We start from the raw sequence: 57,467 nt of genomic DNA, 5'->3' as shown, positions 1-57,467 counted from the left end.
TAAATACATTTTCTTGCCATTCTCCTTTCAATAAAAGCAAGACTTTGCATGATACATAGTCTGCTCTAAATAGAAAAAGGGGCCAAAATCAGTGATGGTGTGTTAGAGGGTCATATTACTAGTTGCACCTAAAACTGTAAATGACAAACAGATGTATGTTAGTCTAAGCGCCATATTAGGTAAAAGATTTTGTGCCCACCCCATGTAGAAAGATGTTGCTAGGGGTTCTCCAGAGACTCTTGGGAAGTCACGCTGCTGAACTCAGACAGGGGCCCCTTCCTGTGAATAACAGATTGACGGAGTGAGCATTTCCTTTTATAGCTTCACAACAAACCATGATATTGCCACGGAGTCAATACCCTTTCATTCGGCTGTTGCATTTGGAAAAGTGACCCCAGCGCTTGTTAATGGAACAGTGTTTACAGCAAATTTCAAAGTGCAGCGCTAGTTGGTGTAATCCCCATGGTTTTCAAACACACCTCATGAAATGAATCTACATGGAGTCCACAGAATCACCTTTGACCTAATTTGGCAGGAACATACATCTGTCTCACATTTACAATTAACATAAATGAGTAACATCCTGCTGAGTTTAACGTCCCAACCCAACATTCTCTGGTAAAATTTCAAAAAGCCATGTGGGACATTGTGAAATATAACTTAATCAAACGTCCCACAATTTTGGTAGCCATCTTTGGGGGAGAATTTTTAACTTCATGCCCGTCTGTTATTGGTCTCTATTTGCCCACTTAAAGGCAAGTTTCATAGCCTTGGTTATGTTAGTAGCAGGTTCCTGAATGTGTTCATGGGTTCAGCCCAGTTTCTTCTCATGCTGTCCAGAGGTATATATATTAGCTCAAAGAGCCAGCTGCCCAACGTTTCGATATGTTGTACATATCTTTCATATATATTTGGCAATGGCGTTTTTGAATGAAATATTTTCTAAGTGGGCTAAACAACTCAAAGTGATGAATCAATGTGTCAAGCAATCCACAGTATCTTGTGCCCAATTCATCGTTGTTTATTTCTTAAAATATCATTTAATTTAAGCTATAGACAGCTCTGCTTCTGAAACTGAAGATGGTACACTTTCTCCAATCAGAAATCTAATCGTGTTTTTAGATTATTGCAATTCACTGCATTTTAATGTTAGTGTGTTGTAAAATGCTCAAATAAAGAATGCCATACAATTACATCACAGTTGAGGCACACCAGAAGCATTATAGTTAACTTCTGAGACAAAAACCCATGCAAGAGTTTAAAAACACTTGTCCTTTCTTTAGCTTGTATCTGATTGCATAAAAATACTTTGAGATTATGAGCCCAATTCAATTCACTTTTAGCTGGGAAAAGGGGTTTTAGGAAAATACTAAACCATGCCATAAACAAAGCTCTGAGCTCTGATGCTGCCACTTGGATTTTGATTTCCAGACTATGATATGTAAAACGAATCCAAAAATAAATTCAGTCTTTTGATGAATGGATTTACTGTATACAACGCAGGACTCAGGTCATCTCTCAAGGTGCTTTAGTCTAGACCCGCCCCTTACAATTCAATCTGAACAAATCCACATTGTTAGCACAATGAAGCAAATAGCTTCCATATGACTTAATCACACAGCACAGCAGAAAGGCATCTGTTTCTAGCAATGCCAGTCCTTCTTCTCACTGCATTTCAGTATGAGACAGATGGCCTCACAGGGTTACAAACTTGCTTTCTCAATGGAATACAGTATGTGGCACAGAAACGATCTCAAAGTCTGAAGTTATTTCAAAAGTTTTAATTTTGCACCATGATAAGAGCAGCCCATATGCAAAAGGACTATAGAAGGCAAACATACTGCAGAATTCAATTTTGGGGTGCTGGTTAATTGACCCTTGTAAATGCGTTTTAGAATGAGGACACAAGGAATACCGATTAGCCCGAAATCCCTCTTTCCTGATTCAATAAAAACTGCTTATACAGCAATGCAATTAATTTACAGACAGGGAACGAAACCAGAGCGATTTTTCCATCTAGACCAATCAACTGAAATGTTTTTGTGTGACGTTATCTGCGCTATATATATATATGTACATGTGATAATACATGTACATATAACGCGAGGTTTCCCCCAGCCAGTGTAATATGAAAAAACGCGGGGTTTACCGCTTACGGCTTTCCACTTTCCGCTACATACAGCTCCCAGTGTAACCAGACCTCATTAATTTACTGGAAACAGTGCTGCACCTGAGGGAGTAAAACTTAGAAACAAAATAGCTGTTTATGTTGTTATTATTGCACTACAACTGAATGACTTTGATTGACACGGAGTACAGCAGAATGCTGGCGTTATCTGTTTGTCAGCAGGTACTTATCTGCTTTATTGTGCATTCCTATGCTTCACTATGGAGCAGACCAAACTGTAACCATGAACACGTGTCCCACTTTAATTCACTGTGCGGGGCAGAAAACTACAAGTAGACTTGGCGTAGAACATTCGCTTGGGTTTTTGGTGACGTCATTTCTCAACAAGTTCTGCTCTTCTGTGAATGCAATTTATAAACATCAGGCCATAGTTGGTTGTTTTGGGTTTTTTTTTTTTTGTTTGTTTTTTTTTTTAGTTGTTTTGTTATCCATCGAGTTTGTTTTTTATTGAGATGAGCAGTTTTATGATAACGATGAGTTGTAAAACACAGAACTTTGATATGAAAGTATCGTTTTATAGGTCGTAAAATAGGGTAGCAGTAAAATAAATATACAAAACTATGTTACAACCTCGCCCAAGAAAGAAAGAAAAAAAGTCACGTCTCCTCCTTCTCAGCCTCCCAGAAAAATCCACGCCCCTAAGTGTACAATAAATTCAGAAGTTAGCCAAAATCTTTGTTCGCTTTTTGTTTTGCCCCTCTGAGCATCTCAGTTTGCTTTGCAGAGAAAGCTGTGTGAAGATGGACGGAACCCAAGCTCGAGCTAGCGTGCCGTCATACCTGGTCTGGTCCATTTTCAACCTTTTGTGTTGCTGCTTTCCACTCGGTGTGGCTGCTGTGGTTTGCTCATGCAGGGTAAGTTGCAAAGCAAATAAACAAGCAAACAAAACGCGTGTTTCTTCAATTGAAATATAATACCATGAAGTTGTATTTGGTAGGGGTTATTGATGGAAATAATTGCCTTATGTAGATGGACTATATAAGACAAGTACAAAGAGAATGTGTGGGTGTGTATCTATCTATCTATCTATCTCTATCTATCTATCTATCTATCTATCTATCTATCTATCTATCTATCTATCTATCTATCTATCTATCTATCTATCTATCTATCTCTATCTATCTATCTATCTATCTATCTATCTATCTATCTATCTATCTATCTATCTATCTACCTATCTATCTATCTATCTCTATCTATCTATCTATCTATCTATCTATCTATCTATCTATCTATCTATCTATCTATCTATCTATCTATCTATCTATCTAGTGCAGCTGTTTTGCGGTATTTAAGTGTGCAGTGTAAAAGTTGGACTGGAATGGAACATTTCGTTGTTGTATAATAATAATAATAATAATAATAATAATAATAATAATAATAATAATAATAATAACTGGTTTGCACTTTTAAAAGTTGAGTTCATAACTATGCTTCTATTAGTTTCTATTTTTTATTATTAAAATGTTCAAATGTAAAGTAACATATTATGAATATATATATATATATATATATATATATATATATATATATATATATATATATATATATATATATATATATATATATATATATATATATATATACTAGCTGAAGTACCCAGTGTTTATTTCATGCATGACCAATTGGGGAACGGTAGCCTTATGGTTTCCTATCAGGTACCGATCTTGGGTGTCGCACAATGCGCTCGGACCCCTTTCCCTTATTTATTTATTTATTTATTTATTTATTTATTGGTTTTGTGGGTTTCCTTAATTTGAGATACATGGCTACTGTAGTGATCTAGCAATGGGGGTTACTAAATAAGGTACCCCGGGGGTCAGAATTCTGGATCCAAACATAGCCCTTGAACTTCCCCTGGATGAAAGAGTCTCCTGCGGGGTCCGAATGCAGAAAGGCACACAGACAGACAGATCAACTTTCTTTATAGTTTACACATTAATTTACATGTATAGATATGTACCTATCCATTTTAATACCCCTATGCTTCATTTAGAGCGAGAATGCCAGCGGAGTTGGAGACATGGCGAGAGCGCAAGAAGCATCTCGAACCGCCAAGATTCTCAACATTGTTGGACTTGTGTGTGGGATCATTTTAATCATCATCATTATTGTAGTGCAGTTCGTCGGGGCCAAACATTAAACCCGCCGCTGATCCACGTTCAACAAGACGGACTGGCTTTGGCAAACCCCTTTCCATGACGAACTCCCCCGCTTTTACCTCTTATGTACACCGCGTAATCACGAATCCTGTATCTAATGTGGGATGGGAATAAAAGGGGACCATTTGTTTTGTATAGCTTATTGTGTTTTGTCTGCGTGATTTCTAAACGATTGCCTATTTTTTTAAACCACATGTCTTTAATAACACATGTCGTTTTAAATAAACGAGTTATGTGCTGTAAAAACATTAAAGCTTGTCTTTCTTTTTAAATAAATATTATTTGGTACGTGTTTTATTATTATTATTATTATTATTATTATTATTATTATTATTATTATTATTATTATTATTATTATTATTATTTGGAAAGTCTCAATATTGAAAAGACAGCGAGCATTTAACCGATCTGAACACAGTTCCGATTGCTGCGGCACAACCTCGCCCTCTTCCAATGCGTCATTATGACGTGCCATTCTAGAATGTGAGCGAGAGTCAGTACATTTCGTTCTTATAACTTTCAGAATTACCTTCTCACGACAGTAATAATTAATTATTAACTACAACATTCTTTCACCATAAAACAAAAAGGTTGCTTCATAGGCCCACCTTTGGAGACCACATGTAAGTTTATAATAGTATCTAACAGTCTTGTGTTTGTACAAGCAATTACTATTATTATATTACAGTCAGTACCAATCCAGTATCTTGGGACTCGTTTCTATATACCAATACTTGTAGTGTCGCTAGTAAGACATCAGATTATTATTATTATTATTTATTTCTTAGCAGACGCCCTTATCCAGGGCGACTTACAATTGTTACAACATATCACATTATACATTATTTCACATTATACAGATATCACATTATTTTTACATACAATTACCCATTTATACAGTTGGGTTTTTACTGGAGCAATCTAGGTAAAGTACCTTGCTCAAGGGTACAACAGCAGTGTCCCCCACTGGGGATTGAACCCACAACCCTCCGGTCAAGAGTCCAGAGCCTTAACCACTACTCCACACTGCTGCCCAGTTTCAGAATGTAAACAGCGTTTTTATATAACGTTGCGCACACTACTTGATTGTATTCCACCGACACCTACTTACCTGGCTATAAATACGACAGATGGATCACAGCCATTTCACTCAGTAACCCTGAGAAACATGGCTGCGCTACTTTATGCTGTGTATTTAAGACAGAGGGCATCGGAAGATCGTGCGGAGCATGTTTGACGTGGTTTCTGATCAAGACATCACAGCGAAGCGCCGCTTGCAGAGATGTGTGGGGTATGTGACGGTGCCCTCCGATCGCTATTCCACGACCCTCTCTTCTGCTGATGAGAGCTTGTACAGTGGAGAGGAGGGGGGGGGGGCAAGCTATGTTATGTCTCATGTTATGTCCCGCTAGAAGCACTTCTTTCAATTATAGTTTCAGTTCCAATCAAAAAAGAGGTCAATTTAAATGACACGGAATGCACCGTTCCTCAATTTGAAAATTGGAACTTCTCATTTGTATTAAACCCCCAGGGCAAACATGACCACAACACATTATCGCTTGATCTTCCCTTTTCTCACTGCGGTTATTAAAGGCTATATTTTGGAAACCACGTGTGCGGTTGTGACACACATATTTTACATATTGTGGGACACCTGTAGTGTGTGACTGGACACACTAGAGATGACTCGGTATAGTACGTTTCATTGACACACACAAATACACGTTCTGTTGTGAAACGTGAAATGTATCGTAATAGGTAACAGTTAAATACAATAACGCGTATTAAAAAAAAAAAAAAAACATGTCATTCATTAGAGTTTACAATACATAAAACACATATATAAAACGCACAACACTGCCAAGCAGTGCTGTATGCTGGATTGAGGTACAGCATACCAGAACATTTGTATTCTGTATTTTTTTAACTAACGTACATGCGAACTTCCCAATGTTATGCTTTTATGTCTCCAGTGATGTTATAAAATAGTGCAAATCCGTGGTATGACTGACTGGTGACGTGACTTATTTAACAACAGTGTGATAATGACAAGAGTGAATGACACACCAGGGCAGAGGGTGGCACTATCAGGCGTGACAAACACGTTTCAAGGGTTTGTGTGCGTGCCTGCGTGCGTGTGCGTTTTTATTAACTTGCTACAATAAATAAATAAATAAATAAATAAATAAATAAATAAATAAATAAATATGGAAAGTTTTACTGATTGGATTCTGTCTAACTCTCCATCACATACTCAGACAGCCCACTTAAAAAAAAAGGTTGTTCCATTACCCTGAAAGCAAAGGCATAATATTATTTTGGCTCAGATCTCATAAAAGTGGCAGAATAGTACAGATCGCATTTGATGATGGAGGAAGTGAAAGACAGAACCCCACCTGCAGAAACCTACCTGCTCTGGTCAATAATAAATCTCCTGTGTTGCTGTTTCCCTCTTGGAGTCGTCGCTGTCATATATTCCATTAGGGTAAGTTGAACTTTAAACATATGTTATAATGTACTTCTGTATGTTCATTTAACATGTGTGTAAAAACATAAACGCAATCTACTGTTTCTGCATTATTATTATTATTATTATTATTATTATTATTATTATTATTATTATTATTATTATTATTCAATTGGGGCAAGGTAGATCGAGAATGTTTTAAATATTTAAATGAACAAATCATGTTTTTATTAAGTAACAGATTGTTATTTTTATTATTATTATTACTATTGCTGTAATTGTTTTGGGGAGCACAGTAAATTAATGGAGTAAATGAAAATATTTCCATGGTTTTGTATATTTGTAACTTTTTGCATCACATTTACAATTTCTCATCTATTATGCTTAACATACTCTTAATGTTTAGAATATCACAGATATATATATATATATATATATATATATATATATATATATATATATATATATATATATATATATATATATATATTTGCAATGACATGTCACTGTGCTTTGTTTAGGTGGAGAACGCTGTCTCAGTTGGAGATATGTCACGAGCGGTGGAAGCATCTCAAACAGCCAAGATCTTAAACATTGTTGGAGTGGTTACCGGAGCGCTAGCATTGATGCTGATCTTTGTTATGTACGCCGTTGTGATTACCCGCCTCAATCAGTGATTCATACAAACCAGGAATTGGATCTCTACTTGTGCGTACCTGTCTTGGTGTTAACTTTCTGCATGCAGTAAATACCGCGCCGTTTCCTTGCGACGCTTCTTCCCTTTCGGCTTTGCTGAAGAGCACACACCTTTCCACACTTTTTTTTATTGTCAACATTATCAGTGTTAAACATCGCTTTGGGAGAGCTGCTTTCGAAGTGTTTCCAAGCTTGAGTGCTGTGCAAGTCCCGTCATGAAGTGGACTGGGGGAAGGGAACTTTTGGAATTTGTGGACGATTGCGCTCAATAGAGTAACACTGTGAGCAAAAGCCAGTGGTTTGAAAGCACCCTCTCAGTCGCTCATGGGCCTCTTTCAAGCAGGAATGCACCACATTGTGTGTGCGTGTGTGCTTGTGCGTGTGTGGGGGGCTGTTTGGACGGATTCCATGTTGCCATTTGATATTGAGCCTGAGTTCAGTCATCTGCTAGTTTCCATGTAGCAGATTGAAAACAGCCCAGTTTAAAGTTAGAATGGAGGGCTGGCAGAACTTACAGCATGATTTTCAAAAGGGGCAAAATAAGAACTAGGTTGCACAGTGATTTCTAAAAGCTGATTTGGGTCACTAAGTATGTGGCTTTCAAAGGGTTTCGATGAAACAAGTCTTGTATTCACCTGTTGACGCTTTAAAAATACAACTCAAGCGACGTGGTTACATTAAATCACGCTTTTAAAAACATTTCGCGACCTAGTTCTTAATTTGCCCCTTTTAAAAATCATGTTGTTAGTCCCTCCATTTTGCACTAATGTTTGAAGTCACCTGATCTAATGCAGAGGATGCAAGAGATTGTTCTAACTGGGGCCTCCAGAGTTTAAAAGGCTACTGAATTAGCTACACCCCCTCCACCAACACAGAGAAAACTATAAATCAGCTACAGCTATAGAGACAATCTTCTTACAATAAGCTTATCTCATATTGGTATTGTTTTTTATATTTAGTTTGGTAATTTCTCAAATCAGCTGCTCAAGAAAACAGGTTACATTTTAATATCCACTGCATATAGTGTTATTTTAAAACAAAAATTGCTAAGTAGCACAGTTGAGTTTTGCGATAGGAAAATGGACTACCGTACACTACAGCAAGTTGTTCCAATCTTTGTTGGAAGTTTGAATGTTTAATTTGACATTTCCTGCTCGAACTCAACATTTTGGTGGTACATTTTGCCGCATTCAATTTGCTTAATAACTTATGGGCTCTATAAGGAACTGTTAATTGTGTTGTATTTATTTATGTAAGTGTGTAATTGTTTGATGTTTGTAATGTATAACAGATTTTATTGGATGAATGTTTTGTAATTTATTAAACTGTGTCATGCTTTTGTCAGACTATAATGATTCAAAGCAACTTTGCACACCTTCAATATGAATATATAAAATACATTGTGTTTTGTTCTGCATGGGTGATAATAACAAAAACGTGTTACATTTTCTTTAAATTATAATCGCGTTGTGTTGGCTGCCCAGCGTGACGTTAAAAGACTCAATAGTATTCAGAAATATGAGGTGTACCGGTAATGTGTAGCAGTGTTAGTAAACTTGCTACAAACTGTTTTTGAACTTGTAGTTTACAAATCCCTACAGATAAGAAAGATTTAACTGTGAGTTTGTAAACACAGCGTAAACCTCAAGTGTAGAACAATCACTAAACTCTACCAAGCAGTGGCAAAGTACACTGGAAACAAGAGCAGAGTCTGTGTGTTACAGAAAAAATCAGCCCAATAAAGGGTTACAAACCACCTGATTGAAACGGCTAGCTGTATGTTTAGATAAACTTTACTTTATAACATCTCTTAGATACAACGGGGAAGAAAGCTTAATGACTGAAGAATTCAGAAAAGCCCACAGAATTTGCTGACAAACTGCAGCTTTGGTGGGAGTTCACATTGAAATGCCTGAAGTTTATTTTAACTTGAAACAAAGCAGAGGAAATTGCATTCCGTTAGACAATTTTGTTATCGCTACTTGCAGGAAGTTGTGTTGATAAGGTGCCATTCATATCCACTGCTCTGAATCCTCGCACAAAAGTGGGGCTACTCCAACATTCTTTCCATTTTCGAAGAATGCAGAACTGGAGGCAGGCTGTTTGTCATTTTAGCCCACCAATCACATGCAAAAGATGAGGAATCCACCCCAAACATCTTTTCTCCGTTTAGACCCTAATTAATGGAATTCTGAAATGGCAAGACTGGTATGGCATTTAGACCCACTGCACGCCCTGGGTATAGCTGTCTGTATCTGCAGATTTAGTTTGATGCTGTTTGCCTACATTTCTAATAGAAGTCCCAGCTGTAGGCACACATAATTGATCTTTCTTTGCAACCTTATTATTCTGTCACTCTGTAAACAAGCATGGCTGTGGCACGGGTTACCGATTCATCCCCTGTAAAAGTCCTATGCAGAATTCCTATTGAAACCGCATGTATTTGAAATAAAGGGGTAAACGCAGTGCTTAATATGATAACATGCTGTTTCACAGCAAAGTGAAACCTGTTGTATCTTTGTTTTTCCCAACTGGACTGATTACATAAACTTGAAATACGCAAAGGAACACAAGCTGAGGAAATTGCATTTCCTGGCAGGCGAGTTCATAGGTTTAAGCCCCCTTACAGTAAATTGTGTTGAAATATGGGGCCCTTTATATTCATATTTTACTGCAGCATTCTGTAGGAGTGCAGAACAACAGGGTGTGGGGGAGGGGGGGGGGGGTATATTTTAGCCCACGATTACATGCAAAAGACCAGGAAGCCTCTTTTTTTTCTGTTTAGACCCTAACCCCCCTTCCTTGAGACTTTGGCATGTCACTAAAGCATGGCCAGGGCACAAGTTATCACCTCATTCACTGTAAAAGTATTCTGAAATATCAGTGACTCCAGAATTCTCTACAGCACACTTCACGTAGTCAGACACGGCTCTCAGCTTTAGCTTAGTCTTTTAAAGAATGCTTGGAATGACTACCTTCACAGGGGTTATCGCCATGCATTCCTGTGAAGAAAGCCTAAACACATTGAGCCTGTTTTTCTTACACACTATAAAAATCTTTGTTGAAGTGAGGTTGATAGGAAAGGATAGTAGACAGGCAGATGTAAACCAGACACATCATACACATCAACCAGATTATTCAATAACGGGCTGTCTAAAATTATCAGCAAAGCATACACAGCTTTTTCCACTCCTCCTCCCCCACCTCTTCCCCTCTACCTAGCGTTCATACAAATGATAACAACATCCCAGCCTAAGGAAAACAAGCACATGCATCATACGAAGTGAAAAGCTGAAGAGGGAAGTTTTTGAGTAAAATAAAAATAAAAAAGGGAGATGGTACTTTATACTGTTTGTCATTCAAATTATCGCTCATGATATAAGCTGTTATGTTTTATTGATAAACACATTTCAGCAGAAAGGAGACTTGATAGGCCCAGTTTTAAATTTATAGAATACAGAGAAAACGTTTTGTGACTCTTTAGTGATATTAAAAAAACAAAGTGCACACTGGCCACACCCCTGTAGTTCTTATGACTATTAAAGACATTACCATTATCCTTTAACTGAGGGTAACAATTTCAATAAGTGTCTGTAATTCAAATGTATTTAATTATGAATGAACACCTTTCAGGGGGATGCTTATAGATTATGGGGTATGTAATTACATGGTAATTACATGGTAGTAGCAGCTTGCATTCCCTTACATGTTTGATGTCTGCTAAGAAATAAATAATAATAAATAATAATAATGATGGAGGTCTTCTCCTTACCCTTTGGATCTTTCTGTATATATTAAAATATGTTGGCTGGCTTACCACAAGTAAACACAAATAATCTGCTAATGATTAAAACTAGAAACACACCAGTTTGTTTAAGGCTCAATCTAAGGGGTTTTTGTGTTTTGCAACATTATTAGAATCGGTCTTCTGAACTGCTGTCACATTGTGAGTTACATTAACCCTTTGACTACTGGAATGGACTAATACAATTAGGGCTGGTACAAGAAAAAAAAAACAACAAACAACTCCACTGTGTGTCAAGTTACACACAACCAGTCACAAGTTAAAGCAATTGTGTGGCTATTGTTTTAAACATTTCATCAGGATGATCTCATGTGCTGGCCCCCTTCAGAGTAAAAAAATAAACTGGTGTGTGTTGGAAGAGAGGGGTGTGTACCGTGATTATACCGTTCAATTGAAAGTAACGCGCTCCCATTGCATGACTGACTCACTGTTTTGGATCGGATATGTGGCTATTGGTTTCATCACATGCCAGCTGGCTGCACCAAGCTCTTTTAGCAATCAGTGCCTCCCACCTGCTGAAACGTTAAGCCTGCAGCGACCATTCTAAAGCCCAGAAATACAATGCAAATTTTAAAAACATTCTGCTGTTAATTCTATCTACGTTGGCTTTTACAGTTTTGTGCGCCTGTGCTATACATGTAGTTATGTTTTTTTTCAAAGCTGTTGTATGTTTTGTTATTTGGTACATTTTAAAAACAGCTCTAAGGGTTAGCAGCAAGGGCTGTTAAATAATTGTATTAAGCAAATGGTTTTATATTGTTGAAATTGAAGTATTCCTTCCAGATAGTGTTTGACACTGAACCATAAGATCTTGAACCTTTACAGAAAGATGCAGAAAATATATAGCGTGGTGATGTATTTACAGTAAATAAGATTGTCCTCCATAATGCATATAGGTGTCAATAATAATATATAGGCTTTCTGTGGTTCTAGGGGCGGGGCTCAGCTTGCTACGCTAATTCTATTGGTTCCCTAACCTATATAGTCCAGGCTCACCTTCCTCCACTTGCTCTGCAAGTCTTTCTCCTCCACCTCCTTTGTAACTGTATGTCCCTTCTGGGGGGTCGGTGGTCCTCCATCACCCGGCCTTGGTGACCTCTGACCGTCGTCGGAGATCGCACCTCAAACGAGGGTGGCTCCTATCGGTCCAGAAGGCGAGATCCAGGGCCAAACAGTGAATCACCTCACACCACACTTTACATCTTACAATGCTGGGCTTCAATCTTTGAGTTAAACAATCAAGACACTAAACAATTAAGGTCGAAACAAATACTTGGGAGTAAAAATATCCTTGAAGGAGTGAAGACCCTGCATTTTACAAACATGTATATATGTGTATATATATAGTGTGTGTGTGTGTGTGCGGGGGTTTGTCTCCTCTTTCTCTCTTTTGTAGCTATGTGAGAATGTGGAAGGATTAGAGGAAATGGGGCCCTGACTGGGGGGCAGCAGCTTCCTTTTACTGTTTACTGTTTATTCCTGCTCTGTTCCCAGCTGTTCTCCTTCATGCTTGTCTCTACAGAAAGAGCAAGTTGGAAATGAATACAAGTACCGCTGTGGATTACCTGTGTGAAATAGATGTTCTGAAAACGGATTTCTGTGTGCATGTAACTGCATTTTAGGTAGAAAAAAAGGCTGGGGATGGGTGGGAGGGGGATGCAAGTTAACATTTGTTGCTCTGCATGCATTTGATGAAAATTAAACAGTCGTTAGTTTTTATTACTGTTCTGCAGCACTTTCAAGGGAGATTTTCAACTATTCAAATATAAATTAGTTAATAATGCAACATCTGCCCAGATGTCTTAAAAACATGTTTACATGTTGAATGGAAAAAGATCTTAACAGAGGATGTGTTTATAAAATGAAATGATGCACTTGGCATGGAGTCTAAGTACTCCAGTAAAACCCTGTTTATATTATATTATCTTAACTCAGTACCAAAGATATATGCTTATGGAGGGGAAATTCGGGTTGTTATTGGAGAATTAACAATCACAGGAAGACAATGCCCTTACTAAATCATGACTAATGACCAGCAACAGCATTCCATAATGCTGAATTTACGCTTTCAATGTGACGTTGTGTATTTTTGGTGCATTATTAAAAAACGCATTGAGTTCATTGCGCGTTACCACAGGACCTGCTGAATCTTTACTTTTGGATATACACTATATATATATATATATGTGTGTGTGTGTGTGTGTGTGTGTGTGTGTGTGTGTGTGTGTGTGTGTGTGTGTGTGTATGTATGTATTGATGTCAGGACGTTTAAGACAAAGGCACTTCTTTAGCTGTGTAGAAAGAGATGTAAACGGTGGATAAATCGCGCGGTTCAAATCCCACATGTCCTCGGGGCCCTTATGGGCAGAAGTCGACCTTGCATTTAAACCATGTTTCACTGAGCAGCTGGCGCCTGCTGCCATCGGTTGCTTAGGTTCATCAGATTATAAAATTAGATCATGTTTCTGCATGTCATGTTGAATTATTCTAAACAAAAACAGCAAACATTATTATAGGGGTGTATTTCAGTTAGAGACGCCAGCATCCCACGCAAACTATAAATCTATTTTATTGACTAGTTTGCGCACACCGGCTTCAGTATAGTACTTATGGCTACCTTGTATCGAAACCTGTTACTAAAAGCCGCCAGCAAAGCGAGACGATTGGGAATGAATGTTACACTAATTCAACTGGTGTTCCATTCATTGAAGCATTCATTTAATTGCGTTTTTCAGCCAGCGCCATGCACGAAACCACTGCAATGCATCCCACTGGACTTCAAAGCGGATTGTTGTCTGTATTGTATTAAATTAGGGTTACCATGTGGCTCCAGATTAACCGGACGCTGGGAGACAGAACGGGATTTCAAACTTGCCCCTAAATTGAAATAAATGAAGGTGTAAATGAACCATCGTTAACTACAGTTAATAATGGTGCTTAAATACCCGCATGCGCGTCAAATAACTGTATTAAGAATGAATTGCAGCCAGTCGCTATTTTTTTCTGTTTGTTAAAATTCAATCGCCCGTATTATTCTGCAAATACAATCGCATCATCATCTCGTTGCTCTATCGATAAATTAGCTATTCGTTCATTAAGATCTGATCAGAAGCAGCTGATCAGTGTGACTTGTTTGCTGCGCCCAAGCAATTCCACCACAGCAGGATTAATCTCAGCAAAGGTGGAGCTCATTTATACGTGAATTACTTTCAATTTAGGGGGAATTTTGAAATCCCGGTCTGTCTCAAAGCGTCCGGTTATTCTGGAGCCATATGGTAACCCTAATTAAGTCACCAGCAAATTATGTCTCACGATTTTGATTTAGTTAAAATATTTCTTTTTTTTTTTTATAGCCCATTGTCTCCCTCTTGTGGACCAATAAGATATCTACCAGTATATTTATGTCCCGCCTCTTCTCACTCATGATTGGACACCTGTATAACAAGGGCCAGATCCTTGACTCCTATTGGTTAAAATTACTCAATACTTTCAGCTCAGGTAGACTTTCAACAGTTTATGTCCCGCCTCCGCTCACTTATGATTGGACTGCCGCGGAGAAAATGCACATCGCCTATTGGTTAGTCGCATCGCAGGCTCTCATGAAAACATTAGAGTACGTTTCGCAGGCATGTAAGCGAGCATTGCAAATCGAAATCTGTTGGCGCTTTGCTTAGCTCGCTGCTTAGCAGAGAATACCTTGAAGCCCCTGACGTCACGCCCCTGATAATACACGTATTACATATATTAACTAGACCTGTGCTTGAGACATACATTCATGTTACTGTATGACTGTCGAGTGAGTGTTACACAGGCATGGCGATAACGATAAACAATTACATGTAAATGCATATACATTTTATGAAGCTGTGCTTGCAGGAGTATACACTTTGGTAGGGCTGATGTTAAAGCATTGAGCCAACGAGGTAATGAACTGGCATCAGTTGCAATGTTATTGTCTCTATGTGATAAAGACGCATGCTGGGTCATGCTTTTGTTATGTCTCGATTAGGTTAATGCTTTGTTTGTAAGGACTTGCTTCACCTCAACGTGTCTGCAGCGTTTCATAGCCATCATTGCACGGATGGCTGCTTTAGCCTTCAGATCTGCTTTGCAATGGTACAGACGTGGCAGAAATCCGTGGCTACGGTACAGTAGTGAGTACATGTCATGTATTGATTTAATGTACTATGAGGAAAATTATGATTGCATTAAAACTGCTTCATATATCCAGAGAGCCCAAGTTCTTCAATGTGAAAATGATCTATGTTGTATCGCTTTATTTCACAGGAAAATCTTGGCTTGTATTGGCAGTTCAGATGTATGATCCTCGCCCTTTAACACACAGATCCATTTTCAGTATTTTAATTAATCTGAATGGCAGTCACAGCATTGACTGAAGATTATATTGAATCTGTCTTTTCTGGTGCATGTTTGCATTGGTTGGAGCTGACAGATTTTACACTTCGATTAAACTTGTTATTCCCAGCACGGATTAATATGAAAAAAGTGAATGAATGAATAATGAATTGTGAGGTGACACGAGAACAAGGTTTGATCATGAAGATATTTGAGCCCCGTATCGATCTTGTTTTTATGATTTAATTTGAATTGTAATACACTTTTCATCCCCTAGGTGGGGATAGACGCTAAAGACAAACCACGGTGGATACAAAAACTAAATACAATAATAATACAAATAAATCACAGTTTCAATAAAATTATATATATATATATATAGAGGTAGTTATCTTGAAGTGCATTTAAGTTAATTCAGGCTGTGGACTTCCAAGTGATTGAAAATGTTTTTGAAGCCAGCCTCACCTTGCAGTAAGAACGCAAACACAAGGGGCGCTGTTGGATTACCAGCTGACTATGTGAACAGAAAACATGAGGGTTCCTCTGGTAAATGATCTCATTGTACAGACAAGACAGATCTTATAGCAACCTGTGAATCAATACTGCAAATATACGCAGGCAAATTGGATGAAAATAGTTTTTACCAAATTATATTTTAAACTGTTTATTACAATATTAATAGGATACATTTTAATAAACCAGTGTGCCAATGTATTGTATGCCCTTTTAATAATCCAGCTATACATTCTTAATAAATCTGGGTGGAAACTTAAGGAATCCTTATTGAAGATGCGCATCGTCCCTTTTCAAACGCTTTTCTGCAAGAGCGTGCACACGCTTCTGCCTTCGGGTCGGTGTTACTGATTATCTCAAAGCAAGTGGACTGTTGTGTATACTGTTAAAACACTGCGGTGTTCGGTTCACCTCAACAGCTTAACAAAGCTGCTATTTGTTTGAAAAGTCTGTGCACAGAATATTTCATTAAGAACAACTCTAAACAACAGCAATACTAGTGATTAATGAACCCTTCCCATGGTTCTTGATAAGAAGCAGCTGCAGAAAGGATGATTTATTGCCAGCATGGTCAGTCTAGTGTTACCGTTGCTCCTTAGAACTCCTCAACACAGCGTCCCCAGCACAGAGAATATAAAATCGGGTTTCTGAAATACCCACAGCTCAGTTTTGGTCCTAAGGACTTCAGGATTGTCCCTGTTGAATAAAAAAGATATTTTGAAATGTTATCCACTGTCACGATTCTTCTCAGAACTTAACAGACAGACAGGCCACACAGTCAGCTTGCTGAACCCAAAACACAGCTTTCCGAACATGGAGAATAAGGGCATCGGCAGGTATGCAGACTAGAATACAGGTAGAACACGGAACACGCGGTAACACAAGAGACGGTGTACTGGGTTATTACCAGCAACCAGAGCGAGAGTGTGACCCCGCACAGAGGGCAGACAAATAGCCCGTACCCCAGAACACAATACGAGAGGCTAATGATGTTTGATACACCCCTCGCTAAATCGCTAAAACGATTTCCCCATCTATTGTCAGGCTCATGCGGGCTTGAAATATATTGTGAAAAGGTGACAGAAGTGGAGCTCATTGCTCTTTTACATCCTAATTGGGATTGCTTTAATCCACCCTCGTGTGCCGTGCTTTCATCTAATAATCTGATCGATAATACCCAGCTGTAAACTCCAGCCGCCAATTACCTGTTCCAAAGTAGGGTCGAGATGACGTGGGATTTACCTACAGTCTGATACACTTGATGAATTATCAGACTGAACTGTCAATCAGCCACTTTCATGGGATAAACACCAGTAAAGGCCACCAACTGCAGAATTTACATTTGGAATACACTGACTATGAAGTAAAAAAAAAAAAGTCATAGAGTCATTTCAAGATACATTCTAACAAAGAACCCCCAGGAATATGCATGTTTTGACACAGCAAGATGAAAAAAATGTCTGTAAAGCTATATTATAATTGATGTAATCTGACCTTTAAGATGTTTTTTTTTTTACTCAGAAAACAGTGCAGTCATGCATTTCTCTATAAAGACATCATTATAATCGCTACGGTTTATTCGCCTGTTGTTGAACAGCAGTGCAATTTTACACATATGGATAGCTATTACAATGCATGTTGCTTTAATCAGGGTATTTTCTAAAGACCACGACCATGTATCAGTTTTTACATCCTAGAAAAGCCAGCAATCTGTCCCTTGATACTCTGACATTATCATAGGGAGATATCACTCATTTGTCAGAATGGAATTACTCCTGCGGACAGTATTATTTGTTACATGGATACCTAGCAGTTGAAAACCTAAGCATTTTCAAAATGATGAATAAGATATCACACACACACACACACACACACACACACACACACACCTTGCAGGAGGACGCAATTATACACTTACAGGAAGGGGACAAAACATTTTTTTCTTTTTTTTAAATGTATTTCATGTCGCCATCCCTCAATATAATGTCTCTAATCCCTTCCTTCAATGTTGCTGGGGATTAACTATCATCAGAACGCCCCTTAGCGTTTCCACTTTCTGGCACTGCTTTCATTATCCTGCTAACCGAGCGATTACAATCACCCCTCTGTCAAGTCTATAATATGTTCCATGCTGCGCAACAGAACTGAATTGCAGGATGCAACACCCAGTCGTGCAGGTGAAAATATTAAAACAAAGATTCCATGATATTTATTGTGTTTAAAATAATTATACAATGATGTCAGTTACATATACAAACCCCCTGCCTCTGCCACATATGCATGTTTGGAAATCATGTTAATAACTAGTTTCATCACCCTTTAATCATTGGTTTTACCAGATATATGCAAAACGAAAGTGTGACATATGATGAACAAATGTAAGGACAGATAGGGGCACTATAAGGGCACTACCAGATCCCCAGAATCCAACACTCAGAATAACACGCGACTAATCTGGTAACCATGGTAACCCGCTAAGCGTCCTGACTCTTAGGCATGACTTGTAGTTACAAGTCTACACTGGGCAAAAACTAAAAGGAAACACGTCTTTAGGTTAAAGCTATACAAGAGACGTCGTTCAGGTACGGCACAACTTTCTGAACATAAATATAATGGAAAACGTGCATTGAACGAAGACGTGCAACGCAGACAACATACCGGTGCCTCACTTCCGGGATTGTGTGTACCAGAGTTTACTCCCTTTCTGTGAATTTTTAAATCAGGGGCTAAGAGTTTATACACGTCGTACACCTGTCCACACAGTAACGCATGATATAGCCTACAGTTTAAATTAACTTGTTTTAATAATACTGTTTGCAGGGGATTACGTTTCAGATCGTTTTGCGTTGACCAAGAAGAAGTAAATATGACAACGGAGGCGGCCGATCTGGAGAAGTTTCTGAAACAGGTGGACCAGATAAGTAAGTAAAGTAACTAAACTCAAATCTGTCCACAAAGCACAGGCACAGGGTTTCATGAGCAGTTTTCTTAAAGGAAGACATTTGTATTAGTACAGGGTGTGTTATGATGTAGTTCAGCGGCTTGTCATGTTTCACCAGAGTATGGCGAACAGGAAAGGCACTAACGTGTTAATATTATTAATGCTGTTTGATGTTTGTCGAGGTACATTAATTTGCTACCCGCTGCGCATTACGTTCTGTTAGTCCTGTTGAATTTTGTATTAAAACGTCATTCTTCGGTGTCTGCTTGCTGCATTCTTGCATAGTTAAGCCGTGTGTTCACTCAGCTTTATTATAAAGCTTTTGTGTTTAAATCCTGTGTTTAAATTCGTAAAGGGGCTTTAACTAAAGCTGCAGGGGCGCAAGATGCCCGTTTGCCGTAGTTACTGATTATAGTTGGCAAGAACAGTCCTATGTATATTTTTTAGTTAACCATATTGAACGCACATTTAAGTCTGTAACGTTATACTGTAATGTAGTTATGAGCTGGGTTTTCGGTGGATTTATAATTGCTGTTATAGAGTGCAATGGTGTTTTTCATAAGGGTTTAAGCATTAAAGCTTACAGCTCAAAATGCATCCTGTTTCTGTGACTGAAACCTGGTTTTGGTTAAGACCAAATACAATACAATACAAATGTATTTTTGAAATGTATATGTTGCCCTTCGTTCCATGGCATTCCACAGCGCTGTACAAAGTAAAAAATACAAGAGAGCTCATATGTACAATACACCCCAGCTACAGCTAATTATATAAAAGCACATTGAAAACAAAAAGTATGGGTGTGCAGATTAATTAATAACAAACTTTTCTTGGTCTTTTGCTTTCTTTCCCAGGTGAGCTGGTTAAAGAGATGAACTCCAGCGATGCTGTTTCACAACAGAGAGCTGCAGAAAAGGCAGATCAGCTGATCTCAGCCTTTAAGGAGAACGGGGAAACAGAGGAGCTGTGTAAAACGAGACTGAACAGAACCGTAATAAACAATAAACCAGAACGGAATGAAGCAGCTCCCTGTGTAAGAACACTGTCTTCAAACTCAAACCCGTGTGACATAACAATAAGAAGAATTCACAGGGCGAGTTTAGTTACCATAAAGATACATGCATGTGTTTTAGTGTACCAGTATTACTGATAACACTGCCACAAATTCCTAATGGCTAAAGTCAGCTGCTTTAGGATTTCAAATGAACGCATTTCTGTGTAATATAGGAGCAGTTTTAATTTCCAAAATGTTTTTCAGGGTTTACGGAATGATGCTGACACTAGCCAAGGTACTGTGCCCTTGTATGCAAAAAAAAAAAAAAAAAAAATCATTTTGCATGCTATGAAATGTGTGCTAAATCGCATATTGGACATTTTGCCTATAATGTTTGTAAGATGAGTTAATGCTGAAGTTGTATCCAGTAATATATATATATTTCTTTTAGAGAACTTCATGAAGCTTTTAGAAAAGGACGCACAAGAAAGATCTGAAAGACGAAAAGAAAACACAATGTTGGCTAATGGTGTGTAATTATATGCATGCATTATTCTTTTGTCTTTTTACTGGTGTATTACCCTCTGTGCTGACGACTTTTGTTTAATTCATTATAAAAAATGACCACTCCTTTTTGCAGCATTAAAAGAAATGGGAAATGAGGCGTTTGCCAAAGGTGACTATGAGACCGCAGTGCAGCGTTACAGTGAAGGACTTGAGAAACTGCGAGACATGCAAGTCCTCTATACCAACCGGGCACAGGTTTGTACTGTACAGGAAAAATCAGCTTTGTTCATGGGTTAGAGAATTGGATGCAGTGTAGGGCACAACAAAACCGCAGCACTGGCTGTTATAAAGAATATGATCCGTGCTTTCATATTTCTGTCTTGTAGTGATTACATTCTTCTATTTTGCAAGGCTTATATCAAGTTGGAGAAATACAAAGAAGCTGTAAACGACTGTGAATGGGCGTTAAAAGTAAGTACTGTATGTCTTTTTTAATTAACTTATTATTAATTTTATAGAGAATCGCCCAAGGCTGGTCATTGATAACAATAAGGAACACATGACTGCTAGAGTGGAATAATACGCTAGCGCATATTTGATCCCATATACGTGTCCACTGATGGTTTCACATGATGTTGATGATAATAACACATTGTACGATCGCTTTGTAATTTCATTTAATCACTTTCTTTTTGTCTTCTCTCCTTTGAAATCAAACCTGAGAAACCGAGAATAATAACCCCTATCGCGAGACTGTATCCAACATAGTAGTCCTGCCCTGATACAGTAGAGAACAGGAGAGATGCAAGCATGTGTGCTTGTTAGCTGGAGTTTATTGTGATCCAAATTAATTCCATCGGGAGACTTTTAACTTGCTCTGCAGCTGCACAGTGTACTTGAATGACTGTTCATTATTTTTTTTTTCAAAACAGTGCAATGAGAAGTGCTTAAAGGCATATGTACACATGGGAAGAGCTAACCTCGCATTGAAGAATTATGAAGAGGTAGGTTTGTATGATGTATTCTCTTATAATAGTGATGTAGGCATGAGACAGACTGTATGTGTCAAATTGGCTTCTTCAACAGCTCTTCCAACCCTTCTCTTTGGTCCTCTGACAGTCTGTTTCCTACTTACAGTCCACCCATTGATTTCCCCTAAGTGCTAACTAAGACTAAATACTGTAGTCCTTGTCCTTTTTTGTGTGAAAAAGTTCCCAAGAAAAGGATATTTAAAAGTTTTAAACAGCTGTCTGAAACTATGAGACATACTTTTACTTACCGGTACTTAATCATTTTAACCAACCTCTGTTATTGTTCTGTCATCACTACAAACATTTCCCAGTACAAACCCTCTCAATAAAAAAAAGAATACTTTGCTGCTTAGAATGATGGTCTGAAAATCCAAACTGAATTACAAAATCTAAATGTGCCATATACGGTACTGTGCTTTGAACAATGACCTAAAATCACTCGGACGCAATTAGTTAATCAGGAATTGTGTTTGCCATATTAATCACTTCTCTCAGCACAGTTTGTTTAATTGAGTATTGCCCTTTATTCCTTCATAAAAAAATCGTGAATTAAATTGATTAAAGTATTTCTTTGTCCCAGTTGATTGGTTCTATTTAGCATTCTTCCCATGTGCTTGATGTCTGCCCTTCAGTTTCCTGTTTAACAAATTTAAATCCCCATTGCTTTTCACTTAGTGGTTAATGTAATTGTCCAGTGAAACGCGTTTTGTGGGTAGCTAGAAGTATCTTGTAATACAGAAATGATTTTAGTTACACAGCTCACATATTTGTGATCATCTTTCCCGTTTTTGTTCTGTCAGAGCTTCTCCTCTGGGCTAATCCAGCATGACATGCTGAGCTTAGTGTTTGACATCAAGTCATTTGCTTACAGGAGCATTTTTTAAGATTGGGTGTTTTGTAGAATTTTAAATGGACACATTTTTGAAGGTTGAACACTTGCTTTCAACACAAACTTTTTTCATTGCAAAGACATCCCAAAATATACCAACATATTCTTTTGGATCTGAGGCTATTCCACTGTCGACCGTGGATGGGAGTTCCCAGGGGGAGGCACACAATTGGCCGAGCGCCGCCCGGTGGGGGAGGGGGGAGGGCTTGGGTCAGCCAGGGTGTCCTCGGCTCACCACGCACCAGCGACCCCTGTGGTCTTGCCAGGCACCTGCGGGCTTGCCTGTAAGCTGCCCAGAGCTGCATTGTCCTCCGACGCTGTAGCTCTGGGTTGGCTGCATGGCAGGCCTGCAGAGTGAAAAAAAGCAGTCGGCTGACAGCACACGTTTTGGAGGACAGCGTGTGTTCATCTTCACTGCTCCCGAGTCAGCGCGGGGGTGGTAGCGGTGAGCTGATCCTAAAATACAATTGGGTATTTCAAATTGGGTGAAAAATGGGGTAAAATCAGTTGGCGACTACTAAATTAAAAAAAAAAATAAATAAAGCTGCCATGTTGTGTAAGGTTGTGACTTGATCCTCAATCATTCTAATAAAATAATATATCGTCTCTTGATTTTAAACTTATAACAATGTAAGGAACAGTTATTAATCTTCTTGTGAACTAAAAATGTGACATACTGATCCATAATTGAGAAAGCCTCTGACATTCAGACTGAACTGATGGTTTGCAGTGTGTCAGATACTATACAAGATGCAATGTGTAAGTGCTACAAGATAGACAACGTTCCTTATTTTAATGGAATTAAGTGCTACGAGAGTCTATTACGTTGATATAAAACAACATACAGATACAATATATAAAAAAAACACACACTTTTAATATGAAATAGCACTTAAGATTTAAAACAAGTGTTTCAGTGCTTCTCAGTGGCTTTGTGTAGGAATGCAAGCTCTCTCGCAATGGTCTGCTTGCAGTTCGAATGAACCCAATATAAAGGTAGGAGATGTAGCAGTTTAGAGATGAAGTTGAAATATTAGCAAACCCTGAATTAAACAATAAAAGAGAGACCAGTAATAATTGTAATAAAACTCGATGGATTTTTAAAGCAGTGGTAAGCATTTCTTTGACAGTGTGAATGAAGTGTTATTATTTATATCAGTTAAATACCACCATTATTGCTTGCTATGCTCTTTACAGTCTGTGCAGCTCAAGGGATGGATGCCTTGTATACTGTGTAACAAACTGATCACTGCCGAACAGCTCCCAGTTAAAGTAAAAAAAAAAAAAAATACCCACAAACGCTACACAATTATGTAAACTAACAGCAGTGTTTAATGATGTATAGTTGTTTCCTATCTGGGATCTGACGGAAATGGATTTCTGTGTCCCTCAGTGGAGATACAGCCATAAGCATGTACTTGTATAAAACTTAAATCAATGGGTGGGTCAGCCACAGTTCATTCCTTTGATGTATAATGCATTTTTCACCAATGAGAATAGAATAATTACATGGCTATTTTCCCTTATGCTTTCCAATACATTATTTTTTTATTGTTATAAATTGCCATAAGTTTCAACCAAATTAGGATTGACAGACATTTCTAGTTATGAAAAATGCTTATGTGTGCTGGGAGAATAACTTCATGAAAGCATTCAAATATAAGAATAAAACTACAATATTTAAACATCGGAAGATACAGCCACTATAAAACATGTGCTACTGTAAAGTCACATTTTGGATTTTTATTCCAGCACAATATGAATTACCTTGTTGTTGTGTGTTCTTTTTTTTTTTCAGGCTCACAGATGTTATCAAAAGATACTGGAAATTGATCCGAAGCAAGAAAGGTTGGTAAAAGGTGAGACCAAGCCCACCTTGCCTTGCTAAAGTTGTATTCTAGGTTTTTGCCTTCATCATTATGTCTTTGAAAATAATTATATAAAAAGTCAGCCCCCCCCCCCCCAAAAAAAAACTTATCAATCAATCAATCATTAAAATAAAACTGTTATAATCAAACACCATCCCATTGGCAAATCTTGCCTGTCTCTCTCTTATCTGAATTTCACAATTTAAACAAATCTTCGAAAAGCCTATTCTGCTTCCTTATCTTCACACCAGCATTGATAAGAATTCACAGAGGATTAGTTTTTAAATTTGTATGGTTCACAGGGAATAGCAGATCTAATTCTACTGAGGTTTGCTGGAGGTGCTTTTTAGTCGGAATAAACAATTTGTTCTACCATTTAATTGAATGCTGTCGCGGTTTACTGTCTGGTTATATGCTTGGGGACAGTTTGAAAGCTACCAAGTTCTTTATTATATTAAGCATTTTACAGAGAAGGAAAACGTAGAAATACTAAAAGAAACAAAAAAAAAACTGTCTAAAAGAAAAGAGAAAAACAAATTGGTTCAATAAATACTTAAATATATTGAAATTTAAAACCGAACATAACACTGCAGATTGGATTTTTATGTTCAGACGTCTTGCTTTTGAATGTGGCAGCTGTTTTAAAATTGGGTAACTTTCTCTTAATCTTTGTATAAGCCAGTATAACAAAACCAGTAAACTCAAACTGAAAATATTTCACTTGACTACATATGCCTTTTGTTAGCTGGAACATTCTCTTTTTTCATTTGTGATTAACAAAAGAGCTTTCGTTACATTCAAACAACGACATTTCAGACTAGCCAGGTATGTTTTTGTTTTGAATAGCAAGCACAGCAGGCATGCATGCCCTTGTACCATATTGTACATGTTAAAATAATTCCACTGTAGGTAAGGACCTTGAAAGCATACCCCACATGAAGAGCAATATGCACAAGTGTTGTACTGCACAGAAAATCAAAGGGCTCCTGCTGTTTACCTTACTGTCATAGTAAAGCCAGACCACAGGGGCTATTATTAGACCAGAACATGTGAAAACCACATATATTATACAGCTATTTCCTGGTGATTTGTTCGATATTTTCAGAGAGTTTGTGAACGGGTTTTGTGAAATGTATATGTGTTGTATCCATTCTGTTTCACTGTTCTTTTATAATTTTTTTTCAAATCCTAATTTTTCAAATCTGGAACTTCATAATATTGCCACTCCAGATTGTACTCGAAGTTCTGTTATAAATGATATAAAAATTCATAACCTTTTATACAGCACCTGTTAAAAGGTTCTGCATATTTAATTTCAGTGTATTGCGTGTGTGTGTGTGCGCGTGTGTGCGTGTGTGTGACTAATCCATTTACAGCTGATGGTATATTGATTTCTCCTCCATGCTTAATTATTTTAGTAGAGACTTTATGTTGTATTGGATACTAGACATGTTGTAGTAATATTTCAAGTGCAATGAATAGAAAATGTATGGATCTCAGTTACACAGCTGGATTCAGGGTCTGTTCTTAACATTAGTCATTCTGTCTTTGCATCTGAGTGAATGCTAGATGGATGCCAAAATTAAACTGGTTGTTTTAATAACAAATATTTTGCTTCAAGATTACACAAACCAGGTGTATTGTGAAGAGAAGAAAAATACCCAGGAGAAGAAAGCGCTGGAAGAATTTGAACAAGGGAAGGAAAATGCCACTTCGGTGCTTGAAGTTCTTCAGAAACTTGCGAAGCCTGATCAAGTAAACCTTTACTATGCTGGGGGCGTGCGACTTCTGACTGAAAGAATTAAAGATTGTAAGTGTTAGAAACTAACAAAAGTTTATAGCCCAAGCAGACAAACGTTTCGACTTGTGCCTTCATCAGCCAGACTTTCCCTTTTAACATGGCATTGACTCGTCATACAAGTTGCTTTTTTTAATCTTAGTTTCTTTTGAAGTTGAAAGCATTTCTGTGCTATTAGAGAAACACGCTTCATAAGAAGTTGTTGAATTAACACACTCGGCCTTTCTTCTTCTTTTCAGTCTGTTTGTTTTGAACAATGCCTGCCAGTGTGTCTCAGGGCAGAGCAAGGTTTCTAACATTTATTCAGCCTCGCTGGAGACTAGGTTGAGTGCCAGAGTGTATTACACGGCATGCTGCACAGTTCTGAAGGAGGCTTCACTCATCCTGTCAAGTCTGCTATTCGGACAGCTTTGTACTGTTATATAGTTGCTTCCGTATCCCGCCACGTGTTTTATTCAGGATTTGTACACTGTGTTCTGTTTTATATTGCATGTTCACAGAACAGGAAATTAAGCCACAGTAACAGAAATAGACCCAATTCAGCAATCTGCTCGTTTGTAAAACAACACGACTAATGTAATATTTAAAAAGCTGTCTTCTCAGCGTTCTGGATAGAGAGGCTTATGATAGTTAAAGACATAATCCATGTAACGTTTCATTGCTAGAAATGCTCAAATAAAATAAGAACCTAGGAAAATGGGCGAATAAGAAGAGGCCATTCGGCCCATCTAAGCTCGTCCGGTTCGTAGCAGCAGATTGTCCTCGATGTTTCTCCCTCAACGACGTAACGAGGTAGCCCCTTCCATACCCTCCCTTCTGTCTTAAGTTCATCTCTGCATAATCTCCAACTGTGTGCACTATGTGGGTTTAAGAACCTCAGATCCAAACAGCCCTGCATCCAAATACTGATGCTGCGGCAATAAGTAATCAAAATAGACATCTGCACTAAAACGGTACCAAACCGTAATGTATTTTCTTTGTGAAACCAAAATGAATGTCTCTATGTAGTTTACGGTCTAGTGTTAATAAAGTCTATTGCCTGTAACAATAGGCAGTAAACACTGTATATATAAAACAGGAAAGCAATGAAACTGTTGTGCCATAATTCATTTTACGTGCACTGACGTCTCTCCATGTTTTTCCATGACCTTGAATTTTGGTTTTCGGTTTCGAAAAATCAGCAAGAGCCTTCATGAATGATAGATCTGCCAAGCAAGCCACAGCCCCACGCTTCCCTGGTTTGACGTTATCTTTAATTTATTCCAGGCACCGAACAGACATTATTCAGAATAAACAATGGCTTCAGTATCATCAACAGCAATACCATTGTACAAAGGTAAGGGGATCACAGCTGCCCTACTACAGATGAGTTAGATCGTGAAGAACTGTGCAGAATGGACAATTAAAACGTTTCAGTACAAGACAGCAAGGTAGTTCTGAAAGTCACTTTGTGAGAATTCTAACATACAAAGTGAGCTCTTTGCAGAAACACTGGTGTAGTATGTCTTTGATAGTGGTTCTTGTAATGGCAGACGGCTTGCTTCATTTGCACACACACAGCTTTCATTGGCGTGTTATCCACAGGGAAGGTATAAAGTCATTTTTTTCATTCAAAAGCATATAGTACTCTAATTATTGTACAGCGTTGTGTTTTTGACAACAGCATGATAGTTTAGTATTTACGAATCAAAGTCAAGAGAAGAATAATTGTTCTGCTGATGAGTTTAAACCATGCTTGTATAGAGGTAGCCTGTACTTTTCACATTGTCTTTAAGAATTGGTAATTAATCCTAATACAAACAGAATGGTATTCAGGATAGTCTATTATAGTAAATGAACACATTTAGTGAAATGGGAATGGGATTAAACACTTCAAGCTATCTTTTGTCATCACCGGTTATAAGAGACTAGAATGGTATGAAATGAGATTAATATGAACACTGTTCTTCACAGGAGTCTCTCTGTAAAATCACAGGAACCTTTTAATGATGAACTGTGCATTTCTGTGCTGATACTCTGGCAGGCAGTTTGCAAAGGAAATGGTAAGCTAATTGATTTCAGACATCTGGAACAGCATTCAGTCTGCCCGGGCCCTGTTTCTGAAACTAGGCTACATTGGGGTTGGAATTGTGAACCAAAATAATGTACCTTCTCTGAGCTTCATGTCTGTTCCATATTGTAAATGTTGGAAACCTCTGAACTTTCATCCACCAATCAGGAAGCTGCATTGCATGGGCACGCCCACAGAGTAGTTGATTGCGGAACTTTCAACTTCTAGCTTTAAAATAAGCAAAAAAAAAAAAAAAAAGGAGAGCAAAACATTGAACACAACATGTACATAAACCTTCCATATTTGAGCTTATTTGAATGGTAAACTTCCAGGTTGTGGTGCCCTCTAATCCGTTTTCTTCTGCTTGCAGTATGTGCCCATGAAAGATGCAACACAGAAAGTTCTCTCTATTTAACCCCAGCCTGTCGGTGTCAATGAGAGCTTCTCCCAAGGACCATCCTCAGTGCCGTTCAGTATCCATCTATGTCATCTTGCTCTTTCCCAGTGGTGTATTGATATAAGGAATGCTGTTGTTTTCTAGAGGAAAACCAGCAGTTACTAATGCAGTGGGCCGGCACCACTGAATGCCTGATTGAACTGCTGGCTTCAGAGAAGTCTGACATCCAGAAAGAGTGTGTGGCTTTGGTGTTGATGTACTCACTGACTGAACATGGAAGGGCTTTGCTGCTTCAAAACCTGGATCAGACCAAGTACAGTTTATTATTCTATATCTGATACATAAGATGCACACAGTTTTTCTTTCTTGAAGCTTGTGTCGGCATTTGAAGCAGGCGTCAACTTTTTCCAGTGGCAGGCTTCAACAAAAACATTTTTTATTTATTCTTTTTTTCGTTTTCATAAGATGACTGGGTTGTATGTTCTAGACACACATGTCCATTAGCAGACCCCTCCACTGCAATAGAATCTATTGAAGCCGTTGAGTTTGTTTGTTTCTGATGGAAATGTAATGCTTGTGACAGGAGAGTGACAATGGTGTCATTCTAGCGTCTCTTGAGAGCACTGCAATCACCTCAATCTGGACTTGTCTTTCAGTCCTGCCAAGACTGTATTATTGTGATAGGGAGTAATGGTGAGACCACAGAAACGAATTGTCAGTGACAAGCGAATCATTCCACTGCGCCACCTTAAATCCCTCAAAAGCATTGTGTTGCATGAGTTCTAAAGAAATATTACCAGATTACAGTTAACCGCGAGTTCAGAGTGGCTTTTGAATTTATTTAAAAAAGTATATTCATACGTTAATGGGAAGATCAGAAAATGATATCTCTATCTGACATTGTAACTTTTAAAATGACATCCACACAATTATTAAACTAACATTGAATTAAGTAATAGAGCCGGTATGCAGCCGGTATGCATCACCTAGAATTTTAGGATTGAGATGTAATTAAAAATATGAACATCATTTTGATCTTTTATTCAACATCATGTAATCAAAGAAACTACAAAATGATATCGCAAAAGTCTACCGGAAGCCATAATAGTAGGACAGTATTTGTCAGTTTTTCGTTAAGTAGAACTACAAAACGTTATGCAATTCGATATGTTAACGTAACGTTATTCAGCAGATTTCCTTTGACTTTATGAAGTAAAATGAGCTAATTCTAAAGGGTGATTGATGCAAAACGTTTGGCCAGAGCGGTAGAGATATTTCCAGTTCGACTGTGTATTATATTTTCAATAAGGTCCGTGTGGAATACCGTTTCACAATGTACTCCTGAATTTTCATTTCTTTTTTCAGGCTACTAGAAAGGTTGATGGGATACATGCATCATCAAGATTTGATCGCAGCAAACGCTGTAGGAATCATGGCCAACTTAGCAGCTGACAAGAAGTAATATAGTTTTGGGGGGTTTTGAATGTTGCTATAATTGAATGTTATTGTGATAAATGATATTTGAATACACATTATGTTTAGCTGGTATAGTGTGTTTGATGTCTGTTTTCTAGTATTTGCATGGATTCACAAAGTTAAGCATGAAGATGCACTGCACCTCTATGGCAGAAGTTTAGATCAATCTAAAAACATGTTTTTCACAACAGCAATGGGGTGTAACTAAAGGCTAGTAGTTTTTGGCAGAGATATACAACATTGTACCTTTCCAACCTGTATGTAAGTTTACCACAGCATTTCTGCATGGTATTTCTGCAGTTTTATCATGCTTTTCAAACACTATACTGTGCATTTACCATAGTTTGCCATGTGGATTAATGTACTTTACCATACCGAGCTGTATATTCCCATGCTGTCACTATGCTTTATTACACTTTGCTATGCTTTTACTATGGGAAACTTTTATAAGGGAACCCTGTTAACGAGAGCATAGTAAAATAATCAGTAGCATTGCTCAGCCAATGTAAATGAGTCGCTCAGTGTTTTTCTTGCCTTATTAGGACTGCAATTAAAGCAATGAATTCCAATCAGCAGAATACTATTAATGAGTTGTATACTAAATGCATATTGCTCATCTGATACTGCTTGAGTAAGATACGTTAAGAAATGAAGTAGCTTGACATTTGAATCTCTTGGATGCTGAACCACATCTGCTGATGTATTGCTTGACTAAATGACTAATTAAACACAACGAGAAGCCCTGCAGAGTACATGCAAAGGTCAGAGTGTCCACGTCTATATTTTAACAATGTGAGTTAATAAACACTCTAATTACAAAGTAGAGGAGCAAAGTTCCTTTCAGAGTGGTTTAATTAGTTCTCACGTTTAACATGCGTCTGGAAGGTCTGTTAACAGTCCTTGGTAACTTGAAAGTCAGATCTGATTATTTTTGCAATAGCTTTGTTGTTGTATAAGTGCGTTCCCTAGACTATAAGTTGATCAAATCTGTCTAGACGCCTGTGCATCAAACTTGGTATTCAAAGTTGGTATTCAGTCAAAGCTCTGCTTTACCTTCTAAACCTTTTTTTTCTCTTTTTTTAGGTTTAGAGTTCAGTTTAGACCAAACTTTGCAACAGCTGTTATGCCTCATTTTATTACCCTGCTGGTAAGACCTTTTAAAAAGCTGCTGCCTGATTATTAAAAAGGCCAAGTCTGGCAGCTCAAGGGTGTCGATTCACTGTTTCATTATTGTTGCTATTAGCTCCAGTTGCAGGGCCAAGTTAGCTCCCATTTCTTCAATCTTGGCTAATTGTATAGTCGCATATGTTTATATTGGCTGATCCCTTTATTTTAACTGTGTTTTTTTCTACAGGGAACCCCTATAGAGATACATAACACACTTGTTAAACATGTATACATCTCTAACTGTTTGGTGAGTTAAAGGGAACATGTCACAATTAAGACGCGGTTGCTTTTACCTTTCTTATTCATACCCCTCTAGAGGAACCTCTCATCCGCTAATCGCGCCGTGCTTCCTCAGTGCATTTCAACAGTGAGCAATATGGCAGGAGACGAGGGCATCCGGAAACAGCTGGCAGACTCCGAGGAATGCTGGGAAGCCTGCCTAGTTGCCATGGTAACAAACTATAACCCAAGAAATGTCATTTTTCATGTTACTGAAAGGAGGTGGGGTAAAGAGTGTTTAAGTCACACCTTGGGTACCAATGTAAATAAACTTTCCCATTTTCTTTTTTGTCAGGATGGCTATCTGTCTTCCAGTAAAGACTCTCAACACAGAGACATTGCAATTGCGCTGCTTGGCTTGATGTTGAATCTCTCCCTGGAACGCAACACTGTTATTCAGGTTAGAAATACTGCTTACTGTGATTCCAGTTGTACACAGTGTATCGGAATCTGGGGGTACACGGAGGTAGCTGTCTGTGTGTAAATTATCTAGGTTAATCAGTTGTGAAGGAACTTGGTTAGGACATTCTTTTGCATGTAGGTACATAGTATCAGCATACAGGGTATGCAGAGACATCTGTCTGTCTGCCTGCATGTCAGACATTTTATGTTAACTCAGTGAACATGTTAAAACTTCAATGTAAAGCCATACAGACAAATTAAGTTATGAAACAGTTTGTTTATAGGCACCTTTTATTTATTTATTTATTTATTTATTTTTTTGCGGTTCCCTCCGACGATGGTTCCAGTTGGATTTGTAGCTGGATTGCGGTGTTTACGCTTCAACCTGTGTAGATTTGAGTTTTTCTTATTCTTACTGTGATTGGCTGCAAAGACAAAGGGGCTAGCCAGAGATTGGATAATGTTTGTTGGGTTGTTTTTTTTTGTGTACAGTTTCCTAGTAACTCAGGACATTGTGTTGTGGGAGATGTAGTTTGTTAGTGGAAGTTTTAGGGGAGGTGGGAGAGGAGGCAGACACCATGCAGCAAAATTGCTATGAGTATTTTTACGAGTTCAATTTAAATTGAGTGCGTATTTGTGATTATTTTTTTTTACTGAGTACAAACGGCAGGTCCGCAGCTTAACTGGACTGCTGGCTTTTCTAATCTAATTGTGTTAAAGAATGTATTCTTAAATAGTAAGCACCTCTGTCAAGGTCTCATTTCTGTCCTTTAGAAACCCATTGCAAAGCAGAGCCCTGTATCATTGTGTAAATGCTGAGATCACTCCCTTTTAAAGAACTTACCTTGGGCATGTTTTTTTAAACGGAATGCTATGTCCTACTTCTGCTCTAACTTTTTTCCTGACAGTCACTAAATCTTGTGTGCCGACTCAGTTAGTTTTAATAGTATGTCCCGTGTTTTTCATTTCAGGGGCAAGCTGTTAATATCACCGCTCGGTGTGTAACCCTGCTGTGCTGCATGGATGGAGATATCATTACTGTAAGCAGAACTCCTTTCCTATCATGCTTGTTATCTTTGGTTTATAATTAAACCCATCTATCTGAATTTAAACATACATGCACAAGGCTGTTACATATGCTGTGGACAGGGTGGATAATGTATATGTTGGAGGGAGGGGGTGTGTTTCCACAGGCATGAGGATGGTATAGTTGACACATTGCATTATAGAGGGCACTGCCACTGAATATGTCAAAGTCATTGGTGTACAGTTCTCTATCCATACATTTAATGTATGGGCCTCTTATCTCTGTCATAAAGGTGCATGCAGAGGGGTGTGTGGTGTTTTAATTGAGTGTGATTATAACAGTTCATATTAGTTGTTGTCTTTTTTTTTTATTCTTGTTATGTGATGTGTGAACTGCTTATCTGTGCTTTGCAGTAAAAGGGAACGATCCAAGTGCAACTTCTGTAGATGCTCTCTGGACTCTCATATTACTTCTTGTTGGGCCTCCTAAAGTCAGTACCCTGAGTTGCATACAAAAAAATCTGCAGAATGTGCACAATTCACACATGACATCCTGGACAAAGTTCTGTAGAACTGGAATCCTAGGATCACCAACGCCAGAGCTCAATTTGAAAACACAATGTTCTGTAGAACTGGAATCCTAGGATCACCAATGCCAGAGCTCAATTTGAACACCATGTTCTGTGGGGCATTGCTTGTGAGCTTATGTCCAATGTCAACATGTGCTGTATGTTGTTGTTCCAGAAAACCACCCGTCTACTGAGCCACATTCTCCCACAGTCCAATGAGGCAGTGGATGAGGCAGTTAAGGCCGGAACAGTGAAAAAAATGTTCAAATTCCTTAAGGTAATGCGAACAAGAGCCGAAACATATGCTTGGAGCCTTTTCCCTCACAATTAATTACATTAAATTATATTATATAGTATATGGTTTAAAATAAAATAAAAGTGAGTTGGTATGCCTAGATAAACTAAAGCCACAATCCACTAACAATGCATTTGAGTTTAGTGTCTCGGTGTAAATGATTCCATGTCATTGCCTGTTTTTATTGGCACACATGTGCTAACTACTCTACTGTGAATTTCAGGCAGGAGGCCAGGTGACCGTGCGCTATGCTGTCATGACCCTTGCAGTCTGTACCAAACAGAGCAGGCAGGCTTCAGAAGAGTTGGTGAAATTGGATAAAAGTAAGTAGTTAAAGTGGTCCTTGCTGATTCTTTGGGGGAGGCGGTTATTTGTCTTTATCTGTATTTAAAACATGCAATGCAACTTTTTTGTTATCCAATCCTTTGCACATGTACATGTTTTACAACGGCAAATAAAGATGTAGAGGTGAAATTAGCTGCATTTCATAGTCCCCTTAATCTTCATTCTACAGTCACTGTTAACAAAGACATTTAAACAAATTATATTACTTAACATAATATATTACATTAAACAATATTATTATTATTATTATTATTATTATTATTATTATTATTATTATTATTATTATTATAAAAGTTTTAAATTACTCCTATTAAACATATTCGACTATGGAGTCAGCCCAGTTTCACAGGTGTAATTAGTTTTCAATGCAGTTGCTTTCTGTACCATATGAAAAGACACACAATAATGGGCCTTGCTCTTAAAGATGTATTATCCTGGGTTATCACTCCCTCCCTTCCTGTTGTAAAGGTGGGGGGGTGCATTGTTATAACAAAGGAAGAACCGTGTAGAAGCACAATTATTGCCCTTTATGTCCAAACTCACTAAATAATTAAAACAACAAAATAGGTAAAACAGACATTCATCCCCCTCCCACCCCACCAAAGTTAGAGGTACGAGCGTCACAGAAAAGTAGATCACCACGACCTTTATCCACTGTGTGCACATGTGAAAATATCAGTTTGACATAGACAGACTGAATAAGCGGTTCTCTAGAGATACATGAACAGATCTGATACTCTGAATAACTTGTGCCAGTGTGGGATAAATAGTGATCCTGCTCTACAGTATATGCTACTTTCCTTGGGAGCCCATTGCAAAAGTAAGCCTTGTGGTAATAACATAAAGAAACTGGTACAATTCCCAGTTGATGATCCAGGCTTGCTGTTGAGTTCATTATGAATGGGTCAGATCTCATGGTGTTCACTGTGTAAATACATCTACTATGAGGAAACGCATAGAGCATTAACATAGAAGTGTGTTTGGTTATTTTTGTTTTATTTAACAACAGAGTTCTGCACATTGGTAAAGCTGCAGTCTGTGGAGGATGAGCTGATTGTGGGCAATGCAGTTCTCTGCCTGAGTCAATGCATGGACGTACCTGGTGCAGCCACAGCCCTTCTGAACTCTGACATTGTGAAGATCTTATTAAAACATGCTGGAGGAGACGCAAGGAAAACCACAGTACAGCAAAACGCAGCGATCGCTCTAGGGAAGCTGTGCACTGCAGAACCTCGGTATGCATTTCACTGTCGAACCTTCAGTGTGGTGATGCTGTGCTTTTTAAAACGTGGTGTCCACACAACGATTATTAATCGCAGTCTCAAAACTCACAGCTTACTGTGTTAACCTGCGTTAAAAGTTGTCAATTTTGATAATGCGAGATTCACAAGGGAGAGGTTGTAGAAGATTGACAGTTATATGTATGCCAGTATCGTGTTGTGTGTTTATGTAGATATTTGACGTAGTTGGCAGTTTTATTTACAAGCATATAAGCAAAGTTTTGTTGTGCTGTCATGGAATGTTTCTTGATTCTAACTTGATTTGCCCTTCTTGCTTTTACAGACACCTGAGTCAACTTCGGCAACTTCATGGTTTAGAAATTCTTAATTCCTGCATGAAACACATCAAATAGTGTTTTATAAAACTGTATGTACAATGTGTGTATCTACTTTATAATGTGCTTACGTTTTATTTTTTTAAAACTGCATCTAAAAAATGACAGTATTGTATTTATTGTGCAAATGTAGTTGAAATATTCTTTAAACAACATGTAATTTTTCCTATACTGTAAGTCATTTCCAATAGTTTGCCTTTCTCAGTTTTGTATGATTATTCTGCAACTTGCTATAATTTTCTCCCGGGACACCACATTTTTTTTTTTTTTAATTGTTTTATTGCAATAAACGGTTGACTGAATAACCCAAAGGACTGTTTCTGTTTATGTATCATTATTCTTTCCTGAATTAGTATTCCTTAGAGCTTCACGAGTTGGTATTTTGCATTTATTGCGTTTTCACATTGTGCGGAAAATAAAAGTGATGACGTGATATATTCTTTTACTTGGTAACTTTCTGTACCTTCGTTATTTGTTTTACTCTGTATCCTGAAAACAATGGAGAACATTTGTGTTATGTTCATGCTGAACTATGGGGACATATGTGTTATGTTCCTGCTGAACTGAGTGACTTGACTCATTATTTTAAAGTCCCTTTCCATCATGTATTATCCTAACGGCACATTGCAAACAAAAAACATCTTGCAGGCGATTAACATAGCAATCTGTGCACATTATGCTGTTAAAATCAGCCATTAACAACATTAGGGATGTCATCTGTAAAGGCATGCAGCACTTACTGTGATGAATGATCTCTGTCACAGAGTTGCTGAAGCAAAACTAAATAATTTAGATCTGTAGTCTTGTGAGGATAGTGTGGTTGTTCTGCAAATGAGAAGGTGGGCATTGTATTATATGTCTTTCATAGCCTGCACATAAAACAGCAGCAGGGGCATACAAACTTGTCATAGTGACATAGTAGCAAGCAGTTTTCACCTCGGCTTGTGTTCCTACAGCGTGTTCTTATGCAACACCTTGTTCTTTTGTAACACTAAAATAACTTGGCTTCACTTAAATGGCTTTAAGAAGTAAAGAAAAATAAAGCTTTTGTGATTTGTAAGCTCTTTTTTTTTTGTCAATGCTTGGATTGTGTGCCGTCACTGGCAGAACATGTTGGCTATAACTAGCGTTATTGTTAAAGCAATCCAATCCTTGTATAAAACGGGGGCTTCGAATACAAGACCATGCAAATCGGAGACGTGTCGGAAGAGAATTTCAAATCGAGCGAAACAGATGCAGCGTTGCAAGATGAAACTGTGAAGCTCTCCAATATGAAAAGCAGACTTTATTTCAACTTATTAATCATTGGACTGTTTCAGCTGACAGGTAAGAATCTAATTATTTTTAAAAAAAATTATCGCCGATATTTATTATATACAGCTAAAATTACAAGTTGGCACGTTGCAATGCTTATGAAGAATCGATATTCAAAATAGTTTTGTCTATTTTGAATACTGCATATGCCAGTAGCCAAATTAGCCTTGTTAAATGCTCTGTGATTGTTTTAATAACATGTGTTAGACTGTATGCTTGCATCTGTTCCTAAAACTGTTGCAAGTGAAAATAATGCATACCAGCCTGCATGGTGCTAATTGCAACATGTTGTAAAATCAAACCATGTATGCTGGAAAGTTATAAAGAATTCTCCTTGCACAATCTTGTAGCACTGTGTCTGTTGAATGTATACCTGTCATGTTACTTGATGCAGCGTGCATGTCAAGCTTAAAGGCTTTGTAAAACTTTTTTAAAAAGTAATATGCACACTGAAGACCATTGCAGTAAATTCAGGATCGGGTAATGTTTAAATCATTAAAACATCTTGGTACACAAAGCCAGATCCTAAATAGAATATGTCTCTCTTTAAATCAATGGCATAGACCCCTTTGTCTCCATTAAATTTGCCTTTTTTTTTTTTTAGTAGAAACATACAGATGTACTTAGATATTTAGTTTCATATTAGTCAATTCTGATCACCAATATATTTGTTTTTCTTCCTTTTTTCTTTGTCTTTTTTTTTAACATTTCCTATCACAGCTACTTCTGAAAATGGACTCAAGAAATACCAGACACTTTCTCCAGAAGACAATAACTTTGAGGGAATTAAAGCTCCAATAGCACAAGACAAAGCACCCCGCAATGCAATGCAGAAAGCAGCGGTGCAGCTAGAGAATCAGACTTCCGATCCACAGATTGTAACTTCATCATCAGCTAGAATGCTGTTGCCGACACAAAGCAAAAGCCATAGGCAAGATAAGGCTGAATCTATAAATGCAACTACCAAAGAAGAAGTAATAAGTGCAGTAGTAGGAAGCATTTTGACAAAAGATGGATCAGATTTACTCAGCCAGACTGATGATAGTACTTTAACTTCTCTCGCAAGCATTGGCAAACTGCAAAATCTCACACTAATCTCTAATTATGAAGCAGAGGTTTTGGCATCAACACTGGGATCCAGTAAGTCACTGATAAATGGGAGTCCTACAGAGACACAAACTCTGTTCGATGGAAAAGAAATTGAACACATTTCTTCCGCTCAGACGATGGCAATAAGCAATAATCTTGCAGCCTCTGTATTTTTATCTAAAATACCTGCTTCTTTCACAGAACCTAGTCCAAAACCAGCCCCCACTGTTTATCAGACAAACAAACCTGATGTGATAACTACAGCTACAGAAAAGCTGACAAGGACAGAAGAGCCACCTTTTTTGCTGGAATCATCCAAACTAGCAAACGCAATACATAATGGCGTTACCCCCCAGCAGGAGGAATTACACACAGAAAAAAGGATTAGAGATTTTATAGTTTTAACAACCTCTGAGGACAAAGCAGGTGTAGAATTGATTCCTACAACTGATAAAGTGCACATGCTGACCATAAGTTCATTTAGTCAACCTAATATTCTTCCAAATTCCGCTGGAACAGTAAGTACAGAAGTGTTCAAAACTGCCAGTACTCCTGCTGATAATACTAGGAAATCTACAAATATAAAAACCTCAATGTCAACCATTGAAGTGTCTGACAGGCCCACAGCTTCTGTCATGCCACTTACAAGTGCAAGTATTAGACATATGCTTGAAGGGCATCTTGATTTAGTAGATGAAACTTCAGATGTAACCACAACAATAACTAAACAAAGCCCTGACACCTTATCGACTCTGACTGTGACAAGCACTCAAATATTGCTTCCCACTAAAGGTAGCTTGATGTCAACCGCCAGCTCTGAATCAATTGTATTACCACGTGTAACAAGACCTGTATTATCTGAAAACATTCAGAAATCTAGTGCGCCGTTCAGTAAGGTTCTGTTAATGTCAACGACTTTTTTGTCATCTACTCTTTTTCAAGATGCTTTAACAGACCGCACAGCTAACAGATTTCAACAGGAAACTGCTGTATCCAAAGCAGCGAGTACAGCTGTTACATTTCTTTCTCTCGAACAAGATATTTTGAAAAGCAGTTCAAGAAGTGCTGCAGGCTTCATAACAACTGTACCTTTTGTTCAGGACAAATCTTCAAAGAGAACCCCACCACACACCAGCATGGAGACTGCTATACCAACCACCTTCACCATGACAAGTGACACAAATGTGAATACAAGTGCCGACGGACTGCCGAGCCATTTAAACACTGGGGATTTTAGACATGTTACAATAACACCAAGTACCGACAGTCAAAATGTAATCATACCGAAAACAGAGGGACAAGGCATTAGCAGTGTTTCAACAATACGAAATGGAGCTGGGGTGCAGAGTAATGTGGCCAAATCAACCAGTGTGGCTCACATACCTGTTAAAATCCCCCCATCACTAAGACCCCACTTGTTCATCAGCAGCACTATGCCTGACGTTCACAGAGGAGCGCAAAATGTAACACCGACTATGTTCATCATTTTGAATCCCAAACCAGGCAGAACAAGCAAGCCTGTCAGCACTAGTTCAAATAATCTCTTATTACTAAACAATCATTCGACAAGCAGTATTCAACAAGAAGTGAGCAGTTTAACTTCTAGATGCTCCAACTGTGTTACAACAACCCACTCTTCCCCTGTTTCTTCTCATCCACCTGAAAGACCTGTTGCCAAAGATCTGTCAAGGAACACCACTGCAGACTCCTTTGGTAGTTTCCTCCACGTTTCTTCAGAGGAGCCCAACACTTCTCTAAGTAGAAAACCACTGTCCTTTCAGGCTCTGTCAGATGTTTCCACACCAGTGTTGCATTTAACAACACCAGTATCACCCAAGCCTGTATTTTCTTCTACCTTACCCAAATTAAATTTGATTCAGGAAACACCTCATCACAAGCTTGCACCCCCAGAAACGACAAGAGGATTATTAAACATTGAGGAGGTCTTCAAAGACATAACTGGCCTGGGCACTGTTAAAAGTATTACCAAAAAGCAGACAATATCTTCTGAACCCTTCTTGTTACCGAAAGCAACAATGCCTTTAAACACAGACACTACATTTAGAATTGAAGACGCATCAACGTTACCTACTGCCAAAGCTCCTTCTCTAGTTTCCGACGTACTATTCAGCAAACCGAACAGCACTGATGTTAAACAGCAGCAGGATTTACCCTCGGTGCAACTTCTAGAACTGGACTTGACGGTTGTTCAGGCAACTACCCAGCCAATGACTTTGCCTGCCTCTGAAATTGCAGCTTCTGAAGTTAAAATCCAAAGCAAAGAGAATGTCACACCTCCAGTCACATCCAGTACAGTTCAAGACATGAATAAATCCAACAGTTCTCCCAAAAGGACTGCCTTTACTTCCAAAGCCTTTGAAATCAAAGAAAACAAGACAATCATTTCAGACTTTAGTGCCTTATCGCTCCATAAAGAAAGGACTACACAAATTAAGTCTCCCACACCAACAGTTCCAGTTTTTGCTGATCATATCAAGTCCCAACCCATAGAAAACACAAAAGATGCTGGTCTGACAACAGCAGTGAGGTCAACTCTCAATCCGACCCAACAATTTATAACTGAAAACATAAAAAAGCCCAGTACTGTCAACAATAACAGAACACAGGTCAAGCCAACAAAACCTCTTACAATGTCAACTGTCAGCAATTTACTAATCAATACCTCAGTACCAAACTCTACAACAGTTACCTTTCAAAGAACTGGGGCAGTAAAATCAACAAGTATAATGACTCTGCACGCAACATCTAAAGAGCAATCGATAAACACGGGCATGCAGGCTATAATATTAAACAATGTTTTTACATCAGGTGGCACTGGTCCTAGTTCACCTAAAAGAAACATCAGTTATGAAGACCAAAAACAAATCAGAGATGTGACAACAGGTCAGATGCTCATGTCCCATAATACAATACAAGAGAAGGTTTCTATTCCCCAAGCTCTGAATGCTGGACTTGTCCATACTGTTTCACTGCAGGGTGCCAGTGTCAACACTAAACAATCGGATGGCTCTTCTCAATTTCCACACACAGATACGCAGTCTGAAACTGAGTTTCTTCAGCCTTTCTCTGAAATATCAACACCTATTAATCCTTCCAGAATTGCAAAGGTTTTAGGTCTGCAAGATACCACTGTGGATAAAACAGCAACTGCAGGGTTTGAAAGAAATCATGAATTCACAAGTATGTTAAATAAATTAAGCTCTGCAGCACATATTCCTTTAGTTACAATCAAGAGCGACCTGCCTACTCCTAATGTTGTCCAAACACCACAGAAAGAACTATTAACCGTTAATGCCGAAGACAAAGCGACTCTGCTTACCGTAACAAGATTACCTGAAATATCTGGAGACTTAATTAACATGACTTTGCCTGTCTCTGGAAAACCCCAGTTGGTAACTTATTCACAGAAACAATCGACTTTGAAGGAAAATGCTTTGACCTTGCCCGTTTTAGCAGATTCGATAAATGTAACAGATAATGTTTCACCAGAAAAAGGCACTTTTACACATTCTCCATCACATTCCCCATTGGAGGATTTTAACAAGCTAGAGTCCAGTGCTTTATCTAATCTAGTATCTTATAAAAACCCAGTCTCCATTTCTAAAGAACCCTTTCCCACACGCAAGCCTGACATTCAGACATCTGGGATGTTAGAAAAAGAAAGCTCTGCTTCTTCAGATTATATGAATTATATAGAGGAACACACTGTAGAAGCACCAGCAGAGGCAGGGCTGGAGCCAAGGGAAACATCGAGACCTTCTGCCCTCCTTACTGCCACTGAAGTACCTCCCATGCAAAAGCTGTTTTCAACAACCACTTCCAGAATGAAGCCAAGCTTGTATTTACCAGCGGCCACAGTGGAAGGAACTGAACTGGAACCCGCTTTCTTAAAAAGAAACAACGTTCAACAAATGTTCATGATGCCTTCTGCCGTTTTTCTGAGCGGGTAAATAACGTTATTTATTCATGTATTGGTATTTATTTATTTGTAAATAAGATGAAATAGTCCTAAAATGAAAATGAGGCTTTGTGTTTCCATACAGTTTTATCTGTGAAGGGAAATAAATACCAGTATAGTCTTAACGTTTGCACTGCAAGTGACTTTTGTATGATGATATTGATCAGTGAACTCTGTTGAAAATGCAGGTCGAGGCTACATACGTACTGCACTGTAGCACACATTCTTAACCGTCGCTGTTTTGTTTGTTCTTCAGCTTTGCTGTTGTTTCCGATGATATATGTGGCTCTGGAAACTACGCGGCTGAGATGAACCTCAATCTGGGGAGAGAGCTAACCCCAGGCGACGTCATTCCTCCTCAAGGAAATCTTAATGTTGATATTAATCTGAAAACTAACAACAGTCAAATTCATCTGGAGATAAGGTCATGCTGTCTCTCGCCTACCGCTCAACCAGATGAAATCAATAGCACCTGCTGTACATTCGCAAGGTGAAAAACAGAATAAATAAAGAAAGACTGCACAGGAAATAGGAAAAAGTCAAACAGTGAATAACAGCTCATTGTTAAAATACAGGCATTCAGAAGCTCATTGCGTTACTAGACTGTCATTTGTTTTGTTAAACACAGGCTCCCCCGAGTTTACTGTACTCTACAATGGTGTTTATCTTGCCAGATGTAAGATGCATCTAAAACTATATTGCACACTTTTGAATGCAGGCATCCTGTGCTATAAATATAAATACTGATATTTGCAATGGGAATGCTGTGTGATTGCTTTGCAAAATAAAATACTCCTGCAGTGAATCGCCAGGTTAGGACCTTAACAACATTTCAGAAGCCCTTTGCAATTTTTCTTTTTGTAGTCTAGATATTCTTGAATACTTTCTTAGCATTGGCTAGATGCCACGTGAGTTCTGGTTCTCTACTTTTTCACTATACAGACTCCTGATTGGTTGTGCTATTAGGAAGCCCGGCCAGGTGAAATGACAATGAAAGTGCAAGACTATCTAAAAGCAAGGCTTGCAAACAGAGATTTCTTTAACCTAGAGTAATACCCTATGTCCTGTTCTAAAATGATAATACATGCGTTGTGAACTACACATTTAAGACCTATAGTGAATGGATATGCATGGAGCGGAGAATTTCAGGAATGATTTTGCTGACTGCGATCACCTTAATGACATCTAATGCACTGTGTGCTGGGTCTGTTTAATTTGAATAGGGTTTTGCCAGTCTATCGCTGGTATTATTAATAGCATTGCTTTGTTAAGCTGCCTTCACACTGTTGTGTTTTAAGTTGATTCCACTGTTTAATATGTGTTCAGCAGAGTTTTGAAAAGTCAGCTAAACGGCAAAGGCATTGGGTTTTCATTTACTTTCATATTACACAAAGCTGCACAAGGCTGGGACACTTCCGTGGGGATGCAAATGATAGATTTACAACCTCGTGAGCTACTGCCTTACTGAATCTTACCAAGCTTTTACCCAGGTTCTTATCACTGAGAAACAGAATTACAAGGATGGATGGCAAACTAAATATACCTTCTACCTTGAAATTCAGATAGTTGAAATGATCTGGCATTCAATAATTGCTGAACGTGAATAATCTCTTCAAAGTTGAAAAATAACCAAAGTTTATCTCCTGGTTCCTGGTTCAGTCAATGCAGACACAGTTGTTTGGGGTGTTTACTGCTGCAGGATATTTGCAGCAAGTGGCTTAAGAGGAAGGCGTGGGATATATTTACTATAAAAAGGATGTGCTTATGAAGGATGAAGGGCAGCAGTGTGGAGTAGTGGTTAGGGCTCTCGACTCCTGACCAGAGGGTCGTGGGTTCAATCCCGGGGTGGGGGGGACACTGCTGTTGTACCCTTGAGCAAGGTACTTTACCTAGATTGCTCCAGTAAAAACTCAGCTGTATAAATGGGTAATTGTATGTAAAAATAATGTGATATCTTGTAACAATTGTATGTTGCCCTGGATAAGGGTGTCTGTTAAGAGATGTAATAATGAAGGACAGCATCGCTGGCAAGGAGCAGGCATAGTTCCTCCAGTCAGCAGGAGAACTCCTCGCCGCTCTGCTGAGAGAGGTGGTGAGCCGTCGGGTGTTTTTTTTAAAATTTTTTTATGCAGACTAATGTTCACTTGGGTCTCAGTTGAGAATTAGCCTATGACATCACTTCACCCTTTCTGAGATATATTTTATTAAAACATGTTAATTTACTGTAGAGTTAGGGAGTCTTTTTCATGTCTTGTACTGTAGAATGCCTGTCAACTGCCCCAGGGGCGTATCGAAGAGATTATTTTAGTTCACGATTCTCTCAAAATAGTGAATTAATAAATAAATAAATACTGTTCAGTTGCTGTAACTATATTGACCTTTTAAATGCTTGATTATCCTTGAACTTTGAGATACCTCAAGGCGGATGGTTGTATTTACATGCGGTACGCTGTAACATTTAGCAGCTACTTCTAGTTTTACCTTTGCCTAATTCTCCCACAAACATTCTGAACCTAATTACTTGACTGAATGGCATTTGACTGTGTGAAAACTAAACATGTGACTGAAGGTAATACGTCAATGGAAAACCGTACTGTTCAATTGCCCTGCTGATAAACAGCTTATTATACAGGGAGAGAGAGAGAGGTATATCTTAAATGACAGAGAGAGGGAAAGCGCACATCATTAAAAACAGTGCTTATATTTGTTTTGTTTTTACAGGTTGCCTTTAGACTCCAAGGATATTCGATTACTCCGAAGCGGGCAGTCTAAAAGAGCCAGGTTCACCATCCAGCTCTTTCAAATGATCAATTACTCAACGGCATACTTACATTGTGAACTAGGCATCTGTTTGAAAAACCACACTGAATGTGAAACTGTAAGTCTGAGTAAACCTCAATCTATTCACCTTAGCAAGATTATCTAAGGATTTGAAGACTGGGGGGAAAGCAGTGTGTAGGGTCCTTTACACTCTGTGAGTCACACAGTATTAGGTACAAGCAGCTTTGATCAGACCTCAATAGAGAATGATTTTGTCAAGAGCGTCTGTTGTGAATGTTCGTATTATATTGCAGCAATGTTTTAAACAGAGGAAGCTGTATACAGAACAGGGAGCGATACAAAACATGAGGAGATCTGGCAACCTGATTTCCTTTGGTCCCATGCTGAAGAGAAGTGCCGAGCCCTCTCAAGAACAATATGGTATTGGACTTTTCAGATGTTATTTTACCCTGTTTCTCATTTTACAACTTAGGACTATTTTTGACCAAAAGCAGCATGCATGTATAACATTTTAAGTAAAAGCTGTTAATAATAAAAGTGGTCTTTATGACATGGGTCCTTTTTGGGTGCTTTTTGCAAATAAATACTTCTAAATAATACTTATTTATTTGCAGAGAAGATTTTTCTCAAATGTTTTGGTTTGAACTTTGCTTCCCGAACAACAGCAGAGTACTTTATAGTGTCACAGGTTGACTACATGTCTGTATTTCTTATGATACTTATGCACCCATTTTTGTTTCTTTCTCATAGGTTCAACAGCAATGAAGAGGATCATTATACTGTTGGGGTGTGTGCTTGGGGGTTCTCTTTTGACGTGCACGTTCCTGTTCGTGTGGTTAGCCCACAGAAGGAGAGCTAGAAATGCCTCTATGTTTCAATTGGGTTTCATGGAATTTGCATAAAGTGTTTACATTTACTTTTTTGGTTCTTCTACTGATTAAAAATGGTCCATCAGCTTACCCTTATAAATGACTGCCTTAATGTATACAAGTTCTTGACAACGACCTAGGCTGAGGAGATACTGGCATTGACACTGGTCTCGAATTCAAAGGCTCCTGGCTTCAGGAAGGACATAATCTTATGAATCTACATGAATATGCCCTTTTCCTAGTTTGATTCCAGCCACTGGGCATTGCAGAAGTTTAAGCCATTGTTACATGGTGCTACATATGTGCTTGACTAGCACAGCTTTTTAAAACGATACAGGAAAAAAAGTAACCTAAAGGGAATTAAAGTGCTTCATTACCACAATGATGTAACATCACCACCATACTGGCTTTGCACTTTGCTGTCACTTATAAACTATGTACCCTTATAAAAGTTTACCACTGCATTTTTACATGGTTTTGTTTGCAGTTCTACCGTGGTTATACCGTACTATGCATTTACCACAGTTTACCATGTTATTATTATTATTTATTTCTTAGCAGATGCCCTTATCCAGGGTGACTTACAATTGTTACAAGACATCACATTATTTTTACATACAATTACATTATTTTTTATATACAATTACCCATTTATACAGTTGGGTTTTTACTAGAGCAATCTAGGTAAAGTACCTTGCTCAAGGGTGTCCCCCACTGTGGATTGAACCCACAACTCTCCGGTCAAGAGTCCAGAGCCCTAACCACTACTCCACACTGCTGCCCGGTGTTTATTAATATGCTTTACCATACCACCCTATTCTTTACAATGCTTTCCTATATTTTCACTGCTTTATTACACTGCTACGCTTTTACTATGGTAGACTCAGAAGGGTAGGTCTTACTGGGTGCACTTTTGAAAAAAAAAACACATGAAAAAGCAAACGTAATTTTTCTCTCTCTCTCTCTCTCTCTCTCTCTCTCTCTCTCTCTCTCTCTCTCTCTCTCTCTCTCTCTCTCTCTCTCTCTCTCTCTCTCTCTCTCTCTCTCTCCCTTGAAGTTAAATTCTGCTTTTTGAAAGCAGCACAGGAAAAAATAACCTCAAGCAAATTTAAGTGCTTACTAATACCACACACACAACAGGTAAATAACATAAGGAGGCTGTGTGGTCCAGAGGTTAAAGAAAAGGGCTGGCTGAGTTCAAATCCCACCTCAGCCAGTGACTCATTGTGTGACCCTGAGTCTTTTGGGTGAGACATATTTGTAAGTGACTCTGCACCCTAGTCTCTGTAAGTTGCCTTGGATAAAGGCGTCTGCTAAATAAACAAATAATAATAAGAATAACATGCATTAATTACATAGTCACTTCAAAAGTTAAATAATGTTTTTGCTAATGGATTGAAGTATGAAAAACAAAGCCTATTTCAACAACAATATCACCTGAAGGGAACTTGAAGAAAATGCATATTAAACAATGCAGGGAAGCTCGGAGTAAGTAATACCAGCCCCACCTCCTAACTGGTTATAACCTGAATCACAGCCGTCTCTAAGTTTGAAAACATGCAAGAGGTTCAGGTTACAAAAATTCTCCACCTCTAAATATTTCCCCATTCTCTTACAAGGAAGTGTACTCTTAAAATGATTGAGAGCTTGGGAGTTCCTGGCATAAGCAGAGAACAGGTGCTTGTGAGACCCAGTTTCCATGGCTTTGGCTGAGGATAAGCAATTGAAAAACCTGAAGATTTTTAATAAAGAAGACTTCCATACAGACTGGGTCAGGATTGCGAGTGGCGGGTTCGGACACGTTTATAAAGTCAAGCACAAGTTATGGAGGGAAACGTTTGCAGTGAAATGCTGCTCGGGGGTGTCTTCCGACTCCGGTTTGTACAGGTAACAGGTGCTTTCCCGTAACTGTCTTCAGATTTGCATGGGGCAGCTTGTGAATTAGAGATTGCCATTTGTAAAATAATGTATGTTAGATTTTATTTTATTTTCTCTTGCAGGTTAATCGTATCCTTGTGTTGGTAAATTGACAGGATTTTGTTCTGTAAATGTTATTATCTACATATATGTGTATGGATATGTTCATATATTAATTTCCTTAATGGGACTAACAGTTCTTTACACCAGACAACCTGAGGCTTGGGACCCCTCCAGAGGTCAAGATTTGGCCCTTTCTGTTTTTGTTTAAACAAAAATTAGATCATTAAACATATATGGGCCTCGAAAGTAGAAAGCAGAAAATTCAGCTTCTTATAACCGAGCTGAACGGTTTTTAAATAAAAGAATACTAACTAAAGAATTTAATCATGAAAGATATTAAGGCTTCTTGTTTGACAAAACAGTTCTTTGTTTAAAATAATAATGTATTTTCTTGCTTTCTAAGACATTACAGCGGTTTAATATTGAGGCCTTATTAGGCTCCATGGTGATGGGGGGAAACTGATGTTCCTTAAGGAATGTAAACAAACACGATCTGCTTTCCGGTAACAGAACACCCTCTAAAAGGCTGATTTTAACAGACACCACTCTATATTTTAGTGTACAGTTGAACACATTTCTAAATGTATCCATTCTTCACACAGTGTGCCTGTTTGACATGAGAATCAGGTTCCGTGCTCGCCTCCCTATGGTAGCGACTTTCTGAGGTGGGGACGATCTCACAGACGTTTTACCCTCTGTCCTAGCACTGCATTATTACATTCCACATGGTTGTCTGATTAGCTCACTGGTGTCTCTATCACACTCAGTGTTCCTAGTAGGACTACACTCTGCTTTGAGATAAACTGGGTTCTGTCAGCTGCGGCTTGACCTTGTATAGCTGCTACCCTGATACCTGTAATCAGCAAATCATCAACCCTTGACCTGGTACATGCCCCACATCGGTGGTGGTTCTGTACTGTGTACAAACAGCATAAAGCAGGGAACATGTATTTTTAAAGGGGACACACAACACATCTTGATCAACAGCCTCTACTGCTTGCATAACTGCCTTCCATGCAAACATTTTTTTTTTTGTAGAACCATGATAGAGGAAGCTTCCAAGATGGAGAAAATGAAGTTCCGATACATTGTCCCTGTCTATGGGATCTGCAACGATCCTCCGGCCATAGTGATGGAGTACATGAAGAATGGCTCTTTGGACCAGATACTCCCCACCCACAGTCTCATGTGGGCCAAGAAGTTTGAGATCCTCCACGAGGTAGCCTTGGGCATGAACTTCCTGCACAGTGCTACTCCACCCTTGCTTCATCTCGACCTGAAACCCGGGAACATCCTTCTAGATGAAAACCTGCATGCAAGGGTAAGGGAAGCAGACACGTGGAAGCGACGGGGTGCATACCCCTATACGAAGGTAAAGGACCTTTACCCCTTATACAATAACTCTGTCTCTGTTTGCATATTCCATGGGCTTGGTGAAGGTCTGGAGGTCTGCAAGATGTTTAAAGGTTTCTTTAAACATCTATATACGTATATAAACGTGTGTGGACAAAATCTGACGGCTTGTTTTCTGTCCCAGATTTCAGATTTTGGCTTGTCCAAATGGAAGGAGTGTTCGAGCAGGATGGAGTATATTGAACTCTCTGCGATCAGAGGAACGCTGAGCTACATCCCCCCAGAGATGTTTCTACAGAACAGCAAACCTCCAGGAACAAAAAACGATGTGTACAGGTAAGTGCTTTTATCAGGGTATGCCAAGGCCACCTGCTGTCTGGCTGTAGGCAGTCTAAGACAAGAGGAGTGTTTCAGGCACCTGGAGGAAAGATTATCAGTTGCAGCAGATGCAAAGCCTTCTCGAAGCTTTACTTTAGAGTCAATTTCCACATTTTAAAAGACACACATTTGTCTTCCAGTGAAGGAAGATCACAGAAGTGATCAAGTTAGAGACACAACATTGCAAAATAAATTAGCTAGGATTAAAAAAAAAAATGAAGAAAGTACCTTGTTGGCAGAGCATACAGCAACAACAGACGTTCAGTAGCTGGAGGTGAGCTGGCACCTATTCTGCATGTGCAAACAATTCCCTGCAGTCTCTCTAGAGCATATCCTCTTTTGGGCAGCGTTTTGTATTAGCATGCATTTCCATAATTGTAACTCTCTTTAATTAGAGCAACAAAAGTTATGCCGTAAAACTGGAAGTTAGAGATGTTTAAGATGTTTAACTTGCATTACACAATTTGGAGGCGTGGCTTCATGGTTACTGTATACCAGCTGACTTGTGTTACATTATGATTGGTACAATTCATTCTTTGAGCCACTAGTGAATTTTAATTTTAGAACAGTCACAGTAAATGTCCTGCTTCTATTTTTACAGCTTCGCCATTGTGATCTGGGAAGTCCTAACTCAGAAAAGGCCATATTCAGGTATTGAATAGAAATTGTTCCTACAAAAACATGCGTTTACAACATGTTGGAGCAAATATATTTTGGAATGGTATAGTTTGGATTAAAATGTGACCTAATTGTACTTGAGCAAAGCAAATTAAAATGATTTAGAAAATATAAAATTTAGAAAAAATAAATAAAAAACACAGCTTTAAAACCTGTGGTGTTATATGATTATGCAACCAAAGCTCTGGCTATAAGAGAACTGATTAGCAAATGAGTCAAATCCTAGAGTTGAAATTCTAAAAGCCCTTCAGGAAAAAAAAACACATCTAGAAGAAACAGAGCCACTGTTTATCAATCCTGGTGATTATTTCCTTAGGATCTGAGTTATTTTAGTTGTGTTCCTTTCTTAATTAATGTGGCACATCTTTTTCTAGAGTGTGATTTGCATTCTCACATGATGAGTTTCCATGTACTCAGGAGCCAATATGATGACGGTGATAGTAAAAGTGGCAGCTGGGAGAAGACCCTGTATGGAGGATGTCCCAGAGGACCGGCCACAGGAGTGCGAGCAGATGATTAACTTGATGCAACGGTGCTGGTGTCAGGAGGCAAGGCGGAGACCATGTTTTGCAGGTAACAAAAAAACATGCGTTAAGATGACATGTGCATGGAATTTTTGGCGCAGAGCTTAAATGACGAACTCAGTCAGGTTTGGTGCAAATCAATGCTTATTATCATGAATGTGATTAAACCCACCAAGCCCATTCCAGCTCGAAAGGGGTTACATGCTGAATATAGAGGATTCTGGAATTGATTCCTCCAGTGTGTCGCTTGAATCCAATTAGATTGTGCATATAAACAGGTCAGTTCAAGAGTTACAGGTAGTAACTTTAGTATGGGTCTCTTGGGGTCCTATTTTGAGGATGTAAAGGCAAAGATATATCTAATTACATTTTTTTTTTTTTTTTCAAAAACCATTTCAAGATACTTTTCCAGGACTCTTACTTTGTGCGCTCAATGGCAAGGATAATTTCTTAAGGTAAATTTATGAAAGGAACATGCAATTCATTGAACATCTCTACTTCACCTAGACATTACCAAAGAAACAGAGGTCCTCAGTGAGATGCTGAAAACACCAAACCTGGGTCAGAGACCAAATGAAAAGGCAAAAACACACCAGCTTCTGTACTGCAAAACCTCCAACAGCATTAAAGTGAGTAGACCTGGGACTGCTGACTTTCTGCCCAGGAGATTTTGAGTCGGTCAGAGTGACAACTTCAAGTTCAAACCCCACCTTGCAACCTTGTTTTGTGGATAGCAGAAGTTATGTCACGGCTTTTAACTGCATAACATGTTGATTTTGTCCAACATGAGAGGCATTTGGAAATGGGAACATTTAGCAGTAGTTTTAATTAATCATAATTCTTATATAAAAATGTGTTGATGATGTCAACTTTTGTGAGGTTGCTATACTACTGTGTGTATCATCCATTTCGTAAATCTCTTTCAAAGGTACCTAAGATGGGACCAAACACAGAAATAAGCAATGCAAGTGGTGAGTATTGTTTTATTTGTACTTCATATTATTATCATGGACGTACAATACCACAGTAATGAATTGTTATTGAAGAAAGCCTTGTGCCTGTGTATGTTGTTGCATGCCTTAATGACACTGTAAGCAAAATATTAATGATAACGCCAGTGGTAGAGTCATTATTTGGAATGCCAATGAAACAATACACAAAAAATAAGACTGGAAATACGATTTAATACCATGGTACTATATTAGTAACTTTTTTGTGAGGGTGAGCAGAGATGGGAAACAGGTACATATGAGCAATAGCTGGACCTATAGAGCTGCTTTGCACATCCAGTCTGTGAAATTAGCTGTGAAATGTGATGTGAAATGACACTTATGAAAAGTCATGTAATGGTTGTTTTCATTCTGTGGCAGATGAAGAAGGATCTGAAAAAGACATCATTAGCACGATGAGAAAAAGAGACCTCTCTATTTTTAAGAAGATGCTGAAGGAAGTACACGTGACCATGGTTTTTGAAGACAACTACTCCTTGCTTCACTATGCCGTTGCCACGGGAGACACAGAGATTGTAAAGCAAGTTCTGAGTTTTGGGGCGAAGGTAGACTCCCAAAGTGTCAATGGGTACACACCTTTGATTATAGCTGCTCTATATAAATATCCAGACTTGTGCTCATTGTTAATTGAGCATAAAGCAGATGTGAACTTGAGTGATGAGGACAAGTGGACCCCTCTCCATTTTGCCGCTCAGAATGGTGATGACAAGATTGTGCGCCTCCTTTTAGACAGCAATGCAGATGTGAACGCCAAAGAGCGTGACGGTTGGGCGCCTCTTCATTTGGCATCTCAGAACGGCCATGAAAACGTTGTCCGGGTCCTCCTACTACGCCGAGCCGCCATTGACCTTCAGGAGAATGAGAACCGGACAGCCCTTCACATTGCAGCCGCTTTCGGCCACATCAATATCCTCAAACTGCTGCTAAGTCAAGGAGCCGACCTGAACAAAAAACAGAAGGGCTGTCAGACAGCACTGCACCTGGCCTCGGAAAAAGGACACTTTAGAGTTGCGAGGCTTTTGGTGAAAAGCGGGGCAGACCTAAACAGTACGGATAGCAACCACTACACTGTCCTACACATGGCTGCTTTAAAGGGATACAATGGAATATGCAGGCACCTGCTCAAGCACTGTGCGAATCCAAATCTCAAAACCATGCAAGGGTGGACACCCTTGCACCTCGCTGCTTTCAATGGCCACGCAGTCACGGTTCGGCTGCTGAAGGAAAACCACGCGAAGCTCAATGTCAGGGGAGACATGGGGTGGACGCCTCTGCATTTGGCCACTCGCAGCGGCCAAGAAGAGGTCATTTCTGAGCTTCTTGAGGCAGGGGCCGACCCCAACGTCGCGGAGGAATCCGGGTGGACGCCGCTCCATCTGGCTATCCAAAGAGGGAGCTTTCTCAATGTCCTCAAGCTGATCGACCATCGTGCAAACGTCAATGCCAGAAACAGGTTCGGGTGGACTCCTTTGCACATCGCAGCACTGAAGGGGAATGCCCCGATAGCAAAGGCTTTATTAATGAACAGAGCTGAGCTAACCGAGGATTCAAACGGCTGTACTGCACTGCAATTAGCAGTAAGAAACCAGAAGGAGAGCGTTGTAAAGTTGCTTGAAGGTGAGGAAGATGCAGAAGACGGTAATGCTCAATTGACATTTAAATAACACACATACTAACTTTGTTTCCATCAAGGCTATATTGTCGAGCTCTCTGTTTTAGTGGCAGCTGTAATCTGGCCTGCAGACACAGTCTGGATATACTTATGATTCTTAAAAATCACGGCGATCTGTACAGGTCATTAACAGAAGCAAATAAGTCACACATACTATGAGGATCATTCACAAAGCAGGTGCCTTTTTCAATCTCACGGGGAGGCGGCAGAATCCATAACAGTCGTTCATCCAACAGCATTGCCTGTAAACTAACCAACTGAGAAAGCTGTCACATTCAATACATACAAGACGTGATGCTTTTATTTAGCAACGTTGCTAAAAAAACAATGGTTATATAGTGCAGGGTAAGCAGCACAGATCTGAAACGGACCCTTTAAAGCCCTGTATGCTTGTTAATCTGGGAGGATATCTATTATGAACAGAGGGTACTTGCCTTGCATGGATCTAATGACTGCCTGACTTCAGTGCCACTTCCTATTTCTCCAACAGCAGCAGAGTAATTGGATTCTATGGAAAGGTCCCCATTGTAACTATCTGGCAAAGATCTCCCTGTAATCAAATAATATGTGAAAAGGCAGACCAATCCTATGTCACAAGCTTTAGAGGTATTTGTTGTCTGATTAGTTTGTTATCTGAAAGAATTCTCTTGCAAGTGTTCAGAAAGCAAAAGCCGCTCTAGCTTCTGGGAGGAAGTGATTTTTTTTTACAAGTGTAGTTTATGAAATTTCTAGGCTGTATAAATGGTAACGAATCTGTATAATGAAATCTAAAGGCATGTATTTATAGATTACAGTGTTATACATTTTCAATCATGTAAGAAATCTTTTTTTTTTTTTAACTACAGAAATGAAAGCGAATTATTGCAAGATTATATCAAAGAATAATCCTCTGATTTGTGCTGCTGTTATGGAAAACAAAAACGAAATCATTCATTACATTAGAACCTACCACTGTGAATTTGCACAGGCAGGTGGCAGTTTCCCTGTGCTTTTCCCATGGCTGTTATGCATTTACATTGGTTTGCCAAGTTTATTTTGTATATGCATTGCCATATCTCTCTGGGTTTTACCATGCTTCCACTGTGCTTACACTTTGCCGTGCTTTGACTATGATAAGCATTATAAATGAGAACCACCTTATGAAAGGAAACGAGAAGCTAGGACTACTGAGGATCGTTGCATTAACTGCCTAATATGCGAATCTCACCCACCATGACTGATTGCGAAAGGATTCGATTATCAGACTGAAGTGATTAAGGATGGTGCACGTTAACATTATCTGTCGTCACATTCTTTATATCATAATTATATCATTACCGTTAATATTTTACAAGCTCTAATTATGCCAGTAAATGTCTCCATAATTATTATGGTGTAACAAAGTGGAACTATAGATGTATTTAAGAATAAATCTATAAATCTCTCTGCTCAGGCGCATATATATATATATATATATATATATATATATATATATAGTCATTTGAATTCAAATTGAACTTTATTAAAGACTTCCTTTCACATAAAAATGCTTACAGTTGATGCATATGTTAGTTTTCAAAGACCTTCACTTTAATGGGTAGATTGCACAGACATTCCTATGCAAAGAATGTTTATTTGCATTGCATAGGGAATGTCTGTGCACACAACAGAGATTACCAGGGACCTTGCATTCCTTCCTGAGGTCTTCCCGTGATGGAAATCTGCAATCCTGCTGCATCCGATCTAGGTTGTTTAATATGTGAAGCGCAATCACATTTTCAGCATGCGTTTGTCGTGCATTATATTTTCAGAGAGTCTTTTGTTTGTTCTGGGATTATCAGTTCATTCAAATGAATGTCACCCAAAGGGCAAAGGTTTGTCTTTTTTCAAAGGATTTCTTAGAAAAAAAAATGTAGAGAGAGAAAGCTAAAAAATCAAATAAAAAGCAAATGTAAAAAAGACATTTCCTTTATTTTCACCTTAGGATCTAAAGCTTTTAATGCTATTTACATGATTTATTTGAGAAGTAGTTGCTTAATATAATATACACACATGCATTAACTGCTCAATACTTTCTCAGTACAATTAGTTTATGATATGTATTTTTTAATTATTAGTATGTCTGTTTTAATTCGATATTAACTTACTATAAATCACAAAAATGAAGACTCAGGGATAGCTATTACACATTGCAAATCATTTTAGTTTTGCATTAGAATTATGCATGGTATTAGATGCATGGGATGCTATATGTACAACATAGTATAAAAAATTCTTCATTCTTTCCCAGCCCATATTGCACCATGTCAAAATCTCCAAAATGCAGTTAAAAGAGCTTCTGCATCAACTACTCAAAAAGCATACATAATACATATTCCTCAGGTAATTCTGATCTTATCCCAAATGTCTTGAAACATATATAAGTGTTAAAATGGTTATTTTTATCCTGAACATTTTTTAGAACTTGCTTCACTCTCTTGATTGAGCTTGTAACCCAGCCTGACCAGTAGGTGTCGCTGTAGCGTTGTGAACTCCTCCCAGCCACCTTTCCTCTAATACAAGCTGGACTGCAAATGCCAGGGCTGAGCTCCCTGTGGGCCAAGAGGACAACTTTACTTGGCCGGGATTCGAACCAGAAAGCTCCTGTTTGCATGACTCACCCTGCTTTTACTAGAAGAGCCACTGGGAACACCCTCATGTATGTTTTATAAATAGTACATATACAGCATATGGTGAATACTGTATGGGCCACTGCAGCTATCACAAGCCGTTCCAAAACAAACCAGCAAACCACTGTGCAACACAACAATCACCGCGCCTCATGAAACTGAAGCAAGTTCCGGGGGCACACGTCACAGGAACCCAAAGAAATATTCTTCTCTCTTGCTCAGAACCAGTTGCCTCACTAGTTTTGTTTCTCTCTGCAGATGCCCTTGATGTCAACAGAGATCCTGCTTCTCACTTTTACAAGGTTGAACACCTTAGGCACTCTTTAATTTGTATAACAGTGGAGCACAAACAGAGGATAAAACAAGCTGGCACTGACTTCACTGGGATTACTGCAGTGCCCCTGCGCTGTGGTGTCAGAAACACCACAAAGCACAGCTACAGGCTATACATTGCAGAGAATTACCCAATCTCCCAGGAGAGGCTCCCATGTCTCCCTAATTGCTGAGCCTGTCTTTCTGTATTAAACTTCTGTATTTTTGATATGCTTGGCTGAAAAATACGTGCTACCTCAGCTCTAATAGCTTTATTATTATTAATATTATTATTATTATTATTATTATTATTATTATTATTATTATTATTATTATTATTATTATTGATAATAATGTAAATGTAATCTGCCCAAGACCTGTTATACATTTTGAACATGTCTGACTCTTCAAATCCAGGAGGTAGGAGACCCTGAATCCCAATGACTTTTTGAAGTTGACATGCATCTGAATTATTATTTATTTGTAGCTTTGTTTAATATTTATCCCAGTCCACACCTGTCGCACCGCTTGTCAGAAGAAAGGCTGCAGAACTCCTTGAGGGAGTAGCTACGTTCCAATAACCTGCAATACCCAATTCTATACATCACACTGTGCTTTAATCTTAAATAATGAACAATAAAACATTTTGAATGTGCATCAGATTTGACATATTCCATTACTGTCATCGTTTATTTTTTTATTTCATGCACATCTGTATCCTCTGTAGAGCAGCTCTATAAATGATGAGGTTATTTTCTCCATGACAGGGTGGAATTATACTTAATTTGCAAGTTATTACATCGTGAGTAGGGTGTCTCTTTTACTGATTGTATAAGAGATGTGGTCTTGTGCAGGCTGGGTGAGAGGACCACAAGGAAAAGCTGAGGGGTTCTGGCTGTTCAAACTGTGTAAAATGACGTCTCTTATACAATGAGAGATACCTTGCACACAACACATTCACTTAGTATAAATCACGTTATAAAATGTTTTTTTTTTGTTTGTTTGTACAAGATAACTTTTATACCCTCCACCGGTTGTGAAATG

General features: G+C 38.6%; 3 protein-coding genes and 1 long non-coding RNA gene across 9 annotated transcripts; all 4 read left to right on the top strand.

Annotated features, from left to right (window-relative positions):
• Positions 1–5,748: 5,748 nt before the first annotated feature.
• Positions 5,749–8,865, top strand: LOC117397264 (uncharacterized). Its single transcript, XR_004543793.3, has 2 exons — positions 5,749–6,835; positions 7,339–8,865. It is a non-coding gene; the product is annotated as an uncharacterized LOC117397264 (long non-coding RNA).
• A 9,759-nt stretch (positions 8,866–18,624) lies between these two features.
• LOC117397281 (tetratricopeptide repeat protein 12-like) lies at positions 18,625–36,276 on the top strand. Of its 5 annotated transcripts, XM_034912810.2 has the most exons (22): positions 18,625–18,769; positions 19,008–19,108; positions 19,983–20,161; positions 20,387–20,417; positions 20,574–20,651; positions 20,763–20,884; positions 21,041–21,100; positions 21,562–21,633; positions 24,348–24,408; positions 26,039–26,227; positions 27,482–27,551; positions 28,169–28,257; positions 28,807–28,975; positions 30,028–30,120; positions 31,222–31,285; positions 31,622–31,756; positions 31,880–31,984; positions 32,958–33,026; positions 33,757–33,858; positions 34,100–34,199; positions 35,231–35,456; positions 35,785–36,276. In XM_034912810.2, the coding sequence occupies exons 2-22, from the start codon at positions 19,054–19,056 to the stop codon at positions 35,852–35,854; spliced, it is 2,139 nt and encodes a 712-aa protein (XP_034768701.2). In that variant the 5' UTR covers positions 18,625–18,769; positions 19,008–19,053; the 3' UTR covers positions 35,855–36,276. The 5 variants fall into 5 exon arrangements, with proteins under 5 accessions (XP_034768701.2, XP_034768700.2, XP_058866120.1 ...); XM_034912809.2 differs by lacking the exon at positions 18,625–18,769 and having other exon boundaries at positions 18,804–19,108; XM_059010137.1 differs by lacking the exons at positions 18,625–18,769; positions 19,008–19,108 and adding an exon at positions 19,235–19,310.
• A 744-nt stretch (positions 36,277–37,020) lies between these two features.
• On the top strand, positions 37,021–46,206 carry LOC117397315 (uncharacterized). Its single transcript, XM_034912708.2, has 6 exons — positions 37,021–37,162; positions 37,871–42,206; positions 42,475–42,708; positions 44,940–45,096; positions 45,293–45,419; positions 45,750–46,206. The coding sequence occupies exons 1-6, from the start codon at positions 37,021–37,023 to the stop codon at positions 45,899–45,901; spliced, it is 5,148 nt and encodes a 1,715-aa protein (XP_034768599.2). The 3' UTR covers positions 45,902–46,206.
• Positions 46,207–47,498: 1,292 nt separating this feature from the next.
• LOC117397377 (ankyrin repeat and protein kinase domain-containing protein 1-like) lies at positions 47,499–57,065 on the top strand. Of its 2 annotated transcripts, none has more exons than XM_034912651.2 (9): positions 47,499–47,755; positions 48,887–49,169; positions 49,386–49,537; positions 50,181–50,230; positions 50,675–50,830; positions 51,289–51,410; positions 51,710–51,752; positions 52,152–53,408; positions 56,370–57,065. In XM_034912651.2, the coding sequence occupies exons 1-9, from the start codon at positions 47,568–47,570 to the stop codon at positions 56,615–56,617; spliced, it is 2,499 nt and encodes an 832-aa protein (XP_034768542.2). In that variant the 5' UTR covers positions 47,499–47,567; the 3' UTR covers positions 56,618–57,065. The 2 variants fall into 2 exon arrangements, with proteins under 2 accessions (XP_034768542.2, XP_058866237.1); XM_059010254.1 differs by having other exon boundaries at positions 48,887–49,220.
• The last annotated feature ends 402 nt before the right edge of the window (positions 57,066–57,467 follow it).

The sequence above is a fragment of the Acipenser ruthenus genome, chromosome 40 (assembly GCF_902713425.1).
Source record: "Acipenser ruthenus chromosome 40, fAciRut3.2 maternal haplotype, whole genome shotgun sequence".
NCBI lineage: Eukaryota > Metazoa > Chordata > Actinopteri > Acipenseriformes > Acipenseridae > Acipenser > Acipenser ruthenus.
Note: the sequence above shows the minus strand (reverse complement) of the source record. Positions and strands in the feature narration are given on the sequence as shown.

What these genes read in the sequence shown, in the direction of transcription:
- LOC117397377 (XM_059010254.1), top strand. Translation starts at nt 47,568, where the DNA reads ATGGCTTTGGCTGAGGATAAGCAATTGAAAAACCTGAAGATTTTTAAT. An exon ending in ACAAAAAACGATGTGTACAG is followed by an intron (nt 49,538 to 50,180) that starts GTAAGTGCTTTT and finishes CTATTTTTACAG; the next exon opens with CTTCGCCATTGTGATCTGGG. An exon ending in CGTTGTAAAGTTGCTTGAAG is followed by an intron (nt 53,409 to 56,369) that starts GTGAGGAAGATG and finishes TTCTCTCTGCAG; the next exon opens with ATGCCCTTGATGTCAACAGA.
- LOC117397315 (XM_034912708.2), top strand. Translation starts at nt 37,021, where the DNA reads ATGCAAATCGGAGACGTGTCGGAAGAGAATTTCAAATCGAGCGAAACA. An exon ending in TCTGCCGTTTTTCTGAGCGG is followed by an intron (nt 42,207 to 42,474) that starts GTAAATAACGTT and finishes TTTGTTCTTCAG; the next exon opens with CTTTGCTGTTGTTTCCGATG. An exon ending in GCCCTCTCAAGAACAATATG is followed by an intron (nt 45,420 to 45,749) that starts GTATTGGACTTT and finishes TCTTTCTCATAG; the next exon opens with GTTCAACAGCAATGAAGAGG.
- LOC117397281 (XM_059010137.1), top strand. Translation starts at nt 19,235, where the DNA reads ATGTTTCACCAGAGTATGGCGAACAGGAAAGGCACTAACGTGTTAATA. An exon ending in ACTGTGAATGGGCGTTAAAA is followed by an intron (nt 21,101 to 21,561) that starts GTAAGTACTGTA and finishes TTTTCAAAACAG; the next exon opens with TGCAATGAGAAGTGCTTAAA. An exon ending in GGCAGTTTGCAAAGGAAATG is followed by an intron (nt 28,258 to 28,806) that starts GTAAGCTAATTG and finishes GTTGTTTTCTAG; the next exon opens with AGGAAAACCAGCAGTTACTA.